The sequence below is a fragment of the Trifolium pratense genome, linkage group LG2 (assembly GCF_020283565.1).
Source record: "Trifolium pratense cultivar HEN17-A07 linkage group LG2, ARS_RC_1.1, whole genome shotgun sequence".
In the NCBI taxonomy this organism is placed as follows: Eukaryota; Viridiplantae; Streptophyta; class Magnoliopsida; order Fabales; family Fabaceae; genus Trifolium; species Trifolium pratense.
Window position 1 is genome coordinate 24,364,216 of NC_060060.1, and position 61,728 is coordinate 24,425,943.

The 61,728-nt window shown below is 32.4% G+C and overlaps 8 protein-coding genes and 1 non-coding gene across 13 annotated transcripts in view; 5 read left to right on the forward strand and 4 right to left on the reverse strand.

Moving 5' to 3' along the window:
- LOC123905074 (probable WRKY transcription factor 3) overlaps positions 1–2,462 on the reverse strand; it is a 3,124-nt gene extending 662 nt beyond the window's left edge. The window contains exons 1-3 of the mRNA XM_045954701.1: positions 1,884–2,462; positions 419–981; positions 174–335 (exon numbers count right to left, since the gene is read on the reverse strand). Coding sequence (XP_045810657.1) covers positions 174–335; positions 419–981; positions 1,884–2,153 — 995 coding nt within the window. The 5' untranslated portion in view covers positions 2,154–2,462. The remainder of the gene's footprint in view (positions 1–173; positions 336–418; positions 982–1,883) is intronic.
- A 7,857-nt stretch (positions 2,463–10,319) lies between these two features.
- LOC123905075 (isopentenyl phosphate kinase) lies at positions 10,320–16,685 on the forward strand. The gene is made up of 12 exons (XM_045954702.1): positions 10,320–10,461; positions 11,032–11,256; positions 12,132–12,229; positions 12,857–12,899; positions 13,925–13,986; positions 14,082–14,138; positions 14,584–14,619; positions 14,697–14,774; positions 15,056–15,122; positions 15,201–15,254; positions 16,178–16,281; positions 16,362–16,685. Exons 1-12 carry the CDS (start codon positions 10,398–10,400, stop codon positions 16,455–16,457), a joined length of 984 nt encoding a protein of 327 aa, XP_045810658.1. The 5' UTR covers positions 10,320–10,397; the 3' UTR covers positions 16,458–16,685.
- Positions 16,686–17,338: 653 nt separating this feature from the next.
- LOC123904435 (mitotic checkpoint protein BUB3.3-like) lies at positions 17,339–30,484 on the reverse strand. Its single transcript, XM_045954103.1, has 14 exons — positions 30,332–30,484; positions 30,105–30,238; positions 29,117–29,199; positions 28,671–28,922; positions 28,114–28,186; positions 27,269–27,349; positions 27,101–27,182; positions 26,910–27,010; positions 26,482–26,537; positions 19,669–19,796; positions 19,370–19,492; positions 19,215–19,271; positions 18,433–18,507; positions 17,339–17,713 (listed from the first exon to the last, which is right to left on the reverse strand). Exons 1-14 carry the CDS (start codon positions 30,443–30,445, stop codon positions 17,612–17,614), a joined length of 1,461 nt encoding a protein of 486 aa, XP_045810059.1. The 5' UTR covers positions 30,446–30,484; the 3' UTR covers positions 17,339–17,611.
- A 122-nt stretch (positions 30,485–30,606) lies between these two features.
- Positions 30,607–30,678, forward strand: TRNAW-CCA. Its single transcript has one exon. It is a non-coding gene; the product is annotated as a tRNA-Trp (tRNA).
- A 1,265-nt stretch (positions 30,679–31,943) lies between these two features.
- On the reverse strand, positions 31,944–34,097 carry LOC123905076 (cell division topological specificity factor homolog, chloroplastic). Its single transcript, XM_045954703.1, has 2 exons — positions 33,870–34,097; positions 31,944–32,812 (listed from the first exon to the last, which is right to left on the reverse strand). Exons 1-2 carry the CDS (start codon positions 33,960–33,962, stop codon positions 32,210–32,212), a joined length of 696 nt encoding a protein of 231 aa, XP_045810659.1. The 5' UTR covers positions 33,963–34,097; the 3' UTR covers positions 31,944–32,209.
- Positions 34,098–35,732: 1,635 nt separating this feature from the next.
- Positions 35,733–42,241, forward strand: LOC123905077 (putative exosome complex component rrp40). 5 transcript variants are annotated; one of them, XM_045954707.1, is made up of 11 exons: positions 35,733–35,918; positions 36,173–36,324; positions 36,527–36,648; positions 36,741–36,815; positions 38,172–38,258; positions 38,882–38,938; positions 39,578–39,670; positions 41,090–41,162; positions 41,314–41,389; positions 41,466–41,556; positions 41,711–42,082. In XM_045954707.1, exons 3-11 carry the CDS (start codon positions 36,598–36,600, stop codon positions 41,828–41,830), a joined length of 723 nt encoding a protein of 240 aa, XP_045810663.1. In that variant the 5' UTR covers positions 35,733–35,918; positions 36,173–36,324; positions 36,527–36,597; the 3' UTR covers positions 41,831–42,082. The 5 variants fall into 5 exon arrangements, with proteins under 5 accessions (XP_045810663.1, XP_045810665.1, XP_045810664.1 ...); XM_045954709.1 differs by lacking the exon at positions 36,173–36,324 and adding an exon at positions 36,325–36,398; XM_045954708.1 differs by having other exon boundaries at positions 35,733–36,398; positions 41,711–42,241.
- Positions 42,242–44,912: 2,671 nt separating this feature from the next.
- On the forward strand, positions 44,913–48,905 carry LOC123905078 (GDSL esterase/lipase At2g03980-like). Its single transcript, XM_045954710.1, has 6 exons — positions 44,913–45,001; positions 47,071–47,432; positions 47,540–47,667; positions 47,765–47,986; positions 48,160–48,412; positions 48,494–48,905. Exons 2-6 carry the CDS (start codon positions 47,159–47,161, stop codon positions 48,691–48,693), a joined length of 1,077 nt encoding a protein of 358 aa, XP_045810666.1. The 5' UTR covers positions 44,913–45,001; positions 47,071–47,158; the 3' UTR covers positions 48,694–48,905.
- Positions 48,906–52,030: 3,125 nt separating this feature from the next.
- On the forward strand, positions 52,031–57,050 carry LOC123905079 (protein RETARDED ROOT GROWTH, mitochondrial). The gene is made up of 7 exons (XM_045954711.1): positions 52,031–52,400; positions 53,884–53,998; positions 55,054–55,213; positions 55,298–55,446; positions 55,770–55,921; positions 56,148–56,262; positions 56,645–57,050. The coding sequence occupies exons 1-7, from the start codon at positions 52,144–52,146 to the stop codon at positions 56,780–56,782; spliced, it is 1,086 nt and encodes a 361-aa protein (XP_045810667.1). The 5' UTR covers positions 52,031–52,143; the 3' UTR covers positions 56,783–57,050.
- Positions 57,051–57,542: 492 nt separating this feature from the next.
- Positions 57,543–60,203, reverse strand: LOC123905080 (uncharacterized protein At5g01610). Its single transcript, XM_045954712.1, has 3 exons — positions 59,920–60,203; positions 58,584–58,638; positions 57,543–58,154 (listed from the first exon to the last, which is right to left on the reverse strand). The coding sequence occupies exons 1-3, from the start codon at positions 60,025–60,027 to the stop codon at positions 57,775–57,777; spliced, it is 543 nt and encodes a 180-aa protein (XP_045810668.1). The 5' UTR covers positions 60,028–60,203; the 3' UTR covers positions 57,543–57,774.
- Between the last annotated feature and the right edge of the window lie 1,525 nt (positions 60,204–61,728).

Genomic DNA, 61,728 nt, shown 5'->3' on the forward strand with positions numbered 1-61,728 from the left:
ATTTTGCGGCAACAAATTTTTGAAAATAATAAATGCAACCATACAGTCATGAATAGTCAAACCTTTTTCTTCTGTCATTTGTTTTATGGCTTGAAATTATATTAACTTATAATTTTTCTGATTTATGATAATGAACCTAGATTTGATAACCATTTGAGGAAAAGTAATATCACCTAGGATAAGGGTTGCCTTTGACAACTTTTTGTCCATATTTTCTCCATCGATAACCATCATCTAAAAGATCCACTTCACTAGTTGTTTGCACGATGATTCTAGACTCTGCTACAGTCCTATGTGAAGAAGCTGTAGGATCAGAGACCACAATTTCTGTATTTCTGCATAATTACAACAATATCAAGATAACATAACGGCAAATAATTATCCATTATAAACAGATTTATATCAAATAAAAAGTTACCTCCTTTTGGGGTCAGGCTCAACTCTTTTCTCATCCACTTCAGCTCCATGATCACCAATTTCCTCACTGTCGCTTGTTCCGGATATATGTTCACCTGTTGCCTGACTAGATTCCGGATCCATCATCCCTTGATAAGACGAATCAGCATTCCCTTGCATATTTGAACTGTCATTTGAAGTTATAGTATCTTTTGATCGCTTGTTACTCGGACGCTGATGATTGTGCTCTCCTTTATAAATAATCGCAGTAACATGACCAGCAAGTGAGCGCTCAACTTTTTTCTTGACAGGACAGCTAGGATGTGTGCACTTATAATAACTTCGAGGAAACTCGCTACCTTTCACGTGTTTCTGTCCATACTTCCTCCAATTGTAACCATCATCAGCCGGCTTATCAACATTCGATGAAGAAGACTGTTGCCTTTGTTCGGAGAGAGGAGCGTGATCGATGGATGCTGATACAGACATTGAATGTCCAGCTTGGTTATTCATATTTGTGATGGATTGTTCTTGAGCCGAGACCTGTGCCAGTGCCTGCTGCTGGTGTGACATTCCAAAAGACACCTACATCATATGGAGATTGTATGTCAAATTGCAGGGCCACATTCATTTCCTAACTATGATTTCTGCAATTATTTATATATCCTCATTATCTTTGTAGTAGTATCTATATAATATGCTCTAGTATAGTAATATTGTTAACTAATCACTACTTTTGCAGTACTCCCTCCGGCCACAAATATAATCAAAAGTGCACTTTTTAGATTCATTGAATAACAGATGTATCTGGACTATAATACAGACCAGATACATTTGTTATTCAATGAATCTAAAAAGTGCACTTTTGCTTATATTTGTGGTCGGAGAGAGTATTTGTTAAATAATGTAAGGAGTAAACTTGAATAACCATCATTAGTTGTCTGCATCAATAGTTCAATAGTAATTAGTAACTAATAGTATCAATTAATGACTTTACTTACCATAAATTTCATTTGTTAACTAGAAACTTTTACTCACACTCGTCCTTTTTATAAGAAACAGTTGACTTTTTAGATTCATTGAATAATTGATGCATTTGGTCTATATTACAGACCAGATACATCAGTTATTCAATAAATCTAAAAGTCAATTGTTTCTTATAAAAATAACAAGAGATAGTAACAAAATATAACTATCTAACATTTTAACTAACTAACTAACCTCCATATCTATATCTAATAAAAGTCAGTAAAAACATTTGATAGTTGTTAGAGTTTCAAACGATTTTGATGCATCATTCAATATTAAATAAGTCTAATTAAATTATGCAGGTCGGGGTTCGAACCTGTAATTCTCCACTTATTCATCGGTAAAATTCTAACGATTGGACTACTTAACAAAAAAACAATTATTAACCGAACTCAAAAGAGTTATAAACTTGAGATTATATTAATATAAGCTACATATAGAAATAGAAAGATTTTCACCTGAGGATGTGAAAAAAATCCAGGTGAATCAAGCAAAGCAGCTGTTCCTGTTGCCGGAGACGCCATGGCACCGGCGAGAAGCTGGGAGAAAGACTTACCATCTTCACCTTCAGTCAATAAATTAGAAAGCAGAGTCATAGGACCAGGGCTAAAACCACCGCTAAAAAGGTTATCCATATGTGGTGGCAAAGTCAAACTGTGTCTTGGAGGTAGTCCCCCTTCACCACCGTCAACTGCCTGTTCTTCTTCATTCCACGGTGGTCGGTCCATTTCCAGCGTTGAACATTCAAGTTGGGTTGACTTTTTTGACCAGAGAATAGAAAAGAAAAGAAAAGGTACCCTGTGTTTGTTGGTCTAAAAATAGAGAGAAAAAACAGAACAAGTTTGTAATAATAATAGTCTAAATTTGTGTAAAAAAGTGATGATTATGAAAAGTGTTGTGTTGTGTCTGTCATATTACATGTTTGTGCGTGTTTCTTGCTTTGGATTTGGTGGATCTGAAAAAGGAAACAACACAAAAGTCTACGCTTTATTTCTCCAACTATGTTTCTGTTGTGATTTTCCTTCCACAAAATGTGTCTCATACATGGATTTTGATTGCCCGCACTTAAAAAGATTCCACGCCATAATGAATATTTAGTCGTTGATTTGAGATCGTAAGATTTAGATTCACGGTCAAATCTTATAGTAAAATGATCTCGGTCGTAAATTTAAATCGGACGGCCGAGAACCGTAATTATGTGACGCGGTTACTGTGTAAAATCTAATTTCTTTGTAGTATTATACTAATCTTTTAATTTAATGTTCCATTTATCCCATGATCTAGTTAAATATTTTATTTTGATACGTAATTTTGATTATTAATATTTTTAATTATATAATAATAAAAATTATAAAAATTTGATATTTTTTTATCGAGATAAATCGACGTGTGTTATATGTTAATATTATTTTTTTGACAAAGTGTTATATGTTAATATTTGTTCTTATTTATTAGAAGAAAAATATGGTTAAAACAAGATATATGAATTATGCACATTATCAAGTTGATTTACTCATTTTGGAACGGAAGAAGTATTATTTTATTTATTATGTAATCCCTTCATTTTTACTTATCAAAATATCATATCAGATAAGAAATACTGGATATAAAACTAAGAAGATATCTCTAGAGTTGTCAAGGGAGCCGGTTCGAGGAGCCCAACACATATAAACAAGCTTAAGTGGGTCGGTCGTTAAGTTTCATGGGTTGCTAACCTAGGCCCAATCCAATTAGCAAAGGACTACATGCTCCGATGGACCGGCTTGACTAATTTTAATTTTTAATTTTATTTTAAAAAAGAGATTCAATGGACAATAAAACTACATACATATCACAAAAATTAGTATCATAAAATATGTATGTTTTGTTGAGGAAAAATCCTAATTTGATGTTTTAAAGATAACAAACATCTTAATTATATTTTAACTGAATTCTGATCTTATTGTGATCTAACAAGTGCTCTTGAGTGATTAATATAGACAGGAATAAAAGTTCATTCATTATATATCACTCTACTTGAAATTGTTGAAAACTGTAATTTTATAAGAATGATCAGAGAACATTCTCCAGTCTGCAATTTTTCCACGTGCAAGTATATATCTCAACAATAAGCACTTAATTGATATCATATGAACAAGAGACAAATAAGTATTTTTGCAAATGACTTTATTGAAGAGAATCTCTACAAGATATAAGTCATTTAAGGCAAAGATTAAAAGATAGCAATAGCAAGCTTCATATTTGGTCATGTTTAAGGAATAAACATGAATATGTCTTGACAATTTATTTCTCAAGCTCACATGTTCTCATCAGAGATTATTTGAAGACATATTATGGACCAATGAGCTCTAGACAACAATTCTGAAAGTGTAATTCTCAAAGGACTTCTCAAATTATATTCTATTATGTCCTTGTTGTTATCTTAAAAGGATACGAAGATCAGCTGTTATCTTATGATCTTCATGGATACCTTGAGGCCCACACAACAAAACAAGCAAGCAGACATCTCTATTTGATCTAGGCCAAGTATCAGTAAATTTTTGGAGAACGATCTGAGAACGTTCCAAAATTAAGCAAACTATCTGCACATTCTTTAAAGATTCGATCCAGCTGTATTCAGATGTTGTTATTGATCCAACAAGGCTTCTACAGTACTTGTTCGTGGAGAACAAGTTCATAAAACTCTGGATGTTCATACTCACGCTCCTCAATGACGTCATCATTCTGAGAACATTCTATAAAGCAACTTTCTCTCTCGTCAAATATTATTTGATCTGAATTTTTAAAAGGACTAACGGCTAGTCTTTGGCTCCACTTCAACTTACTTAGAGTCCACGAAACTCAGAGCAAACAAAATCTATAAATAGCACACTTGAGTGCTTTTAAGATTCAAGATTTTACACTACAACTATCAAGATCTACACATGTCTTTTTCGAAAAGTCATCAAACTCTTCCACTCTCACTCCAAGCTCTCTAAATCATACATCTGGATCTGTATACTACTTGTGAACTGAGTGTTTTCATGATAAGCTTCTCAACCTGATTGAGTTTTATTTGTAAGCTTGTGATCCAACAAACTCTTTTGTAAAAGAAAGGACTGGTTCAAGTCAATATGTAACTATTGATTGAGTGACACCTTTAGTCTGTAGGACTGAGGTAGATATTAAGCTTGTAGGGCTTAAGGTTTATTGATCTTGGTTTAGATCAAGTATGTTTGTAATTTGAGATTACTAGTATCTCAAGATTATAGTGGATACTCACGTAGCGTGAGACTGGACGTAACCCATACTATTCAGGGTGAACCAGTATAATTGTTGTGTGTTGATTCTCTCTTTCCTTATCTTTTATTTTGAGCAAACACTAAGCACACAATTCACTTTGAATTCGTTTTACTGCTAACCGGATCCTTCTGAGATCATTCTAACGTTTTCTGTTGAGTTGCAATTTTTAATAGGTTCACATTTCAATCCCCCTTTCTTGTGAAAAACTTTGCTACTTCATGTTTTGTGTTTCAGTATATAAGTTTAAATGTTGAATAAGAAAAGAATGAAGGAAAGAAATTTGGTGGATTTAATGGTTTAAGAAGACAATAATGGAGGAACAAATGATGGAGAAGAAAAGAGTGGAAGAAGGTAAAAGATATTAACATGGAGGAAACATTAAAATCATTTTGTTTCAATTTAATCCCCATATTATCCGTCAGTAAATGGTTTTCGAAATCAACAGTCATATATTTATTAGCGAAAATATCCACCAATATAAGTGTTCAATGCTTTAACGGCCATAATTCTCCTTCTTTGTATATATCATTTTCTACATTTCATTTCTACAACCATTCTTTCACTAATTTCTTTAGCTTCTCTCAAAATTCACTCAATTTCTCTCTAAATTCACTCTAACTTTTCTCTAAACTCTCAAAAAAAATTCTCATTTCTCTATGATCATTTCACTCAAACTTCTCTGAAAACTTTATCGTTTCTTCATTATCATTTTTTTTGTTACAATAGAAAAAATAAAACAAAAGGACAAACAGAAGCGAAAACTACTCCCGGATGAAGACTATCCCCTGCGCATCAGCGAGCAAAAGCATTGAGAGGTCACTGGGGGGACGTAAAGATTTTCACTAAAGGCGAGTCAGATAAGGCACCCTTCTTTGCTAAGGCATTCACACACGCATTATCTTCCCATAGCGTATGGTTAATCACAGCCTCCCAATCTCTAGCGAGGAGTTGACGAATACTGAAGACTTCATTAGCGAACCGGTAGTGAGCAGACACACCTTCCTGAATAAAATTGACTGACTGAAGCGAGTCTGAGTAACACGTAATCCGATTTCTTGATTATCATTTTATTCCAACATCTCTTGTCAGAAGGACTAATTTGATTAACATTTTGAAAAGTCTGAGTGAGTTAGTAATTTCAATAAAGTTGAGAACAAATATTGATATTTTTGCACAACTTAAGGAAGAACTTATGCATTTAGTCGATAATAATTTAGAACTATTTAATAAAAAATACAAACAATTTATTTTGATGATTATTATTTTTTGTATGATTACTAGACCCTTACCCGTGCGATGCACGGGTGTGATGCGATTGTTTTTATTTTACAATTGCATAAAACTGAAACATTAAATATTATCAAAATAATAATAATAAAATAGATAATCCAATATTCAAAAGATTTATTTTCTAAGGAGAAGTGGTGTGGCATTGTAAGTGAGTGGTTAAATGAAGAAATATTATTGGTTTAAGGATTATGGTTTACTTTACATGAGTAACAGAATAACTATCTAAAATTTATATATACAGGAGTAATATGATATATCTCCGCACAACATATAAATCTATTTCAAAACACACAAATGATTGGATGAAAAGAGATGTGACAAAATCTAAGTCACACAATTGACATATATATAGTGACAGAATTAGAAAAACTCAAATAAAACAAATAAAATTAAAGGGTGCATACCTTTTAAAAATATTTCAAAGGGACATATGTGAAGAGCATCAACCTCACAGTTCAGTTCGTTTGAGTAAGAGATGATGACCCAAAGCCTAAAATCAAAAATTATAAAAATAAGTATATCAATAAAAAAAATAAAAAAAAGTAAAGGAAAGGAAAGTAAAACAACTATTACATAATTCAATTAAAAATAAAGTATATATTATTTAATTTGTATCATAATAGAATATGAGTACACATAACACTTAACTAAACCTATAAATGATGTGTAACACAAAAGTTGAATGTATGATCTGCAACAAACAAAAAATGTCAATTTCTCTTAATTTTATTTGTTATGCAAAAAGTTAATTTTTGCAAAAAATAAAATAACTACAACAAATCATGGTTTTAGAAAATAACATAAGTATTTATACCTGATGCACAAAAGATGAAGAGGCAAGATAATCGAAAGAGAAATTGCACATATAAGATATGAAAAAATCTATTCTCACATTCAACCGAAAAAACAAATGGTAATCTTGTTAAGCACATGATTGAGCATTAGGGGATGAAAATATTTGTTTCTAACATTCGTAATGGTTAGTTAGGAGAATATGAATAGTATATAAATTAAAACAATTGTAACATATATATTAAAATATTGGTAGAAGAGTCCAATAGATGAAAATTGAATGGTGATTTAAGAGATGAAAAATATATTACCGGGAGTTACAAAGTTAATTAGTGTGTATTTTTGTATTCTCTTTATTATAATATAGTAAGCAAAAATTATTATATTAGACAAAAAAAAGTAAAGGCTAAGTAAAGGTTTGAGTGAGTGCACATTAAAAAGCCATAAATATATAAATGTAGAATATGAAAAGTATAGAGATGACAATAATAATAATAATAATAATAATAATAATAATAATAATAATAATAATAATAATAATAATAATAATAATAATAATAATAATAATAATAATATAAGTAGAAATGATGTGGCATTGTAGAGTGATTAATTGAATTTAAATAGATGATGTGGCTAAATGAAACAATTTGATTGGTCTAAGTGGATTAGCGTTAGGAGAACTATTTAGGAATTATATATATAGATTTATAGTGTTAGGTTGGAAACATAATTGAAAAAGAATACAAAAATTCTTTAAATATTTAAAAATGAAGCAGTATTAATTTGTGTCCGGCAGATACACGCGTCGTAGAAAGATACTAGTATTTGATTTTGTTGCTGTACTGATTGAATTGTCGAAAATACCCCCAATGACATACACGATATTAATGTAGTAAGTCAATGAAGGGGCGGCCTGGCAGCGAGTTTGGATTGGGCTCTCTTTTCTAAAGGGTTTGCTACTTTTTTTACCAAAAAAATTAATTGGCTGTTTTTTCTTTGTTTTCCTAGTTTTAACCTTTGAGTTTATAGATAAAAAGGAATATGGTAATTTGAGTTAAAGAAGTCGGTTTGATATAGTGGTGAAGGGTTTGGGTAGTACGTAATATGTTATGAATTCGACTCTCACTCTTTGTAAACCAAAGAAAAAAAAATTAAGTTAAAGAAAAAATTGGTCAAAATTTATTTCATTCATAATTTAAATTAATGTTCACTCGAACTATTTGTTTGTTCACCTTTAATTAATGTTCACTCGATATTATTATTTAATCACTTAACATATCTTATATGATCAATCATATATACTCCATGTTTCGAATATGTTTGCATCTATCGCTCTTCGTACATTTTTCATGTCTGACAAACGATGCGAATTCAATTATAAATGTAATGCAACTTCAGATGTCTCGTTCAATTAATCAATTATAAAACATTAAGCTCCAATAGTATATGTGATCATGAAACTAACCTTATGTAGTTATGTCTAGCAATTTGGATTTCATGAATACATTTATTTCATGTCTCTTAGATAAGAAGTCTATGTCTAGCACTTCATAAATCAAACCTCGATAATGTCTATACCCAAAGATTGATTAAAATTAGCCTTTCATTCATGGCCAAGTCTACCATGCACAAGCTTCTTATTCATGGTGGACAAGTAGTCATTTATGTCATAACGAATACGAATTTTACAAAACCCACTGTTGGATTGAAAGTTTATATCATATAGATCATCCATAAAATTTTGAAATTTTTTGAAAATCATTTGATATGTTATTGAGACTCGTCAAAATTAACGGTTTATGAGTTTTTATTAAATACCGTTAATTTTGATTGGTCTCAATAACATATCAAATGATTTTCAACAATTTCCAAAATTTTTATGAATGATCTATATGATATAAACTTTCAATACAACGGTGGATTTTGTAAAATTCGTATTCGTTATAACATAAAGACTACTTGTCCACCATGCACAACATAATTAGCTTGTGCATGTTAGACAAAGCCCTCATTAAGATAATAAAACTCATAGAATACATAATTTTTTTTTAGTCAAAAGGAATTTTTTTTAGTCAAAAGGAAAATTAAAATAAATAAAAAGAGAGAAAAATAAAGACTAATGGGACATTAAACCTGACCCAGGTACAACCCAAAAAAGGATACATCGGTATAAAACAAACCTAGTGGATCAGCTCCAATCTATCATAACAAAAATCTACTAATCACGGGCGCAACCTAGCGAACCCGCGTACAGGCGCGAAACCAGGTTAAAAAAAAAGTAAACCTCTGCCAATAACAATTAGAGTTTAAAAACGGTGAATGGACTGACCGCCAACACGGTAACAAAATCCAAGTGCCAACGACTCCCTGAACAACGCAACAAGCAAATGCTCTTTCGAGCAACAAATATCATGGTGTAGGCAGACAAGATGACTTGAAACCTGTAGATCTCAACAGACCTGAAAACATCAAAGAGGCAAAGCAGGCAGACCACCAAACACAACGGGAATCAAACATACACGTAAGAACCCGGATCGAGGGATTAGTTCAAAACGTTAGTAACCAGACCCTTTCGGATTAACAGAATCATACCCTTTCGGGTTTTTGAAACCAAACCACAACAAAAAGAGGTCAAAAGTCTACAACCACCCAGTCTCGTTTCTGAACACGAACACCACAAAAAGCCTCCGACCACCACCGCATAGGAGACTGTGGTGGTTGAATCGGAGACCAAATCGTCGCGAGAACAGAAAGGTTGATTGCGAAAACCACGAACAGAGAGAAGATGGAAAATCAAAACACGAACAGACCGCCACCACTCTACAATATAAAGAATTAAAAACAAACCTAAAGATGAAGTAAGCAAAGTGGGAAAGCTGCCCAAAATTTTTCACTATCTTTTCTCTATGTCATATTTCTCTATTTATAATAAATATATAAAAATAATTTATTTACAAAAATTATTTTACATAAAGTTAAAAATAAGTCAATTTAAACCGACAACGAATTGTTATATTTTAATAATCCATTATCAATTTAGTTCCTAGTAATATATTCTCAAAAAGTTAATATAAATGAAATTTAATAAAACTTTTGCAAAAAATACAATAAAATAATTTAATAAAACTTTTTAAAATATTCATAAGTCCTACAAAAACATGAATAATTTAGTGGTATATTTAATTTTATTTTTATATTAGCCAGGAACATATGAACTCTAAAAAAACATGCGAGATCAGAATTGCAGGTGCAATAATAATAATAATAATAATAATAATAATAATAATAATAATAATAATAATAATAATAAACAAATTAACAACTTGTGATTAATTAATTAATGGAAAATGCTAAACAGTGCTCCCGGGCACTGATTAAGCATGTTAAAATAAAAATTCTGTCTCGAAATACGTGCATTCAATGTCTCAAAAGTACAAAAAGTTATTTTTTCAATATAAATTTTATTTTTTATTTCCTTTTTAAGTATGCTTAACAAGTGTCCGGGACACTGTTTAGCATGACCCTTAATTAATTAACTAAAGTAACACAAATCAAATGAACAATTTTAAGTGTTGATTCTTCTTTTGACTCTTCACTTTCCGCTGAACATGAATCAGAAGAATCAAACACAAACTCCCTTCACTCAACCTATCCGCTGTATTGTAAAACTGGGTATCACTCTCTCTCTCTGCTTTTGCTTCTTATTGTTTGTTTTGAATCATTTTTTCCAAAGATTGTTACTTTACAATGTTGATAGTCTATAGCATCTCAAATTAAGCACTTTTATTTTTTTTGGATATATAAGCATCTGGAGTGTCTTGTTTTTCTGCTTTTGTTAATGATTAAATGACCCTAAAAGACTATGTTATGTAGAGTTTGAGTAATTTATTATAGTTGGAATGTTTAACCTATGAAGCACAAATGCAAAGACGTAGACACCGCTAATAATTTGAGAAAATAGAAGTGATCGTATGTAATCACATGTATCAGTGTCATGTTAGTGACATGTTAGACACTCAATGTCCGTGCTATATAGACATACTACTCCAGCTTTAATTATAAGCAAAAGTCAATTTTCAAATTTATTAGATAACTGATGTATCTGGCTTATCAATAATTCAATGAATCTGAAAAGTGAACTTTTGCTTATAATTAAAAGGCCGGAGGGAGCGGTGGTTAACTATGAGGACTTCTTTTTTTCCTATTAGTGAAAAAGTAAAATTATTTTGATTGGATATTCAGGAGGTGCTGCAATTACTTGCAAAAATGAGTTAGAGAAGATAAATGAGGAGATTCTTCACAGGGTTTCAGAACAGCTTAGACAAGCAATGATTACGTCTTCTGAGAAGCCTCCTGGGATGGATTGGAGCAAGAGACCTGGTGATTCAGAAATTTGTTGTAATCCAGACGAATTTGGAGATGATTCTGTGACGGAATGTAGCCGTTTCATTGTTGTTCATGGAGCAGGTTCCTCGGTTTTTTTTCCTCTTTGAGTTAAACAGTTTTGTTCGATTAATGAAAATATTAGTGAACTTTCTGTGCTTATATTGATATATCTTGTAGAAAGAGTAATAACTGTTAGAGATACGAGTATATTTATACATAATGTGGTCAAGGGGGTGTCTAGGTAAAGAGCTTACTTATGTGTTTATTCAATAAGAACTTATCATAGAGTTTGAGAATAAACTGTTTCTACAATTAAAAAAAAAAAACTACCATTAAATATAGGATAATTACACATGAATGAAAGACAAACGGACAACAAGTTGCGCCGCTAACCCTTTTTGAAGGCAAAACCAATCCTCTTAAAAACAACATTCATAGCCCTAGGAGACACAACATTTCTACAATTGAATACAAAATCAGGGTAAACTCAACATCCAAGTCATTAATTCATGATAAGTTGTTTTTGTAAGCCATACAGGAGAGTTTATGAAAATATGTTGAAAATAACTTATGGGCATATCATAAGTCAATTTTATAAGTTCTTCCAAATATTTATGTAAGTGTTAATGTCATAAGATAAGTTCAATAAGCTCTTCTGTATGCCCCTCCTTCAATGATAATCAATGGCATCAGTTTTGTCCTTCAACTTGCAGGACAATTGGATGTTATTTTAAGGATGGATTTGATGGAAAAATTGATATTACAGCTTTAGAGAATCAAAATGGTCATTTACCCTTTGATGGATGAAGTTAACAATAGAATAGAACTGTTTAGTTTTTATATTTGAAGTGCTTCACAATTTGGATTGTGATTTGACTTGACAACCTTGCTTTTCATTATATGTGATGTTTTAATGATAAACAACTAGTTCATATTAGTCTCTGTGGTGCTCTCAGGTTCTTTTGGGCATTTCCAAGCTAGCAAATCTGGTGTTCACAAGGGACAGCTAAATAAACCTCTCGTCAAGGGCGGATTTGTTGCTACGCGAATATCTGTAAGTAATCGTTGGCAATTTTATAAGATCTCTCGACTGTTGTAATTGTGGAATTTTTAAAGGCCAGTGTGACATTTTGACTATTATATCAGTGCATCTTCCAACTAGGAGCTAATTGCTTTTTCAAAACTCAAGTCAATACTAATCAAAGCTTATTCTTCAATTTCATGATGAAACTTTACAAAAATGTTCACTTTGTCATAATATTTTTTTTATCACTTTTATTCTCACTTTATTTAGTTTCCAAAGTTTTGTACAGAAAATAGTAAAACAAATATTTTGTGACTAGAATAATTTTAGAAATGCTTCATCATCAATGTCATAAGCCAAAAGGGTAGTGCCATAGTATCGTTTAGGGGTGGAGAATTTGACTTTGAAACTGACTCTCAAAGTTTACATTGTACTCAAAGAGTGAAGTATCAATCAAGGATTTTGAGTGAAGTATCAAAGAGTGATGATTGGTTGGTGTATTCTATGTTTTTTGACTCAGATTTTATGATTCTTAAACAATCTACAGATCCTGTTTTGTCCTAACCACAAAAAAATATGAAAAATTGCTTTTATACAAATTACTTTCAGAATGAGGATCTCCTCCATGCTTATCATTCCAGTTAATTCCAATTTCAGGTAACCACTCTCAATCTTGAAATCGTTAGAGCACTAGCCAGAGGTAGTTTCATAACTATTGCAATCTTTGCTATATACATGCACAAATTTTCCTGTTGGAACAAAACATTGGTTATTTAATCTGTTGATATCATGGTGTAGTTTTTTTTTTTTTTTTGAGAAAGATATCATGGTGTAGTTTGGTCATAAGTAATTTACAGAATGTTATCATTGGTATCACCATTACTACATCTACCGTTTTCTGTCACATCAAGGTTTGTCTCATGTGGTTCTTATCTATTTCCTAGTCTTCAAAGCGTTGTCTATCACGGATCGTAAAAAATAGTGTTTGTTCAAATTCCACGACGATGCAGTGCTATAGTGCTTTTATAACTGCTATTTGACAACACTTGTACTAAATTGCATATCGCAAACAATAGTGGTTTTAACAAATTCTGCTATTCTATAGCACCGCTATTTGACAGCGCTGAGTCTTTTGCTAATTTTTATCACTATTTTGAGTTTTTACTATTTGAGGGGTGCTTCTGATAATTTATTAACATGACACTCTCCTCTCCTTACCTTTCTGTTTGAGGCATTCATTTAGTTTTTACTATTTGAGGGGTGCTTCTGGTAATTTATCAACATGAAACTATTGGAAGTGAGACATTCATTTTTTTTCAATCTGTGTTAATATTAGCTTGAAAGAAAACCTGAAGGTGAAGAAAAATGAACCAGTCAAAGTAAAATCAATTATTTTGAAAATTATTTGTTTTTACTCTTTAGAACTTCTTTTGGCTGTTTTAATCAATAGAAAACACTGTGTGCCATTAAAAAAAAAAATCAATAGAAAACACCAAAAAATAATCCATCAAAACTGGAGGGGATTCAGTGACATATCCCTTTTCATATTGGAATGAGGATTTTATCTGTAACTTTTGTGTAAGCTATGTATTGCATTTATAAACACTGTCATTCCGCTGAAACTTAATACTTGTAGCTATCTGTTTTATTTCACCCTTTTTTGGCTACAAAATCTTAACAGAAAGTATTGAAATTCAATCTAAATAGATTTGTTCCTTTTTGCAGAGGGCATTCCTTCGATTGGAATGTCACCTTTCTCATGTGGATGGATCACCAGTGAAAGACGTGTTAGTATACTCTCAACTGAATATAGTCTTGTTTTGTCTTCCTTTTCAGATAAAGTTACTACTTACTATTCTAAGTTCATATTCAACATGTGCAGGTATCTTCAGTCGATTTGTCTCCCGTGGCTAAGGCTATTGATTCTGGTTTTACACCTGTAAGATTCAATTCTCAATTTATATCAATTCTTTGAAACTTTTTAATAAATTTCTACCACTCTTCTAACCTTTCCTTATTGAACCGTACAAATCTCTAGTGTGTATCTTTTTCGACATGAATCTCGTCTTTAATCCTGATGAATTATGATGAATCTCGATTCACTATGATGAATTCTGATTAATTCTAATGAATCACTACCTAAACATAGTATAGCTAAACCACTTGTTTTTGTCAACTTTGTATAACCAACCGCTTTTCTTTCATCATTTGATTAATGATTCATAATAAGGTTCAAATATCTTCCGATTCCTGATATAATTCTAGATATGATAATCATGATGCACTTTCGTTTCTTCCCCTATGAACCTTACTTTGAAGGTTCATATTTTTGTAATTGTTTTTCTTCAATTGGAATGATGTAGGTTTGGTTGCAATTTGTCTAGGTCCTGCATGGAGATGCAGTGCTTGATGAGATTCAGGTACAAACTCTATTAAATTTTATTGTTCATTAATTATAAAATTAGTAATTTTTGCATTAATATATTTTTATATTCAGGGATGCACTATTTTAAGCGGAGATGTCATCATAAGTCATCTGGCCGCATACTCAAAGCCTAAATACGTTGTTTTCTTGGTATCCTTCAACTTTTATTCTTTAATTTCTTGAAACCAGTGTTGTCAATCACGGATTGCAGAGAATAGTAGTTTGTTCAAATTCCGCTGCGCCATAGTGCTATATCGTTACTATTTGACAATTCATTGTACTAAATAGCATATCATGGAACAGAAGTTATTTATGCAAAATCACAAATTTGAATTATTAGACCAAAGTAGTTGAAACAAAATCTATCACAACTTACATATCTCAAATATTAGATGTTATATTGAATGTTTTCCATTAATCATGAATGAAAGACAGATGTATACGGAGTATATGATCGCCCGCCAACAGAACCTGACGCAATACTCTTAAAGGAGATTGGTGAGCACTTGTTGTTAACTTTACCATACATATGGCCTATTCCATTCTCTTCATATAACAGGTTTTTCGGCTCTGCAGCTGTTGCTGAAGACGGAAGCTGGTCAGTCATAAAACCAAAGTTGCAGAACTCAAGTAAGCAAACTTAGAGTCAGTTTAGATTAACTTTTTCGGAAGCGCTTATAGTTGTAAGAAATTAAATATTGAATGTATCTTTTAATGACTGAGTTTTCTGAATTACAATTTCTTTTATAAGTTGAAATTAGTTTCTGTATCATAACTTTCTTAGAAGCTTTCTCATTAGTTTCTCTGCAGATATCCATAACCTTATAACAACTTTTAAGCTATGTAACTAAAGGTAAAATACAGTCAATTTTTTTATATAAGCTATAAGCTACTTTCATAAGCTATCACTTACCCTATAAGTGCTTATGTATAAGCTATATAATAACTAAAGGTAAAATAAAGGCAATTTTTTTCATATAAGCTATAAGCTGCTTTCATAAGATATCGTGGAAAGCTTATTGAAATAAGCTGAAAACAGTTTATGGACATGTTTCCGTAAGCTCTCTCAAAGAGTCAAACTGTCTCACTAGACACAAGTCTTTATGCAAGTAGATAAGCTCAAATAAGTCAAACCCTAATAGGCCCTAAGTGATGAATTACAAACTAATTTTAACTTTAAAGCTCCTATAAGCTAGAAGTTAATCTAACCTTAGACAACATAGTTCTCAATGAAAAATATGTGGATGGGTGATCATATTTTTGAACTTTGGTTATACTGGAATGGAGTGTGAATCTATTATAACTCGGTAGCATGAAACATAGCAGAAGCTCAACAAATAGGTTTGAGCAATCTTGTTTTCACTCATGAATCATAACTTGCCACAGTAGCATGCCAATTCACCACGAATAGGAACATATATTTTCTTATATTTTTACATTAGCATTTTGACTTTTTGTATGCTAAGTGACTAACTTAACGCTAATGCTTCCATTGGATACGTGATTTGAATGTACAAAATATATTTTTCTGGCTATGTGGTTGTTATCTACAGTTGAGCTAACTGTTGCTGCCCATGATACAACTGGTGGAATGAAAACAAAGATCTCAGAAGCTGCAATGATAGCAAAGCTTGGAATTGATGTCTACATTGTAAAAGTAATATTTGTTTGTTATGTTTCATATGTTTTTCTTATATCTTAGAGCTCGTAATATTGAAACATGTAGCTGCGTTTCAGGCGGCAACAAGCCACTCATTAAAGGCCTTGAATGGAGATCTTAGAAACAGCATCCCGGATGACTGGCTTGGAACAGTCGTTCGATCATCAAGATAATTGTAACCGAATCTTCTGCACAAGTCTCAATCATCATGAGGAAGTAATGATTTTAGACGCGAGAAATTGAGAGTTAATTGTACCAACAATTTCACTTTTGTTATGACAACCAGAAAAAACTCACCAACCATTTGGCATATTACAGTGATGTTCTGCATATAATAAAGCTTGATGTACAATTGTTCTGTATGCTTTTCTTTATAAAGTTTATTTTGAATGTGTTTGTTATTTTGGCAACTTTGACATTTATAGTTCTTCTACTTTGTAATTTTCTATTGGAGCTACTTTTAGGGACTGATTGGCTGTCATTGATGTTGTCTCTTTTATAATTTATTTACAAGAATGTTACATTATCTTGTTTTGAACATTTTGTACAGAAAATGAGGAAGTAAAAAAGATAATTTTCTATTGAACTTAAAAAAAAGTGGAAACAATTGGTTCAAATGTTATGAGATTTGGACTCCTTAAGCAAGTGATCATAGGTTTGATGTCTGACTCTTGCGTATAAAGAAAATTCGATTGAGATAGGAGAATTCACCTTATGTATCAACAAGTTCTCCGGCAAAGATTAATCATCATTAAACAGTGGTGAAAACTTCTTACTGATAACACAGTAACTCAAAAACAAAATAGTGAAAACAAAATATTGTTGTATGTAAAATTGAAAGCATTTTTTGTTTTTGCAATAACATTAGAATCACACTTCAAATCAAGTGTTTGGCTTATGCTTAGGTCAGCCCTGCAATTGGCTGCTCCATAACGTCGACTGCAAAGAATCTAAATCTAGTTTACACTTAAGATTATAGAAATTCAGAAAACTATGAAGGGAATAGAGTTTTCTTTTCCCCTTACTATGAAAAATATCACATTGAAGAGAAATATAATAGAAACGTTAGAGGGTCTTATAGATAAGCTTATAATTAAGTGTTACAAACCAGTAGCCAATATAACTTCTTCACAAACATACAACAGTCTTGATGGCTCCAATATTGATCTAAGATCACAAAAATATAAGTGATCAAAGAATCAATAAAGTCAACCAATTACCATATCTTGTAAGAATTTCACAAACTTAGATTGATCTTTTTACACAACAAACACACACAAATATTAAATATATATCATTTCGATTCCAAGAAGCATTCATGGATTTATTACTTTGGACCAATGTCCTTAAGGCCACAAATCTGCTCCTCACCCATGGCAGACATGACAGACACAATCAGATCTTTACCCTCACCAAATCCATCCTTGATCTGCATCACAAAATTTTGAAATAAGTACAAGATGGTGCAAATTATAAAAGTCAACAATCTCGTGCCGATTTTCATTACTAAGGTCATGTTTGGATGAACAACTTCATCAGGTGTTTATAGCGTAAAGCGTCTATTATATTAGTGCTTATGTATAAGATATTTCTATAACAAAAGATAAAATGAAATCAAATTGTTTTCATAAAGTATATTGGAAGGCTTATGGAAATAAGCTAGAAACGGTTTATGGACATTCCATAAGCTATTTCCATAAACTCTCCAAAAGAGTCACGCAAATGCTAAAGTCAGTAGATAAGTTCAAATAAATCGATCCAAATAAACCTAAGTTAAATTGGAGACAAGTTAACAAATTGCAAGCTCGTGTTTGACTTGAATGAACTTCATTTTGCAAAAGCATCCCTCCCCTTACTTCCATAAGGACAAGAGAATTTTTGTTTGGAGGCTCTCAACCGAAAACCAAACATGCAATGTTGGTAGAAAACATGGCTGAGAAGGGGCAAGGAGAGAAAGATGCATGGAAAGTAATATTGATATTGATAAAATGAGAAAGAGCGTTTACATGAAGCTATTACACGGCTTACCTTCAGATCAAGATAGTAACTAACTGATAACAAACTATTAACTAATTACATCTCTAATGAATTTCACACAACTATTCAACACAACAAGCAAAAGCTGTCGAGATTATCAAACAAACTAACCTGCGAAAGCAGAGCTTCATCGGTTGGAAGCTTAAGGTCATCCTTAGTACCACCACTCTCAGTCAGCAGACTCACCTAAATATATTAAATGAAAAATATCCTTAGTTCACCTTTAAGAAATGAGTCACACTCACACTACCCTTAGTTCAAGGGACATGATAACAAATTATTGACCAACTAATTAACCATTTAAAAATGATTAACTACATACTCATTAACCATTTATCTTACTACTTTAACCTTTGTTCAAAAAATTTCTTAGGAAGCTGACCAAAAATAATCTCTTTTGAAGTTAAAAACAAACTAATCAAAACATGCACTTAAACAGAAAAAGAAAAAGCTTAAGACTTTAGAGTACCTACCCTTAAAGTCATTAATTAAGAAAACAAAAGTTAAACATATATAACACATACTATTTTTCAAGTAGTTAACACTGTAAGCCATATCCTTAACACAATTATTAACAAAACTCCGAGGAAAATTATGCAAATTACCATTTATATAGCCAAAATAGCTATATCAATCAATATCCATAGATTTAGATCATAAACCAGTGTTGTCAATCGCAGATCACAGAAAGCAGCGATCTAGTCAAAATCCGTTACACCGCTATTTGACAACAATTTGTACCAAATAGCATATCACATAACAATAGTGATTTATTCAAATTCCGCTAGACTATCTATGACGCCGCTATTTGATATTACTATTATAATTAAACCCCCTTTATGACAATAAAAAAAAATTAATGATCAAGCAAGCAAGTTTGTGAGTAATCTTACAAATCCATCCTCTGAGATATCAATGAGCTGATAATCAGTACGATTAACATGAGGAACCTGTTGTAACCACAAACAAACACACCTTAGTTAATCAATTAATTAAAAATATAATCCAAATCCAAAAGATAATCTCATATTAAAAATGAAAATCATACATCACAGTTATGAGAAGAAGGAACAATATCTTCAAGTTTTTTGCCAGTGAAGATATCAATACCAACAAAGTGACACTTAGCATGTCCATGTTTTCCAGTTTTAGAAGTTGAAACTTCAACTACCTGTGTCCAACCAACACAAACAAACAAAGCCCACAAAACATAAAAATCATTAAAAATCAAAACTTTAACTTTGTTATGCACAAAATTCATATGGGGTTTGATAAAAATTCAATCTTTTTGAAAAGTCAACACAAGATGGTGCAAGTAAAATTGATCAAAAATAATAAAAATGAAACCTTGCAGGGTCTGTTTTTGATGACAATGTGACCATTTTTGCGAATGGTTCCAGCTTGTTGTGGATATGTCTTTGAAGCACCAGCATCAGCTTTGGACTCAAAATGGTGTTCCTCGTCTGACATGTTTTTTCACTTCTTTTTGTTCTTTCAGTTTCACACGCAGTGTGTGTAATGTAATCATCATGTTTCATTTTTCTCGGTTTCTTTTATACACATATACTAGTGGTATCTTTTTCTTTTCTTTTTTTGGTAAAATTCTTTATTCCCACTATATTTTTTTGGTGATAATTATTCAATCCCACATCCAATCAAAATCATTAGGTTTATCTTTTTATTATTCTCTCAATTCTTAAAAAGTAATTAATAAAAATTATTTTTTGGTCAAGATTAATAAAACTTTTTTATTCTCTACTATCTACTAGAGGTGGTGTTTGAGGTTTGTTGGAATTTTAACCACGTCCAAATTATTTATTGAAGTTCATTTTTTCAAATTATTTAGTTATAAGGTCAAATTCATATGATTAATGTATCATCACTAAAATAAAATGCAATAGTTACTAAGACAAAATTTACTTTAGTGTGCAATTATAATTTTAGCGTTTTTTTTTTTATGATAAAAAAATTGTATTAATAAGGAGTACAAGGAAGTACTCAATTCTTACAATATAAAAGATAAACTAAAAAGTCTCAAATGCTTTGTAAACAAGAAGAGGATTAATACACTAATTGGGATACGAGTATTCTGAATTACGCCCGTTCTACTAATAAATCAAAGCCAAGAAATAAATTTAATTTAGTCGAGCACACAAAAGAAATCAGCAATATCACCTCTAAACAAAATATTGTTTCTCATGCGTCATAAACACCAAGTTGTCTCCAACCAAATAAAATGTCTCACATTCATTCATTGGATTTAACAGGAGAACCAAATAACATAAAATGTCTCCAGCCCCCTTCTTGATTGGTTGAAACAAAACTGGTTGAGAGATGGCCTGACTAAGTGTTTATATACTAGAGACAATCCTCATCTTACAAGCCGGTTTTGTAAGGATGGGTTAGACCCAATATTCATTTCTAAGATGATATCAGAGCCTCTCCACGATCCGTTGGGCCACCTGTTATCAGGTTTTCGTTATCGGGCCACCTACCGTTTATATCCACGCACCAAGCCCAATAATGCTGGGCGTGAGGGGGTGTGTTAAGAGTCCCACATCGGTTGAGAGATGGCCTGACTAAGTGTTTATATACTAGAGGCAATCCTCACCTTACAAATCGGTTTTGTAAGGATGAGTTAGACTCAATATTCATTTCTAAGATTCAAAGCCAAAACCACTAGACAAACCCACGTGGGTTTTATTTATTTATTTACTTTTTAATAATAAGTGAAGCGTAAAAGGGGTCTTGTTTGTCGGCATATGTGATCTTTTTTTTTTAATAAAATTTAATAAAAAATAACTTTTTGCTAATAAGCAGTATAAAGTTAGGATTTTAATCCTAGTAAGCTTAGTTTAGATGGTAGGGATATCACATTATACATACAGAATCGGGGTTGAACCCTCGACACTCCAATTATTTATTTTTAAGGTGAAATTTTTAATCGATAGACTACTTGACAAAAAAAAACTTTGGATTTAGTTTTTTTTTTATTAAATGAAAGTATTTTCCATGTAAAAATATTTTTTCTTTTCCGTATAAACCTATAAATATATCGCACCAAATTCCACAATACAAAAACACAAAAAATATATCATACCGTAGTTATTTTATTTGTAAAAAAATTCATATAAATTATTTTCTAAAAAGAAAACAAGAAAGAAAAATATTACTCCGTATAGGGTACGTAGCATTGAAAAATACTACTCCCTCCGTCCCAATTTTTTTGTTCTTTTACGTTTTTAATTTTGTCCCAAATCTTTAGTCATTTTAAGAAATCAATGCATAATTAGTGATACTTTATCATTTGTACCCTTACTAAAGCTAAAACATTAATTAAATATATTTTCTATTTTTTAATAAAATAAAAGTAAAATTGACTTAACTTATCAATCATTATTATTTCTTAATTTCCGAACAAAATTTTAAAATGACTAAAATTTTGGGACCGATGAAATATTAAAGATTGAGTTAAACATGTCTCCTTGAACTTTTTTTTTAGTAATGTTGTTGAATGACTCTTTTATATTCTTTGTGATGGAGTGCAGCTTTGAGTCTGCGTTCTTAAAACGCTACAACCACAAACCACCACGTGGGACTGCTGTCGGAGAAACAGATTTCCATAGATTCTTTTCTTAGCTCCATTTTTTTAAGAAGTCAAATAAAAACATTAAAATTGACACAAGAAGATATACACCTCTAATCCTTAATATAATAAGTGAATTTTTAATTTATTTAAAAAGTGAATTTCTTTTTATACTAACAACTTGGGAGAGTAATTAAAAAGAAATTATAAAGAGTTGAATTCAAATTGGATCATAAGTAGAGGCAACATACATTTTAAAAGAAGGAAGATTTATAAGGAATCTATAGCCATGCCACAAAAGATTTTTTTCTCCCTGTATCTCCACTTTTTTCCTTTATTTCAGTAATACCCCTGTTTTTTAAAAAATTATCGTAATACTCCTGTTCTCAGGGGCGGAGCCCCTCATGGGCTGGACAGGGCCATGGCCCGCCCCAAGATTTTTATTTTTTTTCATAGGTATATTATTTAGCGGCGGTTTTAAACCTCCACTAAATAGTCTGTTTAGTTTGTTAATTCTCAGTTTGCGGGGGTTTAAATCACCAATTTGGACCACCAGAATTCTTTCACATGTTTCCAATTTGTGGGGGTTTCAAACCCCCTCTATTTGGACGATCCAGAATTCTCCCTTGTAAATTATTAATTCAAATATCCTTCTTAATTTATTTTTTTTAAGCATCCCTTCTAATGTTTTATTGTTTAATATTTATAAAAATTTTAGAATGTGTAATTTATTTTGTGAAAGTATTCAAGTATATTTTTTTGGAGAAAAAATGACTCAAATTTTTATTTAAAATAGAGTTTGTGTATAAAAATTCATGTTTTATCAATCTTTTGTTAAAAAAATTTAAATTTATTTATTGAAAATGGTAATGGTTCACCTATTGACTCTTTTTGAGATATTTATATTAGACACGCCCTCAATATGATATATCTTTTTTTAGTAATTTTTTTTTGCATATTCGATTTATATTCGTAGCGGCCCGCCCCAACTTTTTGGGCTAGCTCCGCCACTGCCTGTTCTGGACAAAAACTGACGATGCTCAGGTGCCTGCACATGGCGGAAATCAGAGTCTCGCCATGCAGGCAAGATGGCGGAATTAAGGGTGACGCCATGTGCAACAGATGGCGGATTTCGCAGTTCTGCCATGTGCATGTGAATGGCGGAATTGCCAGTCATGCCATGCTAGGGAGATGGCGGAATTGACAGTCCTGCCATTGACTGCTGTCGTGCTGCTGCATGGGGAACCAGTTTTGGTTTTTTTTATTCACCTCTCATATCATTCTATAAATATTATACTCTACACTTTCATTTTTCACATACTAACTTCATCTTCTTCACTTTAATTTTGTTCGTTTACTTTTTACACTGACAAAATATTGGTACAAATTGAAGGGTGATTTGGAAGTGCAATTGATGTTTTTCTTTGTTGAAAATGAAAAAGAACCACATCGTTTGTACGCGATCTTAAAAAAAAATTGGTTAAGTTGTTGTTGTATGTGGTTTATTTTTTATATTATGTCATTTTTTTATGTTTTATGTTTGTGTAATTTTATTAATGATGTAATCCTAAATTTACGAATTTTATTTTATTTTCTGATTTCGTATGAATGTGGAAAATAATATGTGTGTTTTATTTTATTATTATTATTTTTTAAAAAAAAATAAATTTTAAAAAGGCCATTTTTGGCCAAAAATGGTAAAAAAAAAAAAAAAAAATTAATGTTGCTGCTATCTCCAACAGACCAAAATGCACGGAAAACAAAGCAGTCAATGGTGTGACTGCAATTTCCGTCATCTGCTGCACATGGCGTCACCCTTAATTCCGCCATCTTGCCTACATGGCGAGACTCTGATTTCCGCCATGTGCAGGCACCTGAGCATCGTCAGTTTTTGTCTAGAACAGGGGTATTACGATAATTTTTTTAAAAACAGGGGTATTACGGAAATAAAGGAAAAATGTGGGGGTACAGGGAGAAAAAAATCGCCACAAAACACCTTGATTTTTGAAGAAAAATAATACAACAATTTCTTTCCACCAAGATCAAAAGCATAAAAGATAGAAATCCGAGAGACACTATTATCCCTTCTCATCACACACGAAAAGACAACAAATAGATACCCAAACAAACGGCTGGATTTGACCACCACCGATGACAATCAAAACTAAAATCTTTCTTCCTAGCTTTAAGCCACCACCAAGAGACCATTTTAATACTACCCATCAGAACTTTATTACATACTCCCTCCGTCCCAAAATATAAGCAAAAATTGGTCAATAAAAGTTGATGTATTTGGTTTAAAATTTAGTCCAGATACATTCACTTTTGTTGACCTCCTTTTGCTTATATTTTGGGACGGAGTAGTACTTGTCATAACTTTAATGTCATGCTTTGCCGGAGACAAGCAAATTTGGTCGCTCACAATACTCTTGCGAGGACGGCCAATTCTTGGACTCGTCGCCAAATATTTGAGAATGCTCCTCCTTACTCCCTCCATCCCAAATCTTTAGTCCTTTTAGTTTTTGTTTTTTTTTTTTTCCTTTTCTTTTCTTACACTTTTTTTTTAATCTTTTCTTACACTATTCAAACTCAGCAAATAGTGTATAACATGGAAAACATAACAAACTTATCCATTTCTTTGTGTTTGTTCGCTGCTACAAACAAGGGTAAGAAACCAAGTAAAGTATAATTGGCATGCACCAAAATCAGTTGATGATACAAACAAGTCTTTTTAAATATATCGCATTCAAATGCCTACCTGAGAGATGATGACTCTGAGAGTGAACATATCAAACTCTGATACTTGCTGCAAAAAATTGAGATATTATCAACCAAACCGTTTTGGTAAATAACATGTACATTGTCGAAATTCTAGTTAGTTATAAAATGTTCTAGCTTACGGACAAAGACAGGACAACAACAGGTTTACAAAGATCCTACACTCGAAAAAGAGATCTTCTTTGCAGAAGACCCTTAAAGACTCCGATAAAAATTGAATTCGAGATGATACCATCATTGAAGGCGACTATCATATAGCATATGCCTATTGCTTATAATAAGCAATTGAAGGCCATACAATCATATGGAACTAAAAACTGTCAACTAACCTTCATCAACTTCAATGATAGATACTGTAAAAAAGTAGCAGAATAACCAATTTTATATACGATGAACCGGAGCATTATAACCAATTTTCAATTTCAAATAGAGAAAATGAATATCGATCAAGTTTATAAAAGTCTTGATTAAACACCATAAAAAAATTTCATCATAAAAATATCTTTTGAAATCTCAATTTAATATACATACCTATTATCTTTGATAGTTTTGCTTTGAACTCTAAGATGATCTAACACTTAACAATTCATTTTAGGAGAAAAACTTATTAACCGTGAACTTATTAGTGAGCAGATTAATTGGGTCGATTAGATATAATGAATATAATTAATTTTATAAATCTATTATTTATCAATATATAAGTCTATTATTAATTTTTAAAATATTGAATATCATATTATTTTATTTAATAAGCAAATATAAATAAAAAATTTAATCAAACCCGTAGTATAATAAATAATTGTAAAGCAAACTTTTTTTTGCTGATGTGGCAGCCTAACAAATCTTCTCTTTTTTCCTTTTTTCTAAACTTAAATTGGTGCTTAATTGTCATCTCTCATACTATTATGATGATGTGTCATCTTTAAAAAAATAAAAAAAAACAATGAATAAATATGACTAATGATATCAACTTAATGGAAAGAATACATAAGGTCAAAAGTTATCTTGCATTGAATCTTCTTTATTTACGAAAATAATTACTACCTATTTGTTTTCATATATTCTAAACTCTCATATAATACATACATATAATACACCAACCTTTCAATTATACTAATCAGTTCATATTGTTAAATTAAGCTAACCTTAACCAATCGTTAGTTGGTTCAGTGATGATTGACACTGAGCAGGGAGGACCACGGTTCGATCCCCCGCAACTGTGATCGGGAGGAAACTGAAACCACTTGATGCCAGAACTGACCCCGAACCAGATTAAACTGGTAGTAAAAAACCAAAAAAATAAAATAAAATTAAGCTAAACTTAAGGAAACAAAATACTATATTTCTCTTGCACATATGATCAACTACAAACAAATACTAAAATAGAATAAAAATGCACATATAGACAACTAGGCCGTGATTTCCTCTACAAAATGGGCTTGGAGAATTAAAATAACTTTGCTCCTTCAATTCTTCAAGTCTTCCCCGTCAAAGTAATCACCCTTTCTCTATTGCCTCTTTGATGGTATTTTTCCTAGACCTTATCAAAGGTCCTTCCAATCTTTTCAAGTCATTCTATGGTACACCTTTATATGCTTTGTCGTCGATCGTCATCAAATCTTCACCCATAAAAAGAAGCAACTTCTTTGAGATTATTATTATAGAACACAAATATCTGAGGTTGAGAATTCCATCTCAGTGGAACAAGTAAATAGCAAAGATTAACAATTTGTGTGGCTATAGTTATACCTTTGGCAAGCATATGATAAATACTTAAGTTTTCCTCCGAGCAGAACTTGATCCGAGATCAATGTTGTCCACTTTATGGATAAACACTTGAGGAGGCTTTACTCTGTAAGTAGCAAAGAGCAAGAGATGCAATAATCAAATGAATAAAATATGAATGGACTCAAAACCAAAATCCCTTGTTTAGTTTCAGCTAGCTTAGTTGTCAAATTTCTTGCTTAACTATTATAGGAAATAATTAAGCCATACATTATGCAACATGGCATTGCTTACTACTAGGAACTAGCATTCAAGCAATGTGTTTCTTGAAAATCAGTAAGATTAAGATGTACTACTAAAGTATAGAATGACAAGAACCAATTTTTAGACATTATGTTCCTAAAAACACAGGGCCAAGAAAAGGTGTGTATTACCGGTGACAAAAAGTAGTAGAAACTTCATGGTTCATGAAAATGAAAAAGTTATAAGAATTACTCACATTTCTTTTGCTTCTTGGTAAGTATAACTTGATGCTACAGCTAGAAGCTGTCCCAAAAGGTTGTAAGATAAGGATGCAACACTATTTGAGTACCTGGGAAACTGAAATTGAGAAAAAATGCAGCAAAGTACTGAGCTTAATATAAACATCATAACAACTAGACACAAGTGCTAAACTTGGTAGGCGAGTACCTCAAGTAGTCTTTTCCTACTACGAGCATCCCATATGGTAGCATATCCTTCATCATCACCAGTGACAAATGCACCAGGCACACTAAACAGATATTATACAAATCAATTTTCAAGCTTTACAATTTATAGTAATTGAAAATGACAACTAAACGATTAGAAGGCACATACAGTGGACTGAACGCAATGTCGTTCACAGATGCCAAATGATGCTGACCATCCTTTAATTTTGGATGACACCGGAATGTATATCTGTCAGAGGTTGATATAGCAAATTTATTAGAACCTGTGGCTGTTGTTAACGAAAATTTGCAAACTCCCAACATAAAACATTTTGATTCATCTTATCAAAAAAAAAAAAAAATTGATTCAAGTCAAACAATAAACTATATGTAAGCAAATGCAATGTGTGGTAGGATAAACAAATTTTTTTAGTTTTGAGAGGATACTTGAACTATAAAACAAAGAATGAATAAAGTAAATATAAAAAGTATTTGACTATTACTTGTAAGAGAAAATCAATCTACGGCCAAAAGGAAAGAAAAAAAATATATATTGATAGATTTGCACCTATGATAAATTAATAATCAATGTAAATGACAAGGTAAACCAGAATGATGCCTACTACTTAGAATTGAGAAGACAACATGGTCTATACTCTACAGGCCGCATAAAACAAACAAAAAACCCTTTATCATGTCTTTAATCCATAACAAAGAACTATTAACAAAACCATGTTTTATATGTCCAATAGGCCGCATCTGTTGTGCATTTGAAAATCATCAACAGCATGAATATACATCATGCAGCTGTTAAACAAAATTGTAGATAGAGTTTTAAAACAAAACGCCTGAGTCAACAAGGTCCTTGATTAGTCTTTCACTAAGTCAGCAAGTCCTTTTGTTGGCAACAACAGAAAAAAGGGAAAGGGGGACGCCAAATGTAATGCACCTAATTATGTTTCAGGAGGAGGGAGAGGGTTGTGTTAAATATGAATACGTGAAATGGAAACACACCCAATGTCATTTAAATTTGATGAACAGGAAACCTGCAATGCAACCCGTCCATCCACTGATCCAACTGCAAATCCTGCAAGAACACCAGACTTAGAAGCTGCCTGAAAGTAACTAAATGATAAGACTATGAAAAAGTTCTCCAAGTGGTTTAGAAAGAAGAAAATAAATTAGTTAACTAGTCAATGTAACTGTATGTTGAGTTTCAACTATCCCAAAAGCTTAAGCTGTTAGGTAAAGCCACGTGAGTGATCTATATTAAATTTCTAATAATATGCCTCCTCTTGCAAGAGCCTTTTATATTTGAACAATGGACAGTAAAATTCAGTTTCTTTTTTGTTAGAAGAATAGGAGCAGTAGCGAACAAACTCTAGACCTCGTGAAACTTAGACATCCAATTTATTGCCCAATATTAGGCTTAAGATAGGTTCTTTAGAATTGACAGTTCACTGGACCTTACTCAACCCCAAAAACTAGATCAATGAGGGGGGCTGCCAAATCTTAATATATGTGAAATCTTAATAGTAACATAAAATAGATTTGATAGCTATAGTACATACCTTCTGCACAAGGTAATGAACTAACACATCTTAATTGTGCACCATTGCAAGGCTCCATTGACAGATTTGGTTTGTCAAATTTGCGTAAATCATAAACCTGGGCAGATGCTCCAATGCCTATGGTAACCTTAAACCCATTGAGAGACATGGAGTCGATCTCTGCATCTAGAGTCATCGACAATGAAAAAGATTTCTTCGTGCGAATGTCCCATGACAATAACTTCTTGTCAAATCCAGAAGTAACTAACAGACCTGCAACAATCAAGGTCATAATATAACTCTACCATCTTTTCTATAATGTGAACTACACCCAACATTATCTCTAATGACCACATTCCCAATCCTATCCCACCCTGTGCGTCCAATCATATTCCAACAATTGAAAAACAATAAAAGTAAAAATTTACAACAGAAACAAATAGAAACAGGTTAGGTAAGTATCTTACATGTTTCATCGGAATATCCAATGCACGTTGCCATGTCATCGTGACTGCCCATTGGATCAATAACTCCAGAATGCATGTCATACCTATAAAATTTTAGCTAAACAAGACTCAAAAACAAGCTAAAGAAAATACAGAAAAAAAACATCATGTTCATATGAAAAAGACAAGTACGACATGTTTTGAAGGACACCACATAATGACAACACGGACATTATCAATGCTAGGTGTCTGGACACTACAACTCAACAACATGGAGTATGACACAATACTTCATATCCCATTGCTCTCACTATTTAAACTACTATGTAGTATTTAGAATCCAATCTTTGTTAAAAAATGAACCTTGTACCATAACAAAACTAGTTTTTTTCCCTCTTTCCTTTAATTTTCAGTAAACAATTTTAATTAACATCAAAATAACAGATTTTCATTATAATTTTAAAAATTAAAATAAAAAGAAACAATACTTTGATGCTTTCATTATATTTTAGCTTAAATGCACTTTTAATCCCACTATTTCACATAAAAAAGATTTATGTCCACCCATTTCAAAAATTCCAGGGTTTTGGTCCTCCAACTTAACACAATGTTGCAATTTTGGTCCAACCCAGATTTTTGGTATTCCTCTTCAGATTCAAAATTGGGGATTTCGAATTAGTCTCTAAATGGATTGTGGACAGCCTCCCTATGAAAACACTCTTCAGATTAGGCATGTCCAGTGTCGAATACACGTCGGTATCTGACACCGACAAATACCAACACACATGATTACATTGAATTGTGTCATCTATCGACGTATGAGTGATATTGCTACATGTATTTGTGTTATTATTGCTAGTTAAATTACATAGATTTGCCCCCTTTCAACAACAAAAATAATAATAATAATAATAATAATAATAATAATAATAATAATAATAATAATAATAATAATAATAATAATAATTAATATCATAATAAATAAACAATAAGAGAAAGAGAATAAAACCTTCTGATGAATCCATCGGAAGCAGCCGCATAAGCAACGGAATCATCATCTGTGAAGCAACAATCAAGAAGAGCAGCTTCTGAAGGAACTTCAACTCTAAGAACCGAAGCATCGACATCATACAAACGAAGATTCTGAAAAACCCTCGTAACAAAATTGATTCATTCAGTAAATTGAAAAAAAAAAACTCCAATTAACAAGAAAAACGAAACAAAAACTAAACTTACAGAATCCCAAGATGAAATCAGAAGATTGTTAGAGTTAGGCGAAAATTGAATTCTGGAAATTGCGTCTCCAATTGGAATCTCCAACGGTAATTGTGAGTTATTATTGGTGTTCATTTTTCTATGCACAACGACGACGACACTGTGAGTCTGTGATTTGAATTTCAACCTTCGCGCTCTGTGTCTCGTCTTTTTATTATCTTTCGTTTTGATGGAAAACGGAAGTTTTTTGCGTATTGAGTATAAGTTTGTTTTCTGCAAGATGGATATCAGCAAGTGGATCCGTGGCGCAATGGTAGCGCGTCTGACTCCAGATCAGAAGGTTGCGTGTTCGATTCACGTCGGGTTCAATTCCCTAAACATCCACATTTTTTCTTATTATTTCGTTGGGTTTTAAATTTATTTTATTTGCCTATTAAAAAAAAAATTATCTTAATTAATCCAAATTAGTGCTTCTAAATACTCCAGTATCAAACATGTTCATGAATCCCTTGCCAAAAAAAAAACATGTTCATGAATCATGATGATTATCAACTCAAAATTATAACTTCATTTGAAATGTACAGTATTAAATAAATGCTAATATTTTATACTTTTAATTTTATTTTCCTTTTGAAATTTAAAAAAGAGTTTAATTTATATGCACCGTCAATGTAATTTTTTTTTACATATGCATCCAATGATGTGTTGTCACGTCATTTAATGAATATGACATATCATGTGTTTTTAAACACCATACATAAATGTGTGTGATGTTGTTAATAATATAGGTGTAACATAAGGGTGTTTAAAGTACATTTTGGAACGGTAACACTCGAACCACTTGATGCCAGAATTGATCCCGAACCAAATTAAACTGATTGTATAAACCCAAAACATAAAAAAAAAACGTACAGTTTAGAACAGTTTTGAAGCTTTATCTCATAAAAAAAATTAATATGTTTTGGTTCGATTTTGGATGATCTACTAAAAAAATCGAACCGGTTTAATTTATCAACATTGTCAAAAAAAAAAACAAAAACATTACAATTTGGATCTTTTTAATATGAATAGTATAAAGACAATGTAAAGTCAAAATTTGATCTATAATATAACATAGTTTACTCAAAAATTAACAATTTACTAAAAACTTACTAACAATTATGAATAAAAATGATTGATAATATTTGAAATATATGAAATTGTAAAACAATTGATAAAATTTAAAGAGATTTTTTTTTTTAATTTTTTTTAAGTAGTGTATAATGATTAGAAATTCTACGTTTGACCTTTGAGATTATGAATATTTTGAAAAGTCTCTAACTCTGTTTTATCATCAAATTGATCCTTATACTTTAACCATTTACTATCAACAACATGGTCTATATGCTTAACCACTTACTATTAGTTTAGTACCTACCTTTATTATCAAATTTAATCACCGACTCTTAGAAGGACTAATATAAGGTCTCAAGTCTCAACCACAGATTCTTACGTTCAAAAAAAAAAACCACATATTCTTCTTGGCTTGAATGGAGAATCGATTATTTTGGCTAGTTAAGGAGAATTTATGATTTTGGCTTAAATAATATGCAACTACTCAGGCTTAAGCTATCAGGTCTCTCTCTTAGGCCAATGAGAATCAACTACAAACTTCATTCAAAATAATGATGAATCATACAACAAGCAACAAAATCCTATAATAAAGTTAACAACAGTGCATCAAACCAAACTAACAGATAAAAGGCGGCATAAAATTTCCATCAACATTGGTCACCCACCCTAATGGAAGCTTCAATTTTCCAATATATACAGCACTCCAAATTGGCTTCACCACTGGTAAGGGTTTCAAACACTGCCTTCTGGCAAAGAAGTCGAGATTCAATATCTTTTATTTCAAAATCAAGACGCTTCATCCGGAACATAGAAATCAAATCTAACATCAACAGAACCTGAAATATTTCCAGTGTCCTTATACTCAATATTTGTTATTGTCCCAGCTTCATCCACCTCTTGATATTGTGGCTTAACCCGCCGTACAGGCACTGTAACGGAGTAAATGGTTCCAATATCAGTATCTGCAGATACACTCAACTGAACTTTATCCTGTGATTCTATTTCCACAAAATCTGATAGAGCACGCACAACGTTTGTAACGATTTTTTGCTTTGCCTCATCACTTACTTCACATCGATCAGAGAACAAAATCATCTTCAAACGTTGCTTGGCAATCCTAGCAACGGAGCTTTTCTTAGACACTGCTGATGGGAATACTATCTTCCAAGCTAAATTTAAACGCTCAAGGAAACTCATATTAACAGCATCAAGGAGGAAGTTCTCCGCTTCTTGGTTAACTGTTTTTGATGAAAATTTAGAACCTCCAAGAATTGCAAAAACTGGCTTGTAATAGCCACGCATATTGCTTCGTACAGTGGTCATGGTAGAATGTTTTGGGGTGAAATCAGATCTGCTGGATCCTCCATTTAAGAAACCATGAAAGGACACCTATTAGACAGAAAATTAAGAGATGAACATGGAATATTCAACCTTTTGAACATCTTGCAAGGATCTTTATTATTTATGTAAAACTTAACATCTAGCAACAATGTGACATTCAAGAAATCAATCCATGACCATCTAATTAAAAATTCTCTCATAGATAAAAATGATTAAACAGCTTTTTATAGAACCTTTTCTCCTATACTGAATATCAAAAAGGTAAACAGCTGTATCACGTCCTCTTTTAGCAACTGATCAGCGAAAAATGGCAAAAATGCTAAACATATATTTTCTCTAAGGAGAGAATTTTAATCAACAACAGATTACACTGATACTTTGGTCTGGAGGCTCATGAAATAAATACAGATGCAAATTAATGAATTGTGGTTAATCAACAATCCCTATAGTGTGTAGGCAGTAACATAACATCTCATCCAAAGAATGAAACCCCTAAAGCCCTTCATTTTTGTCACTCGAATATGTGATTTTATTTTTAAGGATATCTATCATCTGAAAACAAATCCATAACAAAATGCACTAGGGTTTTAGTACATGTTTGTCTTTACGATGAGTTCGGCAGAATAACAATCAGTTGCTGATATTTTGACAAAAGCTACAGTTCAGAGATTCAAAAAATCACAATGCCACCGTATTTCGGTAACTCACTGCCAACCCAAACATGCACTTAAAGTGTGGTTTCATAAACAACATTTCTCAAAATTTTAGCCAAAATACAGCCCCTACAGTCCTACTGCATAAAATTTTCGCCTATTTACCAACCTGAATGCATACATCACGATACTGTTTCTGAACTTTAAATAAAAGGGTCACATTTTCTTCTTCTTCAAAGCCATTATAAATTCGAAAGTAACAAAATTTATTGACATTTTTTTTTTTCTATTCCGCATTCTTCATAATAAATACTAGACTAGACATTAAAATCTAAAACCCAGTTGAAGAATTAAAACAGAACCTTCAATTAGCAAGTGAAAATAGAAGCTCGAATTTAGTTAAGTAAATGTTTAAAAATTGAAACCCTAATTGAGAGAAAAAGGAACGGAACCTTTGGGGGGATGAAAGAGGTGGTTGGAAGAAGAGGAGGAGAGCGATGGAGAGGAAGAGTTGCTGTGACTCTAAGGTCGCCGGAAATCGCCATTGTTGACAGCTTCGGATTCTGCTTTTTGCAACGGATTTTTCAGTGCTTCTGTTCACTGTCGCGAGCAGTATCCTATTTGCCCCTCAATCACGCCTTCAATACGTCGTCGTTTTACATTTTGTTTTGCAAACGTGTATAGTACCTTGCACTTTCAACCCTATTTAATTACCAGTATTTTATTATTATTATTATTATCATTAATTTATTAAAAAACTTAAATATAATTATAATTTAATATAAATATATTTGTTATTTGTTTATTGGTTAAATCCGCGTACCAATATGCTAGAGAAAATAAATATGGATGGAAATCGGATTCATCACAACTAGGGTTGTCAATGAACTGTAGCTTTTGTCAAAATATTGCAATGATGTTATGGTGCTTGTTGAGGAGGCAAAATGAGAAAGTTTAGGAGAGTGAAACGAAGAATTCATGTGTGGCGGTTCATTTTATAAGGGATCATTACGGTAGTGGCAAGGTGCACACAACAATCGTCCTGAGTTTGATCCTTAAACTGTTGAGAATTGAGTTCGGTAGTTGCCACCAAAGGACGAAGACGTGAAATGCAATGACAGCGCAACAATCTTTATCGATTAACATAACTTCGAACTCAATGTGTGTATGCTTAATTCCCATGGCCAATTTACCAAAGCAACCAGAAAATGATACCAAGATATTCCTTGAGCACTTTAGAGAAAACACTAGGTTTAAGATAAACTCTTATTTAACTTGATTCAAAGGGGTATAAGAGTGTCAATAAAAGTTAGTAGTTTACGATATTGGTGTTAGTCCCTTTGGTTCTAATATAAAAAATATTTACTTTTTAAATTCATAGTATAGATACATCAAGTTTACAATAAATTTAAAAAATAAAATTTTTCTTATATAAAGAACCGGAGGAAGTAATTCTATTAATCATATTGAATTTGGCAGGAGAAGAATCAAGGTAAATTCTAATATGGACCACTTCATCAAGTGATCCATGGTGGACCAGTCACGGATAACATTATAACGAATACGAATTTTACAAAATCCACCGTTGGATTGAAAGTTTAGATCATATAGATCATCCATAGAAAATTTAGAAAAATTGAAAACATTTTGATATGTTATGGAGACACATCAAAATTAACGGATTTATTAAATAACGTAAATCTTGATGGGTCTCAATAACATATCAAATGATTTTCAAAAAAATTTAAAAAATTTATAGATGATCTATACGATATAAACTTTCAATCCAATAACAAATTTTGTAAAATTCATATTCGGTAGATCACTTGTCCAATAACAAATAAGTTAAGACCCAACAATCTAAACAAAGTGTAAAATTCTAGTTACAACATTTTTTAATCAATCCTATCTTATATTTAATCTATTGCGATTAATAAAATTATACAAACTTTATTATAAATTTTTTTTACGCAAAAATATAAATTTTATTACAACAAACAAACACAAAATAAATTTTATTATTTTTTATAAAATTAATCTCTAATATTAAATATTAAAATTATTAGATTGATTAAATTTTTTAAGTTTAGAATTTTTTTTATGATTTTTTTTATTACAACAAATATACACAAAATAAATTTTATTTTATTTTTATAAAATTACTAAAAATTAATCTCTAATATTAAATATCAAAATTATCCAAACCACACCACTGGGTTTGATCCGGTGATAAGAAGTTGCTAAACATCTTGAGTTCGATACTCGGTTCAATAGTAAAACAAAAAAAATATCAAAATTATCCGATTAATTAAAATTTTTAGTTTAGCACTATGTTGGTTGCAGTAACTCTTAAAATACAGTAACCCTAAAAGTCACTGATTCCCTCACTCCAACACTACCGCCACGCCGGTGCTTCCCCTTCTTCCTGTTCCGTCAACCAGTCACTGCCAGTGCCAGCTTGCTAGCTTGATTTTGTTAGCTTTTTGAAGAAGGGATACTTGGTTGGTCCCTCGTTACTAATTCTTCATCAATTTGTATTTCATGCTGCTCTCAACTGTTTTTTCCTTTAATTCCTTCAATGATGATTATCTATAATAAAAGGAGCATATGCAAATGTACCTGAACATTTTTGAAATTTGAGAAATAGACGCTGTTTGAAATTTTCTTCTATTAGCTGGCTGACATACTTGGCAGTGTTTTTAGAGTCCATATTTAAATTGTGGTTTCTCTTCACCCCTGCATTGCACTCACATAGGCTAAAATACACTACCGGAAGATATCTTCGCGTGAGCTGGGGTGATTCAGAGCAATGTAGGGGGCAGGAGAAGAGGAATTACCTATTTAAACCGTGGTTTTAGCCTGTCCGGAAAATCCTGTAACTTGGTTGGGCTGGTTTGAATTGGCCAGGTAGCCTGTTTTGACAGGTCTAGAAGAGCAATTACCTATCTAGATTGTGTTTTGGGCTGGTTTGAATTGGCCAGGTAGCCCGTTTTGACACGAGTGAATGATGATTTTACTGTTGTGTTGTGTGATTTGTCAAGTCAAAAGAAACCAGTGTTGCTTTCTGAAAAGAAAATGCTAACATTTGGATGCTAAATGTTGTTTACAGGTTCAAATAGAAAGTTGTCGGGACTTCTAAAAAGTCGTTGATTCTACATTTTGCTCTTATTTCTCCATCAAATGGAAAGTAAATCTTCCGGTTCCGCTACAAATTTGGTAGATCAATTAGTGGTGAGTGGGTGCTGTTATTTGTCAATGAATACAATACTGTGCATTATCTTTTATCTTTTTTGTTAATAAAAGTTATGTCTATGGTTATATAGTATCCTGGAGATGTGGTTCTTGACCTCTCTAGCATGACAAACCAGACTATTAAGCTTGGAGGCGGTCTACGTCAGGTAGGTCTATAGTTCACAAATTAGAATAATCATTCATTAGTATGCCAAGTCAAGTGTCCCACTATTTTTCTCCTGCAGCATTAGTTATGTATGTTATATTAGATGCACTCGTAAGCACTCTTTTTATGATGCCTTGTTTAGTTTGATATGAAGGACACGGGCATTAGGTTACAATCAATTGATAATTTCCCTCTGAGATATGCTTTTTGAAAAATGATGATTGCATTGGACTTGTTTTATTCAAATTTCTGCTGTACTATACTATTCCTAGATTTTCAGGCTTGGGAGGGGAAAACTTGTTTTATGTATCATAAATTCACTTTTCACCTTTAGAACAGCAAACTCTGTGGAGTTAGCTATGGGAATTTCTATTCTTTGTCGGGATAATCCTGCTTAAGAACAAAAAGAATATATCTGATGTAATATGTATAAAAACAGTTGAGTTTTAACAAAATTAATAGGCTACTCTGACTAAAATATTGGATAACATGTAGACTTTGGTGTAAGGAATTGTCTTAAATGCTTGTTAGATGATAAGTTGCCTATAATCCTCAAATTTCTGAAATTTGTCCTTGAACAAAGAAGATTGATATTTTATGATTTTAAACAGAGTTTGAGCTTAAATAAAGACGATTCAACTCTATTTCTTTGAGAAAATTGCTTTATTTCTGGTTCCTAACCTATTTACAACTTCTATATAATTTTATTTTAATATTCCAGCATGACTCATGCAAATTTGGTTTGATTTTAAAACTTTCATAATCATGCTAATTAGTAATAATTCTATTCATGTTCTAAATGCTTGCCCCTGCATGCTTCATTTAATATGATGGTATTATTGAATTTTAACTTGTTGAAACATACAAATCAGAATACATAAACACACATACACCAAATATAGTTATTCGTATCTCCATTTTAATATTTACAGTTGCCTATGCCTTCATAATTCCTATAGGAAACTCTGTCTCTCAATTTTTTTAAATGATTTTGGTGCATATAAGTAATTAAGTAAACATACTTCACTTAGAAATTATAATGTGTCTTCTTCTACTTAAGGATGAAGTGACTAGAAACTCATCATTTCATTAACTCTAACATTTCAACATATTGATATTATTAAAGTTTATATCTTTCTGATTCCATTGAAATTTGCGGTATATATACTTTATACTTTATAGAACTTCAATTTCAATTTTATGCGAACCTAAGGTGTCTTGCTCTAAATCTCTTATTTCTACACTAATCTCCATACTTGATATCTTCGAAGCAACAAGAAAATAATAAATAGTTCTTGCATTTTGTTCATTTTTCCCATTTTGTTGGTAACAGATTCTCATTTGTATAAATTTTTAGGACTGTGATGTGATTTCTGTAATGAAGGCTGGCAGGCTTAGGTTCTCCAAGCCTAATAAATACTGGGTTGAAAGTTCTCAAAAGAGGGTGAGTATAGTAGTGTAAAGGCTTTCTTTGATCGACATGACGATGCTGATTTTCCAATGTTACTGGTTCATTTCCATTCCATTTTATAAATCGTTTCTCTGTTATCTGAATTTACTGCCAAAATAGCTGATATTATGTGCTGTGCAATCAAACGTGTGTTTCTTTTATATGTAATCCTGGGACCGGGACATTTTAATAGAATGAACTAATATGTTTCTGATCTACAACAAGAGGATTAAAGAGGAGGTTGGTGGGAATAATATCCCAAAATCAATGATTTCAATTTTCATTATTATGTCCTTTTGTTAGTGTAAAATTTGGTTGTCATTATATTTGGAAACAATAGTTGTCATGGATCTCTTTCAAGCCTTATTGAATGAGGTGGTAGCCGTGAAATTAGGCTAAAGATGTGTGTGTGTGTGTGTGTGCGCGCGCGCTGTTTTTCTTTTAAACTTTCACTCCTTAACACACATTGTATTGAGTTTCCTTTTCAGCACTGGACTATATTATATAAGTGTACCTTGCCTGTTACATAGAGAATAGACTTGCAATGTTTTTCCCTATAGGATCAGAAAAATGCTATCTTTTTTCCTTGCATATTCTGATTATGCTGTTTTGTACAGTATGTGCCCCATGCAGAGGATTCGGTTCTTGGAATAGTTGTTGACTCCAGATCAGATGTAAGAATGTTTATATTTTGTTGTTTAGTTTTCAGATGTAAGAATGTTTATATTTTTGTTGTTCAGTTTTTCAGTTTATAGTAGTCTTTTATGTCTGCTCTACTTTCTTGTTGAATGCAATTTTTATAGGTTCTATTAAGTATTAACTATAAAGTATGTTGTGTCAATTGGGCAAGCAGTCTTTTTTGGGATTTAATCCATGTTGGATTGTCTTATTCCAGCATCGAACAGGATTATCTTATTTTGGTTTTTGGTCTATTAAGATAGCATCAGCAAAACATTTGGCACCTTTTCACATAACAAAGTCAGATCCGTACATTCCCTACAGCAGTACTCTAGGCTTATAGTTCTACATCAGTATTTATCAACTTTATTAAGTCCTTAATGTTGACTAAGAAAATAGCATTAGCCATTACACGGGGATATTTTCCTTCCTTAAAAATATACTTTTTGCACACAAACACAAGCTCATAATGGTATTTCGGGGTGGTTGCATCTTAACCTATAATAACATGTAAATGTTACTTTGAGATATTTAAAAAATTACGATAAAATTACAAAATAAATTAACTACTTGGTTCCGTTCATTTCTTGTACTTTCTATTTTATTTAAAGTTTCAATTCATATATGCCCCGCAGAACTTTCTGGTGGATATAAAAGGACCTGCTATAGCATTTCTACCTGTGCTTGCATTTGAAGGAGGAACAAGAAGAAATATACCTAAGTTTGAGGTGTGCAAAAGTTATTTATGTATGCTATTTCCATAACTTATTTTTTGCTATCTCTCAGACCATCTTGACTCATAGTGATAGAACCGTGCAATACTTTATCTTTAATTTCTTTATATCATTTTTTGTTATCTTTTTATGGCAGATAGAGAACCTTTTTTTTTTTTTATATATAAAATAGAGACCTGTTTATCTATTTGTGGTATCTTTTTCCTCACCAAGTCATGGCAACATCTTATAGTTACTTTTTTGTATGAATCATGACATTAACAATTATGATGGCTGTTGATGGATCTGGGAAGACATTAATGAATTAAGAGTTCGTTGTGGTGCACCCAAAGTTAAATCTTACGGGGTTCATTTTGTAACCCTAGAGGCCTAGACTATCAATACAAATAACTAGGAAATAATTAGATACAAGTGAAGAAAATTTTTTATACATTATATTTATACCCAGGATAAGAAGATTGTGGTCAAATGTTGGCACTTGTGCCTTTGAGTAGTTACTGTCCAAAACACAGATTTTGAGATCTGTTACATGTCACAACCTTGTTAATTATTTACTGATCTTTATGTCAAGTCGGTAGCCCGCTTGAGAAATCTTGCCTCTTGATAGAACCTGGAAGGTAAAAGTGGGGTCAGGGAGAGAGAGAATAAAAGTTAGTTGGGATATTCCCTGATCTTTAGGAACGTTCTGTTATAAAAGAAAGGGAGGGTGAGTTGAGAGTCATCCAGAAAATTTGTTAGTGTCAGTTAAGAAAGAAGTTATCTCTGGTTTAGGAGCTATTCTGCTCTGGTCTAGGTGTTCTTGAAACTCTTGTGTAGTTTTCTGTTTTCCACCATTGTAAGGACTGTGAAGCTCAATTTTCTGTCAACACAATTTCCAGTTGTCTGAAATTCTGGTTTCTATCACCTCTTGTCAATGTTAGAATTAGTGGAACAGAGTTAAGAATACCACTGAATCATAATTCTCTTGTTGACGAATAACTATGAACTCAACCAGAAAACAGAATATGAAAACAGGGAGTCCTCTGTTTTTAAAATGAAACGGAAACAGGAATGTAAGTTACAATTCCAATTTACATGCATTTGAGAGTCTGTATTCGAGTGTTTTTTTCAGTTGGATGTATTTGGGCTAGTGTTGTTAAATTTTGCTGCAGCCCACACGGCACACGAGACAGATGATTGCATAATGCATTGCCATTTGATCAAACTAAGTCTCTTCTAATATTGGATGCTTTATTGATTATTGTGAGATAACATGCTAAAATAATTCACACTTCTTCCCCCCTCTTTTGTCTTGTCCTGGACGCTAAAACTTGACCCTTCTTTCCCCTGTTGCTGTTAAATAAAGTTTACTGGTTGGTCTATCCTATTTTTATAGGAGGTTGTGTTTCTTTTGCCTAATTCTTCACCTTGCAGGTGGGTGCTTTGCTTTATGTGCGGGTTGTTAAAGCAAATCCTGGAATGAATCCTGAGTTGTCATGCACTGATGGTTGGTGTCTTATTCTTTGATTTCATTTTTAAATTCCTCTTTTTGGCTTCCTTTAAATCATGGAGTTTTTCTCTGGTTAATTTTATGTTTCTCTCCATTTTATTTTTGTAAACACAATTCTGTTTTTGATTTTGTTGCGGTGTTGGTTTAGCCAGTGGGAAAGCAGGACAGTATGGTGTCCTAAAAGAAGGCTATATGTTCGAGTGTTCGACTGGTCTCTCACGGATGTATGAAATTTAATTTTCTTTTACTGTCCATGTATGCTTTTAACAAATCATGATACGATAAATTCTATGTTTGTAGGCTTCTCAGCTCTCCCACATGTCCAGTACTTGATACTTTAGGGAAGAAACTCTCTTTCGAGATAGCAGTTGGCTTAAATGGACGTGTTTGGGTATGCAGACAACCTCTAGTTTCAGCATCCCATATTAGACCATTTATTTTTTATTTGTCTCATTTGAAGCATTGACCATCATATATTGTAGTTCGAAAATTTTCATTCTATTAATATCAATCTTCTGTTTGAAATCGTTGTTTCATCGATCTAGGTCAATGCCTCGTCTCCACCTACAACCATCATCGTAGCTAATGCACTTATAAACTCAGAGCCATTGAGTGGTGTCCAACAGAAGATAATGGCTGAAAAGCTGCTTCAGAGGGTCCAGTGACCAAGTTAGTCGTCCGTGTATAATTTTGAGTTGAAGTTCACTGTGATACCAAATGCTGATGCTTCTGCAGGCGAGCACTGTCTGTGAGACTACAACAACTAGCTAAGTGCAGAAATGATTTTCAGCAGCTTGACTGTTTAATACAAGTTACATGGAATTTAGATAGAATGATATGATATGTTATACATTTCTAGGAGTTTAATTTTCCGGTTATATTGATTGCCTCCACAAAATATTTGACCGAAGATCAATCCTTATCTTTGTTATTTACAGTATATTCTTCATTTATAGGCATACAGTACTAGCAAGTAGCAATATTTGTCTAATTTAAAAAGACCGTTACAATTTTTATATATTTGACTAAAAAACACAAATCTAAATTGAAGTTAAGTAGAATGTAATTTGATGGAATATAGTTTTTTACATTATTTCTGTGTGTGTTTTTTTGACAATTTTCACCCCGATTTGTTTTACATTATTAAAAAAAAAAAGGAATAAAAGAAGGAAATCATGGAACACAAGAAAATAAATTTCTCATGTTTTACGTGCAATTTACATTGTATTGTATTATGTAGCCTATATTTTAAGAACAATGTTTCTTATGTTTTTTCTTAAGGCAAAAATAAAAAATATATGTATTAACCAAATAATCTCTGTAACATAAGGTGTGTCGAGAAGACTATAAAAGATTACAAAATGTCAAAATGTAACAGCATGAAAATTAATCGATGCCCAAATAAAATAGCAATGTTTGTTATGTTGTCTTTTATTCAATTTTCGATCAAATATTTATGTATAACTTAAATGTTAGCATTTGCTATAGTTATCTGCCTAATATCCCTAGTTGACTTGAGTTTGGTAAGTGTCAAACCCGCACTCATGGGCGCCCGTTGCCATCCCTAATGACAACATTCGTATTATATTTAATTTAGAGATTGATAATGTTGTAGCACGTCAATTAATTTTTTTTCACACTGTTATTAAAATACGAAATATAAAATCGGATTATATAAGCAAATTGTTGCTCGTGCGTGGTACGGATGTGAATCATAGTAAATAACATACTAAAGACTTTCATATTCATAAATAAAACTACACATGAAGAATATGTAATGGGACGAAGGAAAAATAGTGAAAATTCTAGAAAAAAGTGGCAATTAACAAACTTTAGAAATGAATATTAAACCTTGGATTTTTCAAATAAATTAGTAATTTTTTTAAGGCATGTCTGAATAGATTTGGGGAGCATGCAGTTCATTATCGAGAGCATCCAGACTTTAAATACAGTACATGACTTTGTTCAGGATATATCCTTTTTTATGTTTTTAAGCGCGCAGACGTGCTATTATTATTACATGCTACCGATTGAATGACTTGATTTATTAATGCCACCTACGAGGGTTCAGTTGGCGTGGCAGATTGCAAAAAGGCCCCGTTTTGATCAAAAAATAAAAATAAATCGACATGCTGTCGGAATTCTACCAAATTTTGTGGGGGAGTAGTTTATAATGTCCTAAGCATGCCTCTGTCATACCCCAATTTTTGACCTAAGATCCCACCTCATATTCTCATGCATCATTAATAAAAAAATAATAAAATACAAGATATCTTGTTGTGCTTGCCTCTTTGGTAAGACATGGTTTTGAATCAAGAAAGTCAAGAAAAGGTTCCAAAAATCAAAGACTAGGGTTTTGAAATTTTTCTAAGTATAGAAAATTTCATGTTCATGGAGCCAACTTTTCAGGATCATATCTTCTTCCTCAAGTATCATAAATTTGCAAACAACGACTCTTTGGAAAGCTATCATGACATATTGAAATGTGGTAAAAAGATTTGAAGTCAAATGGATCTTTAAAATGCTTAAAGTTGATGACCAAAGTTGATTCTCCAAGTTGTTGAAAATCTCAACACTTAGAAATTTTTTCTAAGTTTTTTTTGACCTTATCAAGTGCATGACTTTGCAAGCTTATAACTTCCAATCCAAGCATCCATTTTGAGCAAACAAGAGCTTCATTTTAATGTTTCATATGATACTATATCATGGTGAAGCTTTTGGATTCAGAAGAGTTCCTGAATGGCTTATAACAACAAGGAAACATGAGATGTCAAATTGTAAAAACTGTCAAAAACACTTGGAATTTTTTCTAAGTGTCAAACAGCTTAAACTTTGAATTTTGGTGGCCAGTTTTTTCTATGCTCCCAATGTATTCACGACAGGTGATCAAAATAAAAGTTGTAGAGGCGGATGCCATATTTCCAATGACACCAAGATCATGTATTTATCTTTCTTGAGAACCAAGTTTCGAAGGGGAGAAGTGACCATGTTAGAGCTGATTTATGGGTCAAAAAACCATGTCAAGTTCTTGCTCAAACCAAATCCAAACCTTGTGATCAGTAATTGCAGGCCTATGTTGCTTCTAAATCTCAACAAAACTGATGTTTTACACAGACTTTTAGTGCATTATCCAAGTGTTTGAAGCATTGTCCAAATTACATGTCCTTTTTGGAGCACTTTTTGCATAAAGTTCCATTAACATTTTGTAAAGCTTGCTTTTCTCCAACAACTCATGCATTGAGCTTTGTTATTGTTTCCTCTGATCACACTCCATCTCAAAGTTTAGAAGCAACCTCCTAAACTCAGAGAAAGCTTCCCACATTGCCTCCTTGTTCACTCCATCTCATCTTGGAACCATGATGCTTTTGAACCACTTTTGTAACTTTGGAGACAAACCAGCATTATTGAGATGCAACTAGAGTCAATTCCATCAACCTCTTAAGACACATTGCAAGCTCTATAAAAGCCCCTCAAGCCTCAGAACTCAAACATCAACAAACATCCACAAAATCCACTCAAAAACTCCATTACTACACTTTCAAAATCTTAATTTCGAAACTTGCATTTCTTTCAAGTTTTCTCTACTTTTTCCATTGAATCATCATCCATACATCATAGAAAAACTTCTGTATGCATTGATCATCAACTGTAACCCCTCCATTACCATCTCCCAAATCGCATTTTTTGACTTTCAACTTGAATTGGGTAGAACATTTCATAAGGTTTAAAGGAAAAGTAGCTATACCATTACACTCATCGGGACTGAAGGAAGCTAAAGGTATCATTTTCTCATCTCGAAATATCATTTGAAGGGGCATTGGACCTTGCTCCAATAGGTAAATTTTCGTGACTTTGAACTCCATCATAATCCCCGTACCTTGATCTCTTATTGCATTGCTTATTGCTTTATTGCTTCTTTAGCTTTGCATGTTTATTTGTGGGTTTTATTCGATCTTTTCCCCTTCCCTTGGAAAAATTAAAGTTCGGTGGTGACTTCTTATTTTGCGAGTCAAAGTCTAATCAATAGCTTTGATCTCCGAAAATCACCGCGACAGCCTCCAATTGGGGAAATGAAATTTGGCTCTATCTGTGAAGAATGAGACGCATGTGAATTTCTTAACTGACCCATTGGAGGGGAGATCTACATTGAGGCCGACCAATATTCTAGTATATGGCCGAGTAGGAAGGAAACATGTATGTGTGGACTTGAGTGGAGTTTCTCCACTTGTGCGATTAACGACTGGGGATTATACTATAGGATAGACGGCCCTCAAAGCTACTTCAAGTAAAGTGGTCAAACACGAAAGAGCGTGTCCCGAAAATCAATATGCGTTTATACCTTTTGCATTTGACACTTTTGATTTTCTAACAAGAAACTGTGAATATTTTGAACATAGTTCAAAGAGTCATGCATAGCAATGTGATGTCTTCTACTTCTAGGTCATTATATTCATAAACTTTCTAAGTAATTAATATCACTTTTCTCATAAACTTTCATACATATATCTTGTGAAACTTGACCTATATTTTCATATCCATAAAAAATTTATGGCACTAAGATATATACATTATTAAAGTGATATTTGATAACAGTCATACGTAGTTTTCTCCATTCTTGTAACTTTGTATTGTTGCTTATTTTTCAAGTTTGTGGAAACAAGTGTGTTTGAGAGAAAGTGGGGCAGCTTTCTAAAATAACCGAAAAAGTCTGAAAACCTAATTCACCATCTCTTGGGTTGATTCTTAAACTAACAATAGTAAATTAGTCGGAATTTTTCTCTTCCCCCCATGACTACTCTTTTCTCCTCCCCCATGACTCTTTGCCCTTGAATAAAAATTTCGAAATGCGTTTTTCGAAGTTTTTCTAGTTTAAGTTCAGAAAATTTTCGAAAAACATGTTCCGAAGTTCTTAAGCAAGGCAAAAAAAATTCGAAAAATGCATTCCAAATTTTTTATTCAAGGGCAAAAAAGAAAACTTGGGGAGAAAAGAGATACGGAGGAAAGAGAAAAATTCAATTAGTAGTAGATGACAAGACAAGAAAAAAAATTAAGATTTGTGTCTCTAGAATTAATCGGTCTATAAATCGGATCTAGATTTGCCGCAGTGTATTTTGCACGCAATTTCATGCGGTTTTGGATTGCGACCGTTAGATTAAAATCAGACAGTCTAGATTATATATTACTAAAATCAACTATTTGTAATCTGAACCATTCATTTATGATCGAACGGCTGAGAACCAAAACCGCGTAAAAATTTTACTCCACGAAATCCTGTTCCCTATAAATCGGTTATGAAGCTTTTTTTTAAAAAAATATCATACTTTTTTCACACCAAATTCCACCTTTAATTACAAGTTAAATGAAGTGACCCACCATTTTGGCATTTTTCCCTTTCAAGAAACTCCCATTATATTCTTAAAAACAAGAACTTTCCATTATGGGAAAGTGTTAAACTTGATAATTAACACACATGTACGGCACCAACTACCAAAGAAAAAGAGTGAGAGAGAGGACAGTAAGGACTTCAGATTCAGAAAGCTTTCGACCACCACCGGAAAAGCCACCGTTCACCGCTCCTTCAACATCTCGATAAACTGCTCCCAAGCCCCATCTTCCGTGGATCGACAGGTTAGCATATGTTGCTTTTCTTTGGGTAGCTAGTTGGTAATCGAAAATGTTCTTAGAATGATGCTTGTTCAACAATTATAGTGTCCTTTGTATATCTCTATTTTCACACAAATGAATCCTTCACTGCAAAGCTGGTCTGTTGCTATCAGTGCAAAGCTTGAATGGATCTTAGATTGTTATTGTTCTCTTTACTGCTTCATGGTGCATGCATGCCATCAGTGGCTATGATTTCATATTTTGTTGTTTGTTAACCTTAGAGACTGCATTTTTGCTTTAGATCATTGTGTTAGTGAAGCTGGAATTTGAAGGTTTTTGAAGTCCATCTCTCACTCACTCACTCACCAACACAAATCACTCTAAAAAAAATGAATACCAAGGAACTCTCTCTCCCTTATATATTAATAATAACTTTGTTGTTACTCTTAGCTTCACACTCAAATTCATATAACCAAAACCATACTCCAACAAATCCAAAACAGATTCCAGCAGTATATGTTTTTGGTGATTCACTTGTTGACAGTGGTAACAACAATTATCTTCCAATAGAATCATATTCAAAATTTCCTCCTTATGGTATAGACTTCGGCGGCAAACCTACTGGTCGATACACTAATGGAAAAACCGTCGTTGATTACTTATGTGAGAAAACACAATTTACCCTTCTCTGTTTCATAGTTCATGTCATGATAAAACAAAATCATAGTCCCCATTAATTTAATTAATTAGTTCCTCTTTATGCAATGCAGCTATACATCTTGGCCTACCTTTTATTCCTCCATATTTGAGCCTTACAAAGATGCAAAGAAACAAAATCAAAACTGGCATAAATTTTGCATCTGCTGGTTCTGGTATTCTTTCTGAAACCAACAACAATGTAAATTTCTTAACTACATTCTCAAGTTAATCATATTAGCATTTCTACAAATTGAAGAGTTTTATCATGTATATTTTTTTTTTCTTCCATTTTGCAGCATAGTTTGACTCTTGACAAACAGATAAAATTATTCGAAAAGGTTATTAAGAATAATTTACCAAATCTGTTTGATGATAAAGAAAAATTAGAGAGGCATCTATCTGAATCATTGTTTGTTGTCTCCACTGGTTTGAATGACCACTTCACTGCTACCGGAAATTTTCAAGGCTCTCGAAAATTTGATTCATGTCTGCTAAAGGAATTTTCGCTACGCATTCAGGTATGTAAGACATTTAGAAATAATAGGTATGGTAATGGGGCGGAGGTGGATTTTACCTTCCTCGTAGGATTCAAGTATCCTTTAATCCGCTCTGATCCCCGATGAGAGGAATTGATTGGACTTCCTTGTTCTTTAAGTATCCTTTAAACTTTATTATTTTTAAATTAATGCAGAAAATTTACAGTCTAGGAGTTAGAAGATTTTTTGTGAATAACATTGCCCCAGCAGGGTGCTTTCCCTCAATGGCTGCAAAATCAAGACCAAGAGGAGAATGTAATGAGAAAATAAATAGGGCAATTTCCTTTTACAACAATCATTTGCCTAATGTACTTCAGAAGCTGCAGTCTCAACTTCCCAACTTTACCTTTATTCATGCAAATCTGTATGAGCACCTTATTGAACTAAGGACAACTGGGTACAAATATGGTAAGAAAATATTCGAGACATTGATTTATAATGACTTGTGTTGACATTGTCGAATAATATATAGTTTTATTTAATTTTCAGGAATATCGGAAATATGGAAGCCTTGCTGCCCAAATAGCATTTCCGGTGATCTCAAATGCTATCCGTACAATGCTACTTGTCCAAATAGAAACACACATATTTTCTTCGATGTGCACCCGTCCCAAATTACCAACCATATATATGCAAGACACTGCTTCATCGAGAAGAGAATATGCAAGGGCTTCAAGATGTTGTACTAATGCAAATTAGGTGATATAAGTTAGAAAGAAAGTGGCTTTAATTGCCATATGTAATTGTTATCTTTTTAAAGACAAAAAATTTATTTAAGTCAGATTATATTTTGAGATAGTATTTGTAATGAAATTTGTGTTGGACAATTGAAATGTTTGCTATGGATCTCTTTCAAACCTTATTGAATGAGATAGTAATAGTATCATGAAATTTGGTTAAAGATGTGTGTGCTATTTTTCTTTTAAAATTCTCACTCCTTAGTACACTTGGTACATAGGAGTATATTAGTATGAGAGTTAAATTCTTGCTTTTGAAGATGAATTGTAGTTTTGCATTCTGGAAAGAACACCATAGGAAATGTATGTGCCACATACTGTACAAAACAGCATAATCAAAATATGGAAGGAAAGATGGTATTTCTATGATCCTTTAAATGCCCCCCTCCCCCGCAAGTGGACAGTGGGATTGGACCCCTCGGATTAGTTGGTCCTTGGACCAGATACCGAGTTTTCAAAAAAAAAAAAAGAGTACATTGCCCTAGAGGAGTAATCTAGGCTTATAGTTCTACATCAGCATTAGATAAGAGAATTAGTCATTGCATGGTTTACGGATTTTACTTACTTGACAAGTAACTGGCTTTATAACTTGGGAGGAGAAGACCTTATATTGCTCTATAACCTGCTTTTGATTTACCTAGAACCAACAAGCCTATTCGCTTCTGCTATCCTAAGCTTTCTGCCTATCTCGCCGTTTGCTGGCTGGCCCTTTATTACTTTAGTAAATGGATCCCTTTTTTGCTACTTATGAAAACACTTTGACTATAAAAAGGACTAACGGGTGATATTGCCATTCCTCAAGTCAAGACTATACTTTTTTGCCTGTACAAACACAAGCTCATGACAGGTTGGTAATTCAGGGTGGTTGCAGCTTAACGGCAGAAGCGCGCACAACCAAGAGTACACTGAAGCAGCACAAGCCACAACAAAAGAAAACCAAAAGATAGGCCAACCATCAAAGAGCAGCTGAAGAATGCACTAAGCCAAGAAAACACGCACAAAACTCGAGCCTAACTAGCCTAAAACTAAACCAGAACCGTAGCAGCTCGCTGCAGAAGGACTAGAAGCAGGAAAAGCATTGAGGAAATCATAACGGCAGTATGAAGATCACATAAATGATAATTCTAACCTTCCATATCAACCAACGGTTGTATGCAATCAATCAAGATGAATAAATTTGGCGGAATCACCGGTACAAAAAAAATTGATGTGCATTCGCACGGGTCCATTAACTTTTATCGGTATTTAAGTTTGAAATTATATCGAGTTAAAAAATTTATTTAGAATAAAATAATTAAAATATTGTTAAAATATAAGTAAAACTATTATTTTCTTTCTTGTAAAACTTATTAAATCAATAAATTTATTTTTTTAATAATTAAACAAAAACTATTGTCCCGTGTATATTTTTAAATAAATTATAATTAATTTTTTCTAATAATTTGATTTTTTTGGTTTTTTATAGAATAATTTATTTATGTTATCATATTTGGTAGATTAGTAGTAGATGTTAAAATATTACTCCGTATATTTCATAAAAAAAAGTTAAAATCTTATAATTACTTTTAATATATAGTTAGTAGCTTAGTAATATATGTTCCTATTTTTATGCCTATTAATATTCATTTTACACTTTCTATAACTTTTTTTATAGACTAAACTTCAAAGAAAAAAATTTTATAGACTAAACTTTATATAATTTTTTATTGTTTTGTTCCTATTTTTTATGCATAGATTTTTTTTTTTTATTTATCTTATATTCTTTCTATATATATTTTTTGTATTTATCTTATTTTCGTTCTATATTTTTTTTCTTCTGAAATTACAATGAAGGATAAATTAGTAACTTTGACGGTAATCGATTCTAATATATTAGTAGTATGTTTTTTTTATTGGTTTTAACTTTTCGCAATTTGTTACTTTTTTTTTTATAAACAAAATTTAGAGCAAGGGATATGCCAACTGCCAAGAGCACTAGCGGAGCTACGAATATCCTTAAATATTTGTTCTATGAAGAGTTTTTAAATATTTGTATGAAGTTGATCTGCGCAAGATAGAACTATATGACTCCGTTGCTGATGGCGGTGATAGGCTTTCGGTACAGTTGATCATAGCGGACAAAGTACCTGCAAGACATATTAGCACTCCAATACTCAATTATTGTATTTGTTACCATTGGCTTGCATGAGAAGTCTCCGCAATTGAGTGATTTTGGGTTGGACATGAAGTGCTTGGGCCACGTGTATTGGACTTTGACCTAATCCGCATTGGGTCACGAGGGGGCAGTCAGGGGGATCATGCACTGAAGATAACGTGCTGTCTTTCCTTTTACACGTGGTCCAATACGGACCATCAACTGAAGATAGGTGCTCATAGGCTTTCCTTTTTTTAAGAAATTCAATTTATATCTTAACGGTTGTTCATTTCATGCAGCGAGCAGAGAATGGTTCTATTGCGTTTAAAATTGACCTGAAAAGGTGTATGGTAGGCTTAATTGGGACTTCTTGAAGCTCACACACTTCATGATGTTGATTTTCCCCGAATAACTATATCACTCATCACAAGTTGTGTCTGATTTAGCAATTTGGTTGTGCTCTAGAATTGTGCCATATCCGACTATTTGAGTCCATCTAGAGGGTCTACGCCAAGGCGACGATTTGCTATCCCCTTACTTGTTTGTTCTTTATATATGGAGAAACTCTCACTTTTTTTATGACGCAGCGAAACTCTCACTTAGTAACAGAAAGTCCTAAATAAGATATGGAAATCTATCAAGATTCCAGGTATATATATAAGGGTGACCCATACCTCTTTCATATTTTATTTGAAATCATGTTCTTCTATTTTGCGAAACTAGTGTTGAACATGTCGAAGTTGTTATGAATAATACTTTGGAGGAATTTTGTAATGTTTCAAGTTTAAGGATGATGAATACCTTGAAGTCAAAAGCTATTTAAACGGATGAATTTGACTTAGGACTTTGGAGTGTGCTTCTCTCAACGCTTCAAGTTCGATTCTTTACAGTGTCAATTTCGGTAGACTAGTACATGCAAAGCAAAAAAAACTCTGGTTTTAAATGAGCCCCACAAGTAGACGACGAGATTGATCTCCTCGAATTAGTTGGCTCTAAGACCGAGAGTTTTTTTTTTGACAGAGTTTTTTTTTTAAAAGAAGATTTGTGGTGTAAAATAATAATCTTATTTTTTTTTATGGGTAGAAAAATGAATTTTAGGTATGTTAATAATATTTATTTAACTTGTTAAAAAAGAAAATTTAATTTAAGTAAAAAAAAAAAACCGGAAAGGTCGAGGGAGAGACAGAAACAACACAAAATGGGTTGAGAAACTCTTGAAGAGAAAAACAGCAATAGCAGAAGAAGAAGAAGTGTTACTCTCTCAGCGAATGGGTGGAAGATGGATTAAAACCCTTTCTTCCCTTTTACACAAAAATCACCGCCACATACCAACAACAACAGTAACACGTTCTTCTCTTTTACTATCCAAACCCCCCTTTTTCTTCAACCGTTTTCTCACTGTTGCTGCAATCCCTTGTCATATTGATTCGGATCCAATTCATTTCGATCATTCTCAAAGATTTGGTGCACCGGATGATGATCCATCTGTCAAAATCCCCATCAAAGCTTTCTTCCTTTCCACCAGGTTTTTATTTCCACTTCTTCAACTTCCTTCATTTTTGTTGATTCTGCAATAGGTTCTTCTTAGAATTTGTTTTTTGATTTTTTTTTAATCGTTAATTTTGTTACTGTTTCATTAGTTTTTGTGAGAACAAAGTTCCACAACTTATTAAATGATTAACATAATTTAGATATGTTGTTAATGAAGTGTTGGATTTGATTAATAGATATATAAATATAAGGTGTTGTAAATTATTGATGATGTTCAATTGATGGTTAATTAGTTATACAATCATGATATAGGGCTGTTTCGATTGACTTAGGGCCCATTTGGATTGACTTATTTTTAAGATTATGCGAAACAGCTTATTCAAATAAATAAGCTTTTATGCATTATTATAAGTTTTTCAAGGTAGTTTATGAGAAAACAATTTATAAAAATACATATTTTGTTAATGAAAACTTATGGATTAACATAAAACTTTATTTATTTGCATAAACTATTTTTCATAAGCTCAAAAATAAGCCTAATTCAAACGGGCCCTTATTTGAGCTTATCCATAAGTTTTGTGAGACTGTTTGAGAGAATTTATAAAAACAGCTTATAACATTTTTCTGCTTATTTTCATAAGTTCTCCAAGATAGCTCATGAAAACAACTATAACATATATAAAAATAATTTAATTTAATTTGTTGCTATAGAAATAGCTTATGTAAGCTTATTCATAAGCATTTGTGCTATAAGCTGCAAAGAAGTTGTTTATCCAAACATGGCCATACTCTTAACCATCTATTGAACTGCGTTAACAATTCAATAACTATTCAAGAAGTCTTGTTCAAAAATAACTATTCAAGAAGTTGTCAAATTTTGTTGTGCTAAATTGATGTTAAAATAAAAGACTTGGATTTAGACTACAAGTCTATATCATGTAGGAGTGGAATTTTTTTTAGTTTTTTAGTTTTTTAATCTTAGATTTCAAATTTTTATTATAATTATGATTATTATTATTCATTTTGTTTCAGCTTTATTATTTGTATGTATGATTTGTATATCTTTTTTGCAAGTTTTTGTTGTTCCCGGCTGTCTTCTTGGTCTTGCCCTATCTTATGCTTTTGAATTGTATCTATGAGTTGTGTGTTTCTGTTTATTGTTGGATTTTGAAGACTATAATAGAATTGTTAAACATAGAGATAAGTAGAGAGAGAAAGTTTAGACTTTAGAGAGAATCTGAATATTGTATAATGATTCTGAGTCCTCACTTTCAATCAACGAGACTTCACGAGTTTTAACAAACTATTACAGCCGGCACAACAAATTGTAGAGACTAGGATACAATACAGTAAATGCATAGTAAACTATCAGAATTATGTTTATGGTGATACATTCTGTTTATTTGCCATGTTGTTTGGGTTTGAACCGAATTGAACCCCTTTCCCCTCACATGTGTTTTTGTTGTCCTGTTCTGTTTTTCTATGATTTGGCTGTCTCAGATTCGTGATTTTGGCAGTATAAATTTGAAAGGAATTCAGGCTGACAATCCAAGAAACATCGTACCTCCATCTTCCCGCTCAGCATTAAACTATGTTGCTCTCCGGTTCTGCAACTTTAATTTGGATGCTAATGTAAGATTGTGTTTTATTTTGTTTTCTCTAGACCATTTTGTGTTTCTATAGAAAGTCACAATTCACTGTACCAAAAAAAAAAAAGTCACAATTCACAATCGTCACAATAGTTCTTTGAAATCTCTACTCTAGGGTTAAGGCGGTTCATTAGAAATTTAGAATAAAACACCTCAAGTGCTGTTGGTGCTCCTCTAGGGAAGAATGTGAACTTCCTGACACTGATTATTGGGCATGTTTCTAATAGGCAAGGTGTCTATAGGCTGGTAGTGGCAACGCCAGTGTTGTTAAATAGCTGCAATACCTGTGCTATAGCATAGCACATTTTGATAAATCCGCTATATAAATCATGATGCTATCCTAGTTTCGTTATTAGGTAGCAGCCGCTATTCCAGCTTCTGCCAGCAGATGTAGCAGCAATAGCAGAAAAAAAAAGAAAATTTTAAGGTTTTTTTTTAAATAATAAAGCTTTACACGTGTGCCAAACATGAATTATTTTTAAACTAGAAAAGCTGAAGAGTCAGAGTCAGTGAGTATTGGTCATATGTTCACCGTAATACCTAAAAATCTTTCAAAATGTGAACTATGTTTTGCCTCCATTGCCTTTTTTATACATAATTGACTTATTTCAACTGCTATACGGCTTTGCGCTATCTGCCTGCAATGCTATTTGCTGTTTCGCATAGCTGATTTTTGGCGCTCTGCAATTTTCCTCAATCCGCTTTTCATAACACTGGGAGGCACTAAACTAGTGTATCCATTTGAAGCTCAATTCTAAGAGAAGAGGAAATTCAGGCTCAATAATATGATGTTATTGTCCTAATTTCTCTATTTTTTGTTCAAAAAGTGGAAGTATAGGTGTTGCTAAGCTGCATCCTGAAGCAAAATACTTTTATAATTGATGATAAGTAAACGATTACATTTTTATGTTTCTAAAAGGCCTATGATAATAAAACATGATTCTAGTGTTGCATTATAAGAAATCTGTTAGATTACTCAAACAGTATAAGGTATGATTGATTTAACAAACTCTGAACAAGTTGAGACATTTGGTTCAGGGACCTGGATTTCATGTGAAAGCAAGCAACTGTCGTTATATGGTTGTCTACCAGTATGGATCTGCTGTTTTGTTCAACATTGAGGATCATGAAGTCGAAATGTACCTGCAACTAGTTAAGAGGCATGCATCTGGTTTACTTTCAGAGATGAGAAAAGATGGTAAATTTTGCCAGATAAACTAACGAATCATGTTGGTTCTTTTTTGTCTCCTTGTGTATCTTTTAACATAGGCTTTGTTATTAGATTATGCAATAAGGGAGAAGCCACAATTAGCTGAGGATATGCAAGGTGGTCCAGACTACATAGTTCTGAAATCTTTAGACACCGATGGTATTCGTTTAATTGGAAGTGTGCTAGGACAAAGCATAGCTCTGGATTATTTTGTCTCTCAGGTTGGAATGTGAATAGCATATTATTTAGATTTGGATTGCCTGCAGCCAGCAATCCACGGAATCACGCGGTCAGCAAATTGGTTGCCATTCGGTTGAGATAGGACAATCTAGATTTCGATGCAGATTTTGTTTTTTGTTTTGGAAAAACTAAAATACCGAGCTTGAAATCGGGATTGTTGATCCAACGACCACTAATTAGCTGCCCGCGGGAATGCATGGATTGTTGGCTACAGGCGATCTATATTATTAGTTTGTTGGCCATTTTTAATACCAATGAAAAAACAACCATTGAAAATTTGACATTCGTTTTCACTAATTCTCAGGTTGATGGTTTAGTTGAAGAGTTTGCAGGCATAAATCGCGGAATGGAGAAAACTGGAACTTTTACTATGGATAAGAAGAAGCTGCTTCAGCTTGTTGGGAAGGCTAACTCAAATTTGGCTGACGTTATTCTTAAAGTTGGTCTCTTCGAAAGGTATTATCATCCCCTAGTGACAGTGCTACATAGATTATCCCTTTTTTAGGCCTAAGAAAAATATGCACCTGCAAATGTGAGAATATGTTTAAAATTTAAGATTACTGTCCCAAAATATTCAACAGTTTTATAGACTCATTTCATCATAGACAATAGTAATCAAATTCAGTTTATTGAACTTGTTTTAATCCTCTCCGTTCTTGTTTTATTATGGATTAATAATCAGATCAGAAATTGCTTGGAGAGATGCAAAGTACGCTCAAATATATGAGTATCTCAGGGAGGAGTATGAAGTCGCACAGCGCTTTGGAAACCTTGATTTCAAATTGAAATTCGTAGAGGTACCCTGTCCATATTTTATCCTACTATCATCTATAATAAGTATTGGTAATTTCAAATAAACAATGCATTAAAAATTTGAACCTGAGCCCACTTGAACACAATAATATGCTTATTATGCAACAACTTTTCATCTAGTTACACCAATTTTCTACTTCATGATGTTTAACATAGTTATGTATTTGAGGTGGTGTATTCAAAATTGTTTTTGTTGTATGCATTTAATATGAAACAACTATTATAGGGGAAGGAGAATACTGAAGAGAAATATCATTGAACTACTATTTATATTTAGGCAATATGAAAATGGAAAAACATAGAATTATTTTACTCTAGATTATGTTATCTAATTAAGGCTTATTATACTGATTTGGTTGCTTGCAGCACAATATTCATTTTTTACAAGAAGTTCTTCAGAACAGGAAGTCAGATTTCTTGGAATGGTGCATTATTGGTCTATTGACGATCGAAAATGTCATATCCTTATACGAGATTCTAAAAGATTCAAATGCAGTTTCATAGTAAAGTAGCAGATAGGTTGGAGCTAGATTAAGTTATTGTAACAGCAGTTCTTCCCATTTTTGAGCTAATCATAATTTTCCCTTTGTATTTATGTTTAATAAAATCCACATATTCATTGAATTGTATGAAATTTATTAGAAATCTGGAAACTATAATAGTTTCTAAGCATTGTTATATAAGTAATAACCCCCACCCCCCACAAAATTAGAAAGGATATCAGCTATACTTATGAAATTTATGCTTCCTATAGTGATTGTTTTTTTGGTTACTTCCTATAGTAAGCAAAATCTTAATTATAGTATCTTAATTATTGGTTCATCAACCTTAATTTGGATTAGTGCATGTATAGGTGATGAGTTTGGTGGAATAATTTTGTGTCACTATGATTTTAGCAAAAACATAATTTTGTAGCTTTAACAAAATCATGATTTCGTAAACGAATTATGATCAGAAACATGCACTCAATCGGAGTTGATAGACTGGGAAAAAAATGCTTCCTAGCATGTAAGTACCTTTCATTTCTGTCAAGGAATAAGCAGTACTTGTGTCAAAAACAGGTATTGTTATTATTAAACATAATGAGTTTTGGAATTTCCTCTTGTTTTCAAACTCAAAAATACTTCTTCATTTCAACCTCCAATTTGAGTAGTCATTTATGACATACATCATACAGTTAACTACATCTCATTTGTAGCAATTTAAAATTATCACAAGATTTAGAAAATGAAAAATGTTATTAGAAAATAAAGGGAACTTAATATGCACAACCTCAATTTGTATTGCATAATTAGAGCTCTCATACGAACTCACCAAAATAACTTCCATTCAATGTGACAATGAATGACCATAACAACAATACATCCAATCCAATATAATATATAATAAAGAGAAGATGATCCTAACCCCCACACATTCTGTGTAAACATTTCCAATAAATTAGACTAACTATTACCATACTAACAGAAACAACACCGATAACCGATTGTGCAAACTCAGAATTCCGATACTCTAAGAGCATCGTGAGGTGTATCGTAAGCATCCTTTGGTCTCGACTTCTTTACACCAGCAGTAACCCAAATCTTATCAGATTTGTAACCTTCAACTGTCACACTTGTCACCTTAACCCATACGAGAACTTTGGTTTTCATTCCGTCTATTGCTGAAAGCTTCCCCCTTGTAAGAACCCCTTTGACTCGAGTTGAGTATCGCAGTACTGAGGAATCCTTGAAACTTACCTCGCATGCAGATGGCAAGTAGACAATCAGCTTACCCTTGATTTCGTCAAACTCATAACAGATTATGTTTTGTGGAAATAGCCCTGCCGGTAAGTTGTACTCTCGGAGGAGATCCGGTAAGCTTTTCTGTGGCTTGCCTGTTGGAAAACATTGAGAATACAGATGTGTCAACAACTTTATGAGTGGCTGACACTAGAATCATGATCTCAGCATACAAAAAACAGTGGCTGACACTAACACATGTTGAATACCGGACACACTTTCAATTTGAAGTGTCGGTGTTACATAGGTTAAGTGTGATTTGTGAAGGAGGTAGGTGACAAATGAAAAACTTATTATGGCGAGTTGGCTAAAATGCAATGAACATGATAACTAGATGAGAAAAACGATTGATTCAAAGTAAAATTGATGCATTTTTCTCCTAGTTTAGCATGATGATGTTTAGAAGTCTATTGAAATAACTTGTGAGCTAATAATCCAAGCAAAGTCAAACATTTAAACTGAGTTAATCAATCGGATGAATGCATAAATTTGCAGGAACATTTAGAGTCAAAACGCATCCATACCTTTGAGTTTGTTGAAAATCCATTTGGCTTTCTCTTCAACGGTACTTGAGAAAGTCTGCAAAACAAAAAGCCTTAAATAAGCAAAAACAAGGTAGTGGCACCAAACCGGACCGTTGAAACGAATATGGTTTTTATACTTGGAAATTCTTCAAGCTTTATGATTTGGTAATCATAAAATATTACCGATATGAAGCTGATGAACAAGATGAGTATAAGAATTTCGAACTCTAAACAAAGTTCTCTTAAAATTGCATATCATACAAAATACACGCGAATTAATCACAAAGCTACATATGACATGTAGAGGATCTTGGCCGTTTAAAATAACTATATGGAAAATCAAATCTTTTAAACAATTAATCACATGATCGGATATGAACTGCATGTCCTGCAGTTTGTTTGTTTTCAAACTGCACGGGACCTAATTCCCTTGTAACCTGTCTTTGAGAATTTATGCAGTAAAACTCCTAAATGAATGATGTCAATTTCCCGGACCAACAAGTTATCTACAATGATTAAAGAATGTTTGGATGCACGTCTACTTGTCCTTCCACACATCCCAATTTGTTTTCACTGTGGAATTATAGAAGCAAGGAATTGCCGAACCTATGGCCGTACCATGAAAAGCTGACTTTTCAAACATACACCTAAACTATGTTTGTTCCTCCAATTTCACAAAAGCAAACCATATAATCTCATTCATTATATGAAAGATTCAATTTTTCAGGTCCCTTTTCCTTCTCTTAAGATATAAAGAAACATAAATATGCAAAGATACTTCTTTTTGAAAAATAAAAAGGCAAGACACCCAATTTCACAACCAAAACAAATCATTCCATGATAACCACTAAAAAAAAGCTTAGTGTGTGTGGTGACATAAATTGAGTTAAATGTAAAATGGGGTTCATGATTTAAGGCTACAAATTTGGGTTCATGATTCAATCAACCGGTCCGGTTTTTAATACATTGGTCAAAAGCTCAAAATTCTAGTTAAGTTAGAATCAATTCTGATGTCAAAATCAATTTTATCCAAGAACATCCAAACATGTCATTCATTCCAATCAATTTGGTTCCTCCAAAAGTGGAATTAAACATACAACAAATCTCGTATTCATCAGAAAAAGCATGCAAGCAACCAACACAATCCAACGTTGTTTCAAACAATAAAAAAAAAAAAAAAAATCCTTACTAGATCTCTCAAAATCCAATTGGAAACTACCCATGAAAAGGGTTAAATTAAGTAGTAACAACCTACATAAGTCACATTGAAAAAAGAAATGAAGAAAATGCAATGCAAAGAAAAAGAGAAAGCATAAAACAAAAAAAAGTTACTAACATTGATGTCTTGAGAGATGTTAGAAAACTCTTGTTTGGCTTTCTTAGTAATCCATGAATCTCCAAGTCCAACCTTCAAGCTTGTTACTTTAGTAAGAGCTTTCTCCATTTTGGGTTGTTGTTGCAAATTGCAATTGCAATGAAAGAATCTCACTGACCCAGATGAAGTAAATGAAGGAAGATGAGAACACAACACAAGAAAAGCAAAAAAGATTTCAACTTTGCATCCACGAAATGTGTGGGTAGCTAGCTGGCAACAACAAAAAGACAAAGTAAGCTGATGCTGTACTACTACATGCGGCGTTTCACTCGCATTTACTACTAGTACTACTTTTTCTCGAACAAAGCACACTCACTTTTTTATTTTTTATTTTTAACTTTACTTTTTTTTTATTTTTATTTGAGGAGTGCTAGTAACATGTCTTTAACAAAGACACTCTAACACACTCTCTTCTATTAGTTAAAATTTATATAGGTCCCATCAAAGTTATATGGATTCATATTTTTTTATGGGACCCATGTGAATTTTAACCAATAAAAGAGAGTGTATTGGAGTGTGTTTGTTAAAGAGTGTGTTGCTAGCATTATTCTTCGGATGAATGAACACATGAGTTTGTTCTCTTTTGAGTAGGGATGCTCGCGGTTCGGTTTGGATCGGTTTTGAGGCAAAAACTCATCCGATCCAAAAATAAATTTATTTGCGGTTCGGTTCGGTTTTTGATGACAAATAAAAAAATACAATCCGATCCGATCCAATTTTATGCGATTTAATTTGGATCGGTTTTTGGACATCCAAATTATAAGATGTAAATTTTTTTTATTAAATATTAATATTATAAAAAATACTATAAAATAATAGTTTGATTTTTTTTGACAAAATAAATATTTAGTTTGATGTAAGAAATAACATATAATATATTAAAAGTTAATATTTTGGAATGACAATTGTCAATTATATATTTTTTTTATAAAAATTGTCAATTATATTTGAAACATATCAAAAGGTGAAAAATTAATTAAATTAAACTAACAAATAGTATTAACAAAATTTAAAATGAACAAAAAATAGGTTAATGCAATATTTATTCATACTAATAAAAAGATAAATAAATATTAAAATATATGTATGTGGTTTAGTTCGGTTTTGAAAATTGATCCGAAATCCGATCCAGCGGTTTTCACAAAAGGACATCCAAACACATCCAAAAATATTCGGTTTTTTGCGGTTTTCGGTTTTTTTGGATCGGCTTGCGGTTTTTATTTGGATTGGTTTGGATTTGAGCACCCCTACTTTTGAGTTTTGGAAAAAAATTTGTGAACATGTTTGATTTTTTTTTTTAGACAAAAGGAAATAAATTAAATAAAAATAAAAAATATTACATAAAAGTAAAAGATAGGAGACCGACCAAACTCAGCTACAACTCAAAGTCTCAAACGAGAATACATCGGATTAGAACAACCCTAATCAATATTTGTTTGATTAATTTTTGTTTTGAATTTAAACTTGTTTGATTAATTTTGGGTTAAACTTAAACATGTTTTTTGTTTTGAATTTTGGTTTCAGTTCTTATAAATTTTTTTTTACATATTTTCATTTTTTTAAAATTTTCTGTTTAGACAGAATTTTAAAATATTTTTGACTTTTTTAATTCTTGAATTATACAGTATGGTGGAAATCTTCTTAGTTAAATCAAATTTCTTGAATTTTATTATTACAATGAAATAGTAATAAAAAAATTGAGAGAAAATTTCTTGAATTTTAAAAAATTGAGAGAAAATTTTGCCCTCTATGTAGTCCTACTTGACTTTG

What these genes read in the sequence shown, in the direction of transcription:
- LOC123905075 (XM_045954702.1), top strand. Translation starts at nt 10,398, where the DNA reads ATGAATCAGAAGAATCAAACACAAACTCCCTTCACTCAACCTATCCGC. An exon ending in CATTGTTGTTCATGGAGCAG is followed by an intron (nt 11,257 to 12,131) that starts GTTCCTCGGTTT and finishes TGGTGCTCTCAG; the next exon opens with GTTCTTTTGGGCATTTCCAA. An exon ending in TTGATTCTGGTTTTACACCT is followed by an intron (nt 14,139 to 14,583) that starts GTAAGATTCAAT and finishes CAATTTGTCTAG; the next exon opens with GTCCTGCATGGAGATGCAGT.
- LOC123904435 (XM_045954103.1), bottom strand. Translation starts at nt 30,445, where the DNA reads ATGAACACCAATAATAACTCACAATTACCGTTGGAGATTCCAATTGGA. An exon ending in TTCATTACCTTGTGCAGAAG is followed by an intron (nt 28,187 to 28,670) that starts GTATGTACTATA and finishes GTGTTCTTGCAG; the next exon opens with GATTTGCAGTTGGATCAGTG. An exon ending in GTAGGAAAAGACTACTTGAG is followed by an intron (nt 27,011 to 27,100) that starts GTACTCGCCTAC and finishes TCTCAATTTCAG; the next exon opens with TTTCCCAGGTACTCAAATAG.
- LOC123905076 (XM_045954703.1), bottom strand. Translation starts at nt 33,962, where the DNA reads ATGGCGATTTCCGGCGACCTTAGAGTCACAGCAACTCTTCCTCTCCAT. An exon ending in CCTCTTTCATCCCCCCAAAG is followed by an intron (nt 32,813 to 33,869) that starts GTTCCGTTCCTT and finishes TCTGTCTAATAG; the next exon opens with GTGTCCTTTCATGGTTTCTT.
- LOC123905077 (XM_045954708.1), top strand. Translation starts at nt 36,598, where the DNA reads ATGGAAAGTAAATCTTCCGGTTCCGCTACAAATTTGGTAGATCAATTA. An exon ending in TTGTTGACTCCAGATCAGAT is followed by an intron (nt 38,939 to 39,577) that starts GTAAGAATGTTT and finishes TATGCCCCGCAG; the next exon opens with AACTTTCTGGTGGATATAAA. An exon ending in GCTTAAATGGACGTGTTTGG is followed by an intron (nt 41,557 to 41,710) that starts GTATGCAGACAA and finishes TCATCGATCTAG; the next exon opens with GTCAATGCCTCGTCTCCACC.
- LOC123905078 (XM_045954710.1), top strand. Translation starts at nt 47,159, where the DNA reads ATGAATACCAAGGAACTCTCTCTCCCTTATATATTAATAATAACTTTG. An exon ending in TTTCTGAAACCAACAACAAT is followed by an intron (nt 47,668 to 47,764) that starts GTAAATTTCTTA and finishes TCCATTTTGCAG; the next exon opens with CATAGTTTGACTCTTGACAA. An exon ending in GACAACTGGGTACAAATATG is followed by an intron (nt 48,413 to 48,493) that starts GTAAGAAAATAT and finishes TTTAATTTTCAG; the next exon opens with GAATATCGGAAATATGGAAG.
- LOC123905079 (XM_045954711.1), top strand. Translation starts at nt 52,144, where the DNA reads ATGGGTGGAAGATGGATTAAAACCCTTTCTTCCCTTTTACACAAAAAT. An exon ending in GCTTTCTTCCTTTCCACCAG is followed by an intron (nt 52,401 to 53,883) that starts GTTTTTATTTCC and finishes TGATTTTGGCAG; the next exon opens with TATAAATTTGAAAGGAATTC. An exon ending in TTCAGAGATGAGAAAAGATG is followed by an intron (nt 55,214 to 55,297) that starts GTAAATTTTGCC and finishes CTTTGTTATTAG; the next exon opens with ATTATGCAATAAGGGAGAAG.
- LOC123905080 (XM_045954712.1), bottom strand. Translation starts at nt 60,027, where the DNA reads ATGGAGAAAGCTCTTACTAAAGTAACAAGCTTGAAGGTTGGACTTGGA. An exon ending in ACATCTCTCAAGACATCAAT is followed by an intron (nt 58,639 to 59,919) that starts GTTAGTAACTTT and finishes TTTGTTTTGCAG; the next exon opens with ACTTTCTCAAGTACCGTTGA. An exon ending in GATTTTCAACAAACTCAAAG is followed by an intron (nt 58,155 to 58,583) that starts GTATGGATGCGT and finishes GTTTTCCAACAG; the next exon opens with GCAAGCCACAGAAAAGCTTA.